The sequence below is a fragment of the Archocentrus centrarchus genome, chromosome 18 (genome assembly GCF_007364275.1).
Source record: "Archocentrus centrarchus isolate MPI-CPG fArcCen1 chromosome 18, fArcCen1, whole genome shotgun sequence".
In the NCBI taxonomy this organism is placed as follows: domain Eukaryota; kingdom Metazoa; phylum Chordata; class Actinopteri; order Cichliformes; family Cichlidae; genus Archocentrus; species Archocentrus centrarchus.
Window position 1 is genome coordinate 14679014 of NC_044363.1, and position 64112 is coordinate 14743125.

At 39.4% G+C, this 64112-nt stretch overlaps 1 protein-coding gene across 1 annotated transcript; it reads left to right on the forward strand.

Moving 5' to 3' along the window:
* Positions 1 to 32274: 32274 nt before the first annotated feature.
* On the forward strand, positions 32275 to 42555 carry LOC115797398 (uncharacterized). The gene is made up of 9 exons (XM_030753967.1): positions 32275 to 32312; positions 34118 to 34189; positions 34936 to 35041; positions 35232 to 35302; positions 35396 to 37430; positions 37578 to 37667; positions 38305 to 38376; positions 40720 to 40818; positions 41715 to 42555. Exons 3-9 carry the CDS (start codon positions 34966 to 34968, stop codon positions 41948 to 41950), a joined length of 2679 nt encoding a protein of 892 aa, XP_030609827.1. The 5' UTR covers positions 32275 to 32312; positions 34118 to 34189; positions 34936 to 34965; the 3' UTR covers positions 41951 to 42555.
* The last annotated feature ends 21557 nt before the right edge of the window (positions 42556 to 64112 follow it).

The following is a 64112-nucleotide window of genomic DNA, read 5'->3' on the forward strand; positions in this document are numbered from 1 at the left end:
GGTCACAAAGGGATGGACATGATCAGTGAAAATACTCAGGTAAGCTGTGGTGTTTAGACGATGTTCAGTTGGTACTAAGGGGCCAAAAGTGTGCCAAAAAATATCCTCCACACTGTTACATCACCATCAACAGCATGAACCACTGATACAAGGCAGGATGGATCCACGCTTCCATGTAGTTTACACCAAATTCTGAATGTTACAGCAGAAATTGAGGCTCATCAGACCAGGAAAAGTGTTTCCATTCTACTATTGTCCAATTTTGATGAGCCTGTGTGAATTGTAGCTTCAGTTTCCTGTTCTTAGTTGACAGGGGTTGCACCCTTAAAGAGGATATGGGTAATATGTGGTGACCAGTAATTACTCTACTTTTGAGATTTTTTTGTTGATTATGGAAACAAAAGAAACCTTCTCTGTCATATCAATCAGAAATAAGGTGCTGTGCTTTGGGGCAAAGTGATCTTTAAGGACACATTCACAGCTAATGTTGGGCAGTCTGAGGAAGCTGAATAAGGTGGGTATCTTCCTGCTGACTGTCACTTGCTTCCCACCCACTGGTGTGCCCTGCCAACAAAGCAACATGCAACACTCAAAGCACATCTCTACACCATGGATCAACAAATATACAGAAACACAAGGTGAATTTCATATTAAAAGACAGACCTGAAAAATCATAGTCAGTACTTTAATTTCTGTGAAGGTTCTTCAACTTCACCTTCATTCCTCACATTAGGAAAATTGTCTTGCAGCCAGGAAGGCAAAGATTTTAAATAAAGCATCAAGTACTCCTTCTGATATATACTGTTTCCAACCAACCCACGTGATTAAGAGTGTTGTGTTGATGCTGAGACAGACACAGTCACATCTACAGCTAATTTTCAATCACCCATCAACCTAACATGCATGTTTTGGGACTGTGGAAGGAAGCCAGAGTACCCAGAGAGAACCGCTGCAGAACGCTGGGAGAACATGCAAACTCCACACAGAAGGATCCCAAGCTGGCTGATGGATCTGAACCCAGAAACTTCTTGCTGTGAGAGAAGTGAGAGAATATACTTTTTTCCCCTTTTCATTATAAAAGAGAGAAAAAATGAAATACATCTAGCCATTTCCATGGCACCTAATCATCCCTGCCTAATGGATTATTTCTTTGGAATCGTTCACTTTCAGACTTTATTATGCAGATCAGGCAATTGGAGGACTGTAATTTTATAGAACACTTTAAATATGTGGTGTAGCTGGTTCCTGTCGACAGATTGCCAAAGGAATAAGGGAAGAAGAGGTAATAACAGACTCTGCAGTTAATCTACAGAGTAAAGTCGTGAGTTTTTTCCACACACTCCAAAATGATTTGGTTTACTGAGGTAGGGAAGTTTTATGTAATCCTGTATTATACAGTGTTTCTTCTCAAATAAACTCACACCGGACCATGAACAAAAACACAAACTGTACGCATGCCGAGAATGAGGAAGTCTGTGACTGTTTACATTCCAACTGTGAAATCTTTCTCTGTACCTCACAGATGTGTGTAGTAATTCCAGGTTTGATATTTTTCTTCTATAAAGTTGGGAAAGTTGTTCCACATCTAGGTGGTGGCAGTTCATCACTTTACTCCTGGCAGTACATTTTCCTCTTGCATTGTTTCAAATGGGCAGCATTAAGTTATTATGAACATTAAAATGTTTTTGCTTTTACTTTTTATGCACAAAGAAAAACTTCATCCCCCAGTTTTCCCTCCAGACAAAATGTATAGATGTTTTGTAGGTATAATTTCACTAGAAAAGAAACTGGAAATTAAAATAGCAGGGTTAAAGCAGGAACAAGGTCGACCCAAACTAACTAAATTTCAAATAGTTACTTTTCAGTTTTGAAGTAACAAAACTTGTGAAAGAATGAACAGATTTAGGGTAATTGTACAGTTTCATTTTGAAGCACTAATAATAATAAAGACTGAGGTTTCTCTCTCACGGCTCATTAAAATAGAACAGCAACCTCCTTGTAAGTAGGTAAAATTGGTGGTTGCCTGGTCATTGCATTGAATTTTTTTGCTGTTACAGACTGATTGGTTGCAAGGCGATTGCACAGGTCACCTATTGGGAGGCAAACTGTCTCCAAACAATCAGGACTGACTGCAATCACCCTCAGACAGATTCCAAATGCCAACACATTGCAGTCAGTCTGAGTCAGTCTGTGCCGATGAGCGCAACTTATCTGCAATATATCTCTTTGCAATTGGGACTTGACTCAACTTGTTGCCAACTGTTTGTATTCTGGTTATTTTCTTATATAAAAAACAGGGCTGTTGGGCACATTTGCAGTTAAATTGCCATCCTGCAGCAACTACATCACTATTTGTGCAGGATTTTCTGAAGTTCTGTTTCAGATCTATGAGGTTCTGGCAGAATTAATGTAAGTAGTCAATGCAAACTTCTGTTTAATGAAGTGATTCTCAAAGTGTGTGGCATGCCCCACCAGTGATAGGTGGGGCACAAGCGACCTGGGTGGAAGCAGTGTTTAACATCTGAATAATTTTCATGGTGAAACAAAGAAGTTCATCTTTGTTCCTTGTAAGTACAGCAACTAGTGACAAGTTTTCCTGTGACTTCTGTGACATTTGGAGCCAAAATCCTCTGCTGTCACCATGTTCTGCGCATATAGAGCACCCACACCACATCACCAAAGGGACACTTTAATGTGAATGCCCATGCATGCAGATGGCAACAGATTTGCATCTTTTACCAATTTTTCCCAGTTAATCACTGTATTAGTACAAACAGATTACAAGTAATTGACCACAATCAATCACAAACTAATAGCAGACTGATTTCACCATTTTATCTCCATCTTGACACATCAAAGCCGCTTTGAAGATGGCAAGTGACTGTGAGTGGCATCGTTAAAGCAACTGTTTCAAAGGTTGTAACTTCATTGCCTGCAGTCACAGTAATTCTGGTCGTTCTGTAATGGCCAGCCACTGTTTTACCACATGTGACTCTAACATGAAGAAACTCAATTAAACTTTTACTTCTTCTGTGTGCTTTTCCGCAACACTTTTCTGCACCTTAGGAAGACTACGAGGCCTCAAAGTTATGTTGCCTTTACTTTCTGCTCCACTTCTGTCTTCACTTGTCCCTTCCTCATTATCCTCCCATTCTCCCTCCTTGTTAACGTGACCAGTGACAGGATTCAGCACAACAAAACTTCCGACGTCAGTGGATTCATCAATTGCCACCTACACGACGTATGCTGTGTACCAGTGTTAAGGAGCTGGACTGAAGGTGAAGGCTCCGGTATTGTCGTGCCCATCATTACATGCAGACTTTTCTCTCTTTTTCTTGCCTGCTGCCCTTTAGGAGAGCGAGTGGGAAAGACAGAGTTTGGGGTTTAAGCAAAGATGCTACCAGCCTGGTTCATCAAACTGTGACATGCAGATAACATTAATTCAAGCAAATGCTGGGACAAATGCTTTTACAGCTTATTTTGGATTACTATAACAGGTACATTATTGCATTACCTCACATGTTTTATACTGAAAACAGCATGCTGTTCATATTTTGTAAGCTTCAGACTGACAGCCAGCAGTGGGATTCGGGCTGTTTATAACAATCAACATGACATCATCATGGGAATTACATCAAATGGCAGGGGAAAATGCTTTGGTGGGCTAAGGTCAGGGTTAGGACATCCTTCATGATGTGAAACAATATGTGAAAAGCAAAACATGTAGTTTCAGTACTTCCAAATACCACGGTGTAAAGCTGGTACAATCTAGATTTGCACGTAACTGCTCATAATGGCGGAAATGTCACTCCTGGAAAGGCGACAAGAAGACAAAACCCATCCAAAACACGTAAGTCTAGTTTCACTACTTAAACCCAAAATCCTGCACTGAAATGTGTGAAGCACATTTGAGTGGCAAGTTTGAAATGATGATGATGAACAAAGTGGTCTAAGTTATGCAAGAAGAATATTATACAACAAATTACACAAAAGAAACAGCAGTGTGACTGTCTCTCAGTGACCCTCGTAGGTGTTTGCCAGTTTATATTTGGTCGAGGCATGTTCCAGCCTTAAGTCACAGCTGAGATGTTTATGTGTCCAGTGGACATTCTGCTACAATCTGGCAGCACAGTGAGGAGACAAAATGTGACGCACTGTGGACATTTGTGCTGGGAATAATGCAGCCAGCTACATTCTTCATTTGGCAGAAGCCATCAGTACCACCATGTCTCAACAGTTAATTTTTAACAACTAAGCAAACTTATCTCAACATGACCACTATAGACACAAGGGATTATTTCCAAGAGATTAGCAGTAATATATATCTGTTTCTCTTCTGGGATCCCATCATAGAACAAAGCAGGCGTTATTGACAACACTGATTGTAATACAGAGCAAGAAAAAGAAACGCTGGGGCTTGGGTGGGTTGCAAAGGAGGTTGCAGATGTGAAGCCACTGTAACACAACTTAAATATCACCCCCCTACATAATATCAGCCAAAAGCAGAGCTGGCAGATGGATGTCTGTGTGCACTGAAATGAGCTTGAATTAAGGCTATGCATTTGGCTCTGTGCAATGTATGAAGAAAAATATATGAATCATTTGGCATGTTTGTCACACTTATTACAGTATAATAGGCCGTTGTTATCTCAATGGCAGATTGCATTGTGAACACTGAAACAATCAGAGGATTATTCATTTTAACAAATCCTTGAGGCACTGTTCATTTCTTCTGAGAAAAACACAAGAATATGGATAACCTCCAGTGACTACTTCAAACTTATTAAATATTTTACTTAGTTTTCATAAAATAGCACCTAATCCAAGAAAAATGTAGGTATTATGAACCATGATGTCATTTTTTGAAAATATTCAATAACAAAGTAATTATTTAAATAGAATTTAAGAAAAAGAAACCATCAAAAAGTTAATCCAAAGATTTCTCCAGCTCAAGCATCAAGGGTACACTTTTTATAAGACATGTGCGCTATGCTTTTTCCGTTACCTGAAAACGTAGATTTATTTTTTAAATGTTTTTTAATAAATTCTTGACCATTAAGTTCAAGATGGTCGCACTCATACATAACTTACATTCATTAAAGCAACTTTCAAAATGTACCTTTCCCAACTTTTCAACAGTCACACATTTTTCTGATTAATTTCAGTATTTATTTTCAAATGCTCAACAGAACTAGGCATAACTGTTGCAGGCAATAAATTAAAAGGCAATGGAAAAATAGAAAATATACAAAAAGCAACTGAACTTTGATTTACCCATGGTGTTAACACACAACTCATTTCTGTTTCTTCATCTTCATCACTGTTTTGCCTCTTCCTTGTCCTTTTCCAGGATAAATAGGTTTTGGTTACAGGGTTGTACATGTGTTGTAGGGCACAACTTTCTGTGCATACTCACTGTGCTCATAGAAAGAGAGAGCATATTTCTCCTATATTGGCTTCTGTTCATGGACTCCCTGTTAAATCTAAAACTGAGATTAAAATTCTTCTTCTGGCATACAGTACAAGGTCTTGAATAATCAGGCCCCATCTTATCTTAAAGACCTCATAGTACCGTATCATCCCAATAGAGCACTTTGCTCTCAGACTGCTGGCCTACTTGTGGTTCCTAGGATACTTAAGAGTAGAATGGGAGGCAGAGCCTTCAGCTTTCAGGCCCCTCTTCTGTGGAACCAGCTCCCAGCTTGGATTCAGGAGACAGACACCCTCTCTATTTTTAAGATTAGGTTTAAAACTTTCCTTTTTGATCAAGCTTATAGTTAGGGCTGGATCAGGTGACCCTGATAACTAAATTAAAACTACCTAAAATGATAAAAACGATGATGAAATTAATTGATACTTTCGTCAACGAATGAAAACGAGACGAAAATGCTTGGCGGGGACGAAATCCAATCAGAACTTATTTAATTTTGTGAAAGGGCGGGACAAGTTAGGAAAACATCCAATCAAAAGCACAGTTGCGCAAATTTGCTCTAAACCTGGGAAGGACAAACTAGCCTGTGATTTGTCTTTAGTTCTGATAGAACTAAGTTATGTAAACAATGTCAGCAGGGAGAAAGAGAAGAGCCGACGTGAGGACACATTTGTCCTTTGATGCAGTGACAAACAAAACGATGTGTAAACCATGTGGGGCGACTCTCTCGGGTAAAAACACGACAAATCTTAAACATCTGCAAACCAGTCACCCAGATCTCCATGCAAAGGTAAGCATTTTAATGTCATGCAGGGTAAAGTGTTTTTCCCAGTTTAGCGTTTGTGTTTAGAGAAAATCTCCACACCGCGGTGGATCAGCCTTTCCTGATCTTAGTCCTGAACACTGCCCTGTACCTTTCAGAGCGTGTCCTGCTGTAAAACACTCGTATTATCTCACTAAGGTGGTGTTAATGATCAGGTGTGTGGGAAGCAGGTGAAACGCTAATGTTAATATTATTCATAATATTCCATAACTTTGAATAAATTTTTAATTTTGTGTGTGAATAATGACTAATTCAAGGGAACTGAAGAAAAAGCATTTACATTTTACACTCTTTATATTTTAGTCACTAAATCGACTGTAGATTTAGTCGACTATATTCTTACGATAATTTTATCGACTAAAACTAAAACTGTTCAGATGACTAAATTATGACTAAAGCTGAATTACATTTTCGTCAAAAGACTATGACTAAAACTAAATCAAAATTTGCTGTTAAAATTAACACTGCAGCCCAGAGCTATTTTAGATTTTGGAACCACTTTTTTGACAATCAGGGTTATATTTTGTCTCCCGACAGGTGTAATTTACACAGCAAATGTATGTTTTAGTATTTCGTACACGGACTACTTTCAAATTCATGGGTGGGACAGAAAATGTCCTGCAATTATTGAATGCCACCCCACCCTCCTTAATTAAGAGACTGTTCAGGTGTCTCTTTTGGGGCCATATTTTATTCAGTCTGTTAAGAAAACATCTCACATAAATTGAACGATTTTGGCTTCAGTTTTGCGATGATGATTTAGTGCTTTCGTTCATCTCTCCCCTTTCACCCCCATGTGGAAATTCAGGTGTATTTCTTATTTGCTCATTCTGTCTGAAAAAAAGGCTAAATCACTCTGGGTATAAGCCTAAGAAGTGAAAACATTGATGGACAGAAAGAAAGATGAGGGCCGATAAAGGGGAGAGAATGCATCAGTTGTTTGACAGAGAGGAAGACCCTTATCAGCGCTAATGGATGCGGCAGAAAACTACTCTGTAATGAACATTTTTATTACTTAGTTGTCCCTGAGTGAGCGTTCTGTGTGATGCGACCAGTATGCTGGTCATCACCCGATCCATTTCCTCTCTGTTTCATATTCGCTCTCATCTAGTACGAAGTGGGTCACCTCCAGCATTCACGTGTGTGAACGTTTGGCGTAACTCATCCGACTCCGCGGCACATTCTTGGCTGCAGCAGATACATGTGTGGAAAGTGAAGTTGAGGCTACTGTGTGTGTGTGTGTGTGTGTGTGTGTGTGTGTATGTGTGTGTGTGTGTGTGTGTGTGTGTGTGTGTGTGTGTCCATATGGCGGTTTGAGACAGCAGTTTGTCTTGTTTATATTTGCCGGCCACAAATCGTTTGCATTCTATAATAGTGTTTGCTGAAATTTATCTGTGCAAGCTCTCTTGCAAATGGTGTGTGTGTGTGTGTGTGTGTGTGTGTGTGTGTGTGTGTGTGTGTGTGTGTGTGTGTGTGTGTGTGTGTGTGTGTGTGTGTGTGTGTGAGTGATAGAGACAGGGAGAGTCACTGATACATATTCTGTTTGATGTGATCAGCTCGCTTATGGTTACAAAGCATGTCCTGTGGTCAAATATATTTCCTTTGTTTTCAGCCTTTAACAAAACAGCACAACTGATTGTTTGAGGTGGAATGAAAGAACCTGAAATACACGAAGCAGTGCGTCCCCACAGGGATGGCTCGATATAGAGCACTGAATTGCAAGTAGTGTTTTTACTGCTCTGCTGAAGAGTTTACATTTCTCAATTGAATACCAAAATAAATCCAACCTACCCTGCAGTGGCTGATGTCATTATGATAAAACTGTACAATTATTCATTCTAAACACACTGCACATGTAAATCAGGGGTATTTTCAGACTAATTTATTAGACGGACGCAGGTGGGGTATTAGAGTATAGAGTTATGTATTCTCATACAGTACGGTGCAGAAATCTTGAACCACTCATCATTTATTTATATTTTGCGTTCAAGGAGTCAGACTTTCCTGTAATTTTTTAGTTCACTCATTTTTACTCTTTTCACTTATTTTCAGTCCAGTCCTTGTACCTGACCATTTTCAGAGGATTTTTTGTTGCTGTTGGATTTTTTTGTTTGTTTGTTTAACACTAACCTATTTCTATGATTCATTTGATTAGCATTTTCACCGGTGCCATCTTGGCTTTAAAAGAAATGGGCAGTTCTGACTGAGAAAGAGCTTTCTCATTAGCTAACAACTTGGCAATTACAAGTCATAATCCAATGAGCATACTTGGATACTCCTAAAATTCAGTTGAAAACAAACCAGCAGATGCACAGGTTGTTATTCTCTAATCTTATCAAGATAGATTGCTGAGCAAGGACAAAAACAAAAGCCAAAAAGCCCCAGCCACCTCATCCAGGGGGACACCAAGGTGTTTCCAGGCCAGCCGAGAGATATTCTCTCCAGCGTGTCCTGGTCTGCCCCGGGGCCTCCTCCCAGTAGGACATGCCTGGAATACTTCACCCAAGAGGCGCCCAGGAGGCATCCTAATCAGATACCAGAACCACCTCATTGGGCTCCTTTCGATGTGGAGGAGCAGCGGCTCTACTCTGATCCCCTCCCGAATGGCTGCACTCCTCGCCCTGTCTCTAAAGGAGAGGCCAGCCACCCTTCGGAGGAAGCTCATTTCTGCCGCTTGTGCCCGCGATCTTGTTCTTTTGGTCACTACCCAAAGCTCATGTCCTTAAGTGAGGGTAGGGATGTAGACTGACCAGTAAATTGACGGCTTCACTTTCCCGCTCAACTCCTTTTTTACCTGCGGGTGGTGGGCCTACAGGAGGGCGGTCCCATGTCTCCTCTTTGGGCTGCACCTGGCCAGGCACCAGGCACCCTCAAGCTCTCCTTCCCAGGCCTGGCTCCAGGGTGGGGCCGCAGTAACGCTATCCCAGGCAAGGTAAACAGTTCACTTGATGTATTTTCCATAGGGGTTGTTGGAATCGCTCTTTGTCTAACCTGCATGGAAAGTGGTATCTCCACTGCCCATGTAAAACCATCTAAGACACTTGAAAGGTAAATATATATTATCATGAAAAGGCTACTCTTTAAAAAGGCACAAAAGTCAAATAAATGATATTTAAACCTCAGCAACATGGGCACAATAACTGTGAAAATTGTATAGTAAATGATTACTCAGGCTAGAATGGCTAAAATTGTCTTGATTTCAGCATCTGGTCAAATAATTACTATTATTCTTTCAATTTACTGCAAAACCTTAACTCTGATTACAGTAAAATATTCTGTTGTGTTTTTGTGTCATACTGAGGGTGATTAATGTGGTGAACAATCACAGTGATCCATCACAGCCATACTGCTGTTTGTGAACTTCCAGGCATACACAAAACTGCCATAATTGATTTACCTAGACCCTTTAATCACTATTGTCCTCCTTCTCTTTCTTTCTCTGTTGCTCCCTTTTTTTTTTCCTGTCCCCATTTGGCATCTTTTATGAAGATGACAGCATTGATCACATATATGAGGAGCTGTCTCCCTCTTTCAATACCAATCTAACTCTCATTTTCACCATTTAAACAGTCAGGTTACCTTAAAAAGTATATGTCAAGACTAATCTCTTCAGAGGTCTATGACTAGAATTAAAATTGCAAGGATGGAAAACTTTGCTTTAGCCTTATTTTCCTATTATTTTCCTCTTTTCATCTTGTCCTGCATAATAGTATAAAACAGTCACAGCTGACTTTCCCTCTCACTTAATCCCACACATCTGCTGTATAGGGAATGATACAGGATCCCTGAAGACTTCTGAATTAAAGAAACTTGGACAAAAGGAGGGGCTTCTTTAAAAATTGAAATTCATAATTTCTCAACTGACCATGAGCTGTGGTCTTAGGAAAGATTAATTGCAACTCACAACAAAGAGGAGAGAAGTGTAAGCAGTGAAACACGCCAAGTACTGTACACCTAGACTGCTGACATATTAAATCCACAAAGAAGACATGTTATCACACGTTGATGTTCCAGCAGTAAATACACACATATACACATTTCCTCAGGTGATTAAAAGGTCTTCACCAAAACCCTGCTGGGTATTTCATTTCATGGTGCATTACCCCCCCCCTTCCCGATCTGTGTGTTTGTGTATTGTCATGTTCCCTTGTGTATGTGACTTCAAATCTAAGCCTTCATCCTTATGTCTTTCTGTTTGCACAGTCTGTATCTTCTGTCCATGATGGAGGCAAATTAAGAGGCACACACAGGCATCGGCAGATCAGTCTCAGATTTGGATTTGCTATTAGTATTTGCGTTGCCCACGCCACGCTTTGTTGCTTGCATCTTCTTGTGTCTTGCATGCCGATGAAGGACAATTAAATTGAATCGGACAAGACGCAGACAGACGGTGACAAGACAGCACAAGCCTGAGGAACAAAGCAATCATATAAGGGAGATGGAAGGCATGAAAATGTGAAAATGCAGCAAAGGAAACACAAAAAAGAAAGAAAACGTCAAAGAGAAGTGATCAGTTTAAGTCATATGTTTGTATTATTGGGTCATTTTGAAAATGTCTAACCTTTTTCTTTCAAAGCAAAAGTGTTGGAGCGGTAATGTTTCAGTAAGGTATAAAAGAACATCTGAACACATACAAAGATGTGACATTTGCTTTAAAGGAATGTCAGATACCATATAAATTCAATAATTGTACATTTACTATAGGCAGCTCCCGAATGCCTTTCAGCTGCTGCCTTTAGAGGTCCACAGCAGATCTGCCCCCATCTCACCCTATCTCTACCCTATCTCCTCTGTCACACCAACCATTTCCATGTCCTCCTTCGCGACATCCATGAATCTTCTCTATAGTCTTCTTCTTCTTTTCCTCATGCCTGGCAGCTCCATATTTTACATCCTTTATCCAGTATGTCCACCATCCCTCCTCTGTCCACATGTCCAAACCATCTCAGTCTTGACTCTCTAACTTTGTCGCCAAAATTCTCAACCTGAGCTGTCCCTCTGATGTACTCCTTTCTAAACCTGTCCATCTCGGTCACTCCCAGCTAAAATCTTATATAGACCTGTCTTCTCTCCACCATATCAGCCAGCTCTCCCCCTTTAGAAGTCATAGTCCCTTGCATTTAAAATCCCTAAACTCACACTATTGGGTGTCCTTGTCTCTCCCTGCCTCCTAACATGCATTCCCACTTTCCTCTTCGTTTATCACCCCCCAGCTGATCACAGCAGATGGCTGACTCCCCCATGCCTGGTACTCCTGGAGGTTTCTTCCTGTTAAAAGAGTGTTTTTTTTCTTCCCACTGTTGCCAAGTGCTTGCTCATAGGGAGTCATCTGATTGTTGGGGTTTTCGGTCTGTTATTGTAGGGTCATTACATTACAATATTGTTGTGATTTGGCACTATGTAAATAAAATTTTATTGAATTTAACAGCACATTTTCCACCAGCACCATGTTGGCTAAAAGGGACCAGGGGTGGCTGCTGTTAACTATGGTATGGAAATATTATTCTCGTGATCTGCATGTTTGATTTGGCAGCGATTTTATGCCAGATGCTCTTCCTGAGGCAACCCTCCCCATTTCTCCAGCCTTGGGACCAGCACTAGAGTACACTGTTTTGTGCTTGGCAGTGGTTGTTGTTTTGAAAGCTCACTGTTACCCTTGAAACAGCACAGAACAAATTCTCATTACAGCGTCAGGTTTCTCCTGGATGTTCAAACAAAGGGTAACCTGCAGAGCTTGAAAATGAAGCCTATGCATAAGTGGCAAAAAGTGCAGCTTCTCTAGGTGCCACTTGAGTTTTGCTCAAAAAAGGAGTGTACTAATAAGTGGGAAAACAAGAGGGACAAACAAAGGCTGGCCACAACAAAGAGCGAGGACCAGGAGGGAAAAAGTCCCAGTATTTTATTTGTTTCTGTTGGCTGCACTGCGGGAAAAAACTCTTGAGACACGACAACACAGTAAATAACACACACAATCCATCTTGCACAAGTATAAATGCCACAGGTTACGTACATAGGCCCCACTAAGACCCAGCGCAGAGGTGTAAATCAGGCCTAATGCTACAGTAACACTAGGAAAGTGATCAGAGACCAGCCATGACTAAAATCATTGCAACTGTGTCCAATGAACTTGCCATCTTGTTGTCTTTGTAATGGTTGCTCTGAAGATAGGAACCAGGTCTACAGCAAGACAGCAATAAAGTGGAGTCTGTCTGCTATCAGATTGTGATTGAATGGGGTCAAGCTGGTAATTACAAACATTTGTGATAATACAGTGATTAACTGCAAAAAAAATTGTGAAAATTGCATATTGCCATTTACATACACAAAAATTCCTCTTAAACAGAAATTCATATTTCATTCAAACCTCACAGATTTGAAACAGAAATTCAGAAATTTCTCCACAAATAGTGACATATTTTCTGCAAGATGGCAGTTTATCTGCAAAATGACAATCACTCAGCAACCTTGCTTTTATAAATATAACCAGAATACAATCAGTTAGCAACCAGTTGATCCAGGACACATTGTGTCACACATGAATTGTGTTCATTGGTGTAGACTGATTCAGACTGATCGCAGCGTTAGAAAGCGGTTATTTGCAAACCTTTGCTTTGAAGGTGGGACGAGTGATTACAGTCAGTCTGAGCCAGACAACGATGGTTTGGAGACAGGTTGCTTCCCACCAGGTGACCTGTGCAGTCGCCTTGTGATCAAAAGTTGTGGAACACCCTCAACCTCACTATTTGGAGTTGGTCACCAAATCCGAAGAAAATCAATACAAGCACAAGGCAACCACTGATTTTTCCTAATTGCAAGGAAGATGCTGTCTCATTTTTACTCTAGTGTGACTGAGCCATAACACTCACACTAGAGCAGGGATCCTCAAATCCAGGCCTCGAGGTCTGGTGTCCTGCAGGTTTTAGATGTGTCCCTGATCCAACACACCTGAATCAAATGGCTGAATTACCTCCTCAGTATGCAGTCAAGTTCTCCAGAGTCCTGCTAATGACTTCTATATTTGACTCAGGTGTGCTAGATCAGGGACACATCTAAAACCTGCAGGACACCGATGTCATGGTTTGGCTGTGTAGTGGAAGGGTAGGACCCAAATGCAGGACATGTGACACTGGAGCTAAACTTTAACAGCTTTATTGTGCTGAGGCTCACAGGAGAAAATAAACAAAACAACAAAATCTCAACCAAGGCCAAAACACAAAAAACAAGCCTGGGAGTAAACTAGGAAACACACAGCAGGAAGGAGAAACACTGACAATGATGCAATGATGATCAGACGAAAACTGAGGGCTTAAATACACAGCAGGTAATCAGGGCAAGAGGAAACAGCAGGGCACAACAGGTGAAGCAAATGAAACTAATAACAAGGGAAGCAAAACTAAACACACGGGAAACACAAGACTGTCAAAATAATACAGGAAGTGACTAAACAAGGAACACGCAGACATGGGGAACTAGCACACAGACACTGGACAGAGACGCAGGCCTGACACAGGGAAACACAAGGGACTAGAATAAACTGAGGAATACAAAAGAGAACTAATAAACATAATCAGAGAAATAACTGAAACAGAACCAAGAAAACACAAAACACCGGGCCACCAGCCCAGGACCATGACAACCGGACCTCTAGGCCTGGATTTGAGGATCCCTGCACTATAGTGTGACAAGCTAGTTCATGTTAGCTCATAAATTAGCATTCCACCATTTCATCCATACAAGTTAACAAGTTCTGGCTAACTAACATGGCAATGGTCAAAAGTGTATTCTTTAAATATTAAAATGTGAAGTCCAAACCAATGGTTCACACCACTCTAAGGCGCTCCAGCTTTTATATTGTGTAGAGTTTAAGCACATCTCATAGCCTTGGTCCCCTTAGTTTGAAATTTTAGTTGTGTGGCAAGTCTGCAGAAAAAAAATGGTTCATGCAGTGCAGCTGAAAGGAAGAACAGCCTAAAGGCAACATTTTGATGCTGGAATATCCCCTCGGGGTGTCAAATAAAATCTAAAGGTTAAAAAAAATAATCTTAACCAAGAAATCAATAGAAATACTGTAGCAAATGTTACTGATTGATTTAGGTTCAAGTTGTACCTATCAGCTATATCTATCAATAGCTAAGTGGAATTTTTAAAAAAAAGCACTTTTCTGAATGTTACATGTGTGTGGCACATTATTTCAATCTACAAGCATCAACTTTATCACCCTTCTCTCTTTAAAAAAACACTTTAACAATGTTTATTTTCTCCTATTCAGCCACCATCACAATACAGCATTCACATTTTGGTGAAAATGAAAAATGAAAAATAAAAACAACTTAGCAGTTTAGTACAACACACTGATAGTTTCAGAGTGGTCAGTACGTCACTGATGATGATGTATATTGCCTAAAATAAATAATTTTTCAAAAATTCACTTAACTTGAAATAAGCCGCCTGAGTTTACATCAAAATTGTCAGCATACATTTTCTTCTACACAATATGTACCCTGTGTGTTAAAGGTAGCTGATGTTGTTATTGCAGAAACTGACATACAGAATGATCAAATATATTTGAAAAGGAAACATTATCTTGTTGCTCCTTTACCTCTTTCAAGCTGGTCTAAATAACGTTTGCTGCTCTCCTCCCTTTTTTTTTCCATCTGAGTCATCTCCGTATTTCACTTCTGCCTCTTTGTACTATCTTCTTTCCCCGACTTTCCATCACTGCTGATTGCAGTCTGCGACCTGATTTCCACCCACCTGTGTGTGTGTCTGTGAGTGTGTGTGTTCATTGCTTTAATTATGTTTGCCTGTATCTCTCTATCTTCTTCATTTTGTGTGTAAATCCATTGTTTGTTTTACATTGTCTGAAATGCACAGCATCAGTCAGGCTGTGTTTATAAGCCTATTGGATAGATTTAAAGCCCTACATGAAATACAAGTCATTAAGTGCACGAGCAGCCTCCTAAGTGATGGTCTAAAAAAACATCAGACTATAAGTAATAAGTTCTATAGAACTAATCCCTTCAACTTGCAAGTTGGAGTTAATTTGCCAAAGCTAGTGGACAAAGTTTATCTAACACTACATATGTCAAATTATAGCTCATATTTATTTATTCCAGATTTAATCTTTTAACATCATATTCTTTCCCTGTAGAAAGCAATGACTATAATACACAACGACTCACACATCAACCCAAGGTAACCCTTGATAATTTTTTTTCCCCTTTAAAACTGGTTTCTGATTCAATTGTGTATGGCTGAATCACTTCAATATTAAAATTTTCCATTGTGTAATGTGGAGTATTTTATGGTGTTTGAACACAATCAGCTTCAGGCAAACAGCGGAGGGGTCGGTGGAGGTAGATTTGAATACTCATAGTTCCAGCATAATAAAGGATGCAAAGGTTTAGAGTTACATCTAGGTCCTTTAAACGCATGAAGGTATTATTTTCTTTCAAAAACTGATTAAATGTCATTTTGATGGGTAGAAATAATTGATTATTAGCAATTTAATCAACTTTAATAACATTTGATATAAGGGCTCTTCTAGAGTGTTAGTCATCTTTCCTTATTAGAGTGGGTCGAAGCTGCAGAAGGATTTTAGGTCTATTGTCAAGGGCAACGAGAGAGGACTGGAGGGTCTTAATGCTTAAAGACCTCCAGGAGACCAATTAGAGAATGGGATGTAGGGAAGAATGATAGATAGACAGAAGAAGAAGAAGAGTGCTGGGAGGGATGGGCTGATGAACTGAGGGGCACAATGAAGAAGTGGTATGGACAGATGGAGGGAAAGAGTGAAAGAGCCCAGTATAGCACCAGACAGATAGAATAGGAAAGACACGTGATTGCAGCAGAAAGAAACTGCGGGAAAAGGATGAGATGACAGAAAGCGGGAGCACAAGAAATGATGTGGCCATCTGTGAAGCTGCAATTAGGCAAAGTGGTGCTTTGAGGTAAATGCTAATGTCCAGATGCTAACATGCCTAATACAAATTCTAAAAGGTTGATGTTTAGCAGGAACTATTTACCATGTCCACTATTTGAATTTAGTACTTCTAACATTTCCTAATTAGAACTGAACACAAAGTACTGCTGAATATTAGTTTTGTATTTTCTCATAAAGTGAAGTAATGAATGAATCATTTATGATCATTTTGATTTTTGATGCATTGCACTAAGCTAAAAAAATGGAGCACCAATTTAACATCAAAAAATAAATTGTTAAACTCAACATGCTTTCTCAATGGGTGCATCCGGGGCCCAATTTCTGGTCCAGTATCTTGTCCAAGAACATTTGAGTCTTTGAACTGAAGCAGCCAGGGATTGAACCACCAACCTTTCAATCAGTGGATCACCCACTTCTAAATCACAGCTATCTCTGTGGTTGTGTTAGGCAAGTGTCAGCTAAAATAACTCCTAGCCAAAAGGATAGATGAGAATTAGCTGCTGTTTTCTGGTAACTTTTTTTTAAAGACTTGTAGTCTTCATCCCTAACCGACACTGGATTAGACTTCATGGAGCTCTGAAGCCCCAAAAGGATTTGTACAACTTTGTTCACATTTTGCAGTAGCACTCCCCGAGACTTTGATATGCAAATTGAGTGGTGTTCCCTTTTAAGGGACCACCAGTATCATTACAAGTCATCCTGGGGAAAACATGGCTTTCTTTGCCCTTCAGTGGTTGCTGAGGTAATAGTTGTTGATTACAAACCAAAAGAGGGCAATTTGTGAGATTGCCCAAGTCACTGGGAGTCATTGTGATCCATCTCTCAGCTGGATATATTTCAGCCTGAACCAAACTGGAGATTCAACCGACAGGCAGATCACCCTTACCATTCTGCACTGTGTCACAATTCTGGTGTGATAATTCATGCCTGTGGTAGCCTAAATATTCTTTATTTTTTTCTAAGAATATGGCTGTATATGTAACTATATAATCAAGAATTCTATATTTCAAATTAAAAAAAAAAACATTATTTACATTGTGCCTGGAATGAGTTTTTTTTGTTCTGTTTTCATTGACAGCCATTTAATATCAGTCAGCTCAATGTACTGTATATGCTGTTGAGAGACCAATAGAAGAACCAGCACTGAAAACCCGTGCGATAGTTACACTAGAAAAAACAGTGGTTGGAGACCACGACATGACCTAAATTATTGCTACTGTGGGCAATGAACTTGCAATCTTGTTGCTTCTGAAATGGTTGCTTCAAAGACAGGGACCAGGTCTGTCAACTGCCATCGGCAAAGCCACTTTGGTGCATCAAGATGACAATAAAACAGTGATAAGATGGAGTCAGTCTGCTATAATTTTGGATTGAATTGCAAATCTGTTGCCGTCTATATGCACAGAAATTCAGATTAACTACTTACACCCAGAGTCCAGCCAAAACTTCAAAGATTTGAAACTGAAATGAAGAAATTCCTCCAGAAATAGTGACATAGTTGCTGCGGAATGGCAATTTAATTGCAAAATTGCATAGGCACCCAGCAACCTTGCTTTTATAGTCCATAGGAATATAACCAGAAAACAAACAGTTGGCAACAAGCTGTGTTCGGTCCCTTGTTGCATTGTTGACAAGCTGCACTCACTGGTGTAAAGTGGCTCACACTAATTGCAATGTGTTTATAAAACCAGATGGCAGTTACTTGCAAATCTTCATCAATCTGTCTGAGAGTGATTGTAGTCAGTTCAAGTTGGATCACATTTGTTTGGCAACAGGTTGCCTCCCGCCAGGCAATCTGTGCAATCTCCTTGCAATCAAAAGTGTTCGCCCACATGTTGAGGGTGTTGCACATTCAACCAATGTGGTAACCATTTGGTTGCCGCAACTACTTCTAGTCAGCCACTGAAAGCAAAAAAAAAAAAAAAATCAATGCAATTCCGGGGGAACCACTGATTTTTCCTATTCCCAAGGAGGTTTCCATCCTGTTTTCATCCAGTGTGACTGAGCCATTAGATAGATGTAAGGTTGGATATTAACTTATAGCTTTAAAAATGGAATGGGTTTGGATACAATCAGGCTATGGTTTTCGAATGCGGAAATGGTGAATGATGCATTTTTCTGGCTCAAACATTATTCCCATTTAGAATCCTCAGATTTCCCCCACCTCTGACATCATGCACAGCAGGAAGATTGATAAAAAATAAGGAGCCAGACAAAGGAGAAGGAGGAGCAGATCAAGAGTAGGACATTTTATCTCATAGTCTCAAAAGTAAATAATTAATGAGCTACTAAGCTGATACTTTTCAAGTGTTGCTTCTGGTTTGCTACATTTGTTACTTCATTATACTCATACAGTTCCACCATTAATGATGCAGAAACTGGTTTATAACATTTCACCAGAATGCAGAAGGTTAAGCTGATCGACACTCCTTAAAAAACAACAGAAAGAAAGAAATGTTAAGAGGCAGTATTTTAAGCCTTGAATGGCGAGCTAAAAGGGGTCAAAAGAAAGGTGGCAAATCAAATGAAGGCTGGAAAAGAAAGAGTGGAAAGGAGACGATGTTGGGGGATATGAATAAGTGAAAAGACAAATCCAATACAAATCCGATACAGGTATGGAGGAGAATAATTGTAACAATTGTGGCACATAATTAATGGTTGCAGTAGAATATTGCATTGGCTGAGAAACACACTACAAGCAATTGGGAGGAAGCTAAATGGGTAGAATTTAGTGGTGAAAAGGAGGCAAAAAAAAAGTATCTCGTGGAGTTATGGCTGAATGGAGGTTAAATGTGAGCATTTTCAGCTATTGCCATTCCCCTCACCTATTAATGTCAGCATCCATCAGTAGAGACCTGACCTCCACACCAATGTGTATACTGTACCTGTGTGTCTATGTGTGTAGGAGGGTGTGTTTGAGCCATCATAAATCTATCAAACCCTCCACCAGAACAGAAAGTCCTTGTACAAAATAGTGTGTCCTTCTGCACTTGAAGATAACAGCCTCAGTAATGTATTGTACGTGATTCAGTGCAAGACAGTCTGAAACTGATCGTCCTCAATAACAATACAAACATTGCTGATTTGTTGGACTGGAGTACTGATTACATGGGATATATACACAGTTAGAGAAGCTGTACTTGTAGTCCTCGAAAGTGTAGGAAGACAAAAGTCATTGTATTCTCTGAATATGGAAGCGTCTCCTATGTTGGTAATAAAGATACACTTTTCTTAATTCAAAAATTCGAATTTTTTAGAATTCTAACATGCAGATTTCTATTATAACCATTGTTAAATATTCTCTCAGAACTACAGCTGACACTGGCTGATCATCCTGGCTGCTGTGTTGACATTATAAGAAAACCGCATATAGTTATATCCCTTTAAATTTTTTTGGCGAAGTAAAGCGTTATATCATTTTTAAAATTGATTTGCAGGTTTGCTTCTAAGTGAAACAATCACAACTGTTGCGTTAGATTTTTGGAGAGTTTAAAGGCAGGTGCCCAGCAAAAAATCTAATATTTAAGAAGCTCATCAGCTGGTCACCTGTGTTCACTAGTCATCTAAAAATCTGTTATGATTCTGTCAAAATTAAATCTTATTATCACCCTTTGCAGCAGCAGTAACGTAGCACAAATCTTAAGAATTACTGTATAGCACTGATGATCTCTGTTTGGTTAAATTCATGGGTTAAACCTGTGAATCTTCTTCCATTGCTTTTTTCATGGGTTTCATAGATGATGACAAAGTTTAGATTCACAGCTTATTCAGTGATGGTGCAATTTTACAATTTAAGGGAATTTTACAAAGTCCAGCATAGGGTATCCAGCATAAAAAAATCTGTCAGCTGAAAGATGCAGAGCATATCCCTCACATCATTGCACCACCACCACCAGCAGCCAGAAATGTTAATACAAGGCAAAATGGCAGGAGTAGGTGCCACATGTTGTGTGTTCTTTTTCCTTATACCTTGATTGTAATGAGTGGTCATTTAAGTTACTGTTGCCTTCCTCTAAGCTCAAAGCAGTCGGAACATTTTCCTCTGGTATCAGTGAGGTATTTTCACCCAGAAAACTGATGCTCACTGAATATCTATCCATCCATCCATCCATCCAATTTCTTTCACGTATCCCGGGCCTGGTCGTGGGGGCAGCAGCCCAAGCTGAGAAACCCAGACTTCCCTCTCCCCAGCCACCTCCTCCAGCTTTTCTGGGGGGGAACCTGAGGCATTCCCAGGCCAGATGAGAGATATAATCTCTCCAGGGACTGAGTCTGCCACAGGGCCTCAATGGGGATGTAGCTCAACTGGTAAATCAACTGCTTCACTTTTATGCTCATCTCTCTTTTCACCACAACAAAAGTGTCCACATCACTTCAGCTGCAGCCCCAATCTCCCACTCTTCTCTCCCTCACTCGTGAACAAGACCCCAAGCCCTAGTTAACCCTATAACGCTGAGTGATCACCACTCAAGCACCCGTTACCTGTCCCCACTAGTTGTGAACAGCTGGTTAAGACCGAGCATATCGCCATTGAGCCATCTGATAAAAGGAAATTCGAATTACCGTAATTACGCGACCGTTAGTCATATCAGAAAAATTCAAACAGTTTCTGAAAGCTGAGAAATTGTGCTTCACACCCAACATGGGCTTATTACAGTGATTCTTATCCAAAGTCCGCGAATGGCAGCACTTTAGAAGTATGCTGTGTCGCTGATGACACGTTCTGCATTATAGGGTTAAACTCCTCCACTTGGAGCACTACACTGAACCACTCCAGTGTGAGCTGGAGGCCACCATCCAATGAAACCAACAGAATCACGTCATCCACAAAAAAGCAGAGATGAGAGCCTGAGGCCACCAAAGCAGAAGTCTTCAGCCACTTGGCTACACCTAGAAATTCTGGTGATAGAGGGCAGTCCTGGCAGAGTCAAATCCCCACTGGAAATAAGTCCAACTTATTGCTGGCAATGTAGACCACGTTCCTGCTGCACCTGTACAGGGACGGGCTTGTAACCACAGGCCAAGACCCCAGGACCGGGGGGGGGGGGGCGACAGTCGTTTCACAATGAGTAGGGGCACTCCCCTGACTCTGCTCATTGTGCTGCATGATGTCCCGCTCCTCCTTTTTTAAATGTAATTTTATTTATTTATATAATTTTTGTAAAAATTACATCATAGCCATCTACACATGGGAAATTAAGAAATTCCTCCAGAAATAGTGACATAGTTGGGGTGGGGGGGTGGGGGGGTGCTTATTGCTATCATCAATATGTGTGGCCACAGGTCTTCTGCGCTCCTGTGGGCTGTGGATGGCCCGGGTTCCCTGGGTCGTTCCCTTTTCACCTCTAGATCCCGGGGGCGTCGTTGCAGCTTATCGCCCTCATTATTGAGTGTGTTTTATGACAGAGACACGCACACACATACATTACAACATAACAAACAGCAAGATTGAGTGTGTGTGTGTGTGTGTGTGTGTGTGTGTGTGTGTGTGTGTGTGTGTGTGTATCTAGCTTTGGCCCCTTATTAATTCTGTTTTCTCCCCTCTTTTCTCTCTCTTCTTCTCTTAATCTTTCCTTCCTGCCTGTCAGACCTGGCTGTCATATTCTGTTAACAATAATCAAAATCAGTGAATAAATAAAAGAAAAAGACAAACATTAACAAGAGTAACCTATAGAGAACTTATAGAGCTCTTCTTGTAAAAGCAAATATGTTTGGTACAACAATGCATTTGGATCATGATTCTGATTGCAAAAACATGACAGGCTAAAAAAAAGAAAAAAAACAGAGGCCAGTCACCCCGTGCTCCTGCAGCACCTCCACAGAACACCCCAAGGAACGCAGTCAAATGCCTTTTCCAAGTCCACAAAACACATGCAGACTGGATGGGCAAATTCCAGCACACACTTGAATATCCTTGAGAGGAAAAAGAGCTGGTCCAGCTTTCCGCAACCAGGATGAAAACCGCATTGTTCTTCTTGAATCTGAGGTTCAGCTAACGGATGAACTCTCCTTTCCAGCACCCTGGCATAGACCTTCCTGGGGAAGCTGAGGAGTTTGTATTCACACTCATGAGCACCGGTGTAACTAATAAAGTCCTTCTGTAGGCTTCATGTTAAATACACTTTCTTAAAGTGTATTTAACATCAAAAACTAAATGTGGCTTGAAAAATCATCAAAACATGCCCTTTTAAGAAAAAAGAATGGAAACAGGAAGTAAACAAATGTGCTTCAAAATGTGATCTGGGTTTAAGCTTTAAATACTTCAACATATACTACTTGCTGAAATCTACAACACCCAGCTTTTGTTCTCTTCCAGCATGCTCTATATAAGGTAAAAGGCAAGTGGAGTGGCAAAGGATCAAAGGATAATGAAAAAGAGGAGTGGGGTGTGGAGATATAAATATCTAGAGCAATAGAGAGAGGAAGATGCCCCCCCCCAAGTGTCTGCATTTCAGTTTTTTCTCCTCCACTTAAAATTTACTGGGAGGCACGAGGAGAGATGGATAGATTGAGAGGACGAGGCAGCAAGAGAGATGGAGGAGTGTGTCACTGCCTACTCAAGGGCAAAGAGCACCTTGACAGCCTTTCTTGAGGAAAGACTAGTCATGTCAGCCTCTTCTTCTTTCTCTCTCTTCTGCTGCTCTCTCTGTGTTATTCCGTCTCATATACAGTTTCTTTTCCTGTCAATTTATTTCTTATTTCTCCCCTGCTGGTTTTCCTTCCTTTTCACATAGGAAACCTGACCAATATGTGCAACAGTTTTTTCAGAAATCTCGATTTAAAAAAGAAGCTAAAAGCAGCTGAGTTTAACAGTTTTATTGAGGAGGCAGCTGCATCAAGCATTTATGCCTTTGTATTAGCTTTAAACATGTGTCTGGTTATTTAATTATTCAGTCATCTTGATGAATCTTTTTTGTTTGGTTGTTTTTTTGTGGTTATGTGTGTAAATAAAAGTCCCAAGCTGGAAAGTAAGGCAGTCATAATTTCCCTTGTAGTGGAAATCAGCACTTGGCAGAAAGAAAATGATTTCTCTTATGCCAAGATATTATCTTACACTCCCAAAATGCTAAAACATGGATACTTTTTTTGTAAAACCCAAGTCCTGATAATCCTTCAACAAGAATTGAAGAATGGCCATCTGTGCAGATGGATGTAAATTTTTGTCTATGCAGTAACACCTGTACATAAAAAGTTAGTTTTGCATCACATAAGCAAGTATAATGTAACTTAGGTTTGTATCCTGCATCAACAAACCATCCTTCATGATACATCAGGAACTTTTTGCAAGTTTCACAGATGCCAATCTATAACCATTTGTAAAATATCCCACAATAGAAGAGTTTATAAGCAAAGTTTCCTTATTGGAGGTCTAGATTTGTCTTTATTTTTACATTTTTCCACAGTGTCCATTAATGAAACGCCATGTCCATCCATCCCACCTCAGGTTTGTGGAGGGAGTCCATCTTAGCCTATCCCAGCGGTCATGAGGTGAGAGGCAGGGTACAACCTGGGCAGGTCACTGGTCTGTCACAGGGCTAACATGCATGTCTTTGGACTGTGGGAGGAAGCCAGAGAACCAATGCAGGCAAAGGAAGAACATGCAAATTCCACACAGAATGACCCCAGCAAGCAGATTTGAACCCAGGACCTTGCTGCTATGAGGCAACACTGTTCACCACTACACCAGTGAGCACTGGTACAGTCCCACCTTCTGCACAGCTTAATGGTCAATGGCTTTGTATGTGGCAGTACTGTGGCAATCTTCACTAACTACTCGTGGTCCAGTGTGTACCCCTCCTTGACTGGTGCCACTGTAACGAGATAATCTGTCATTCAACTGGTGGGTTCAAAGATGCTACTGATCGGTGTATGCTACCACCTTTCTTCCACTCTCTTACACATACTCATGTGCAAATCCACAAACAGTTGTAATCCATCTTAATACCTCAGGGAGCGATTAGTGGGATAGAGGAGGATAACTGATCGTCTTATAGCTCAACATATAATCACAGGAACTGTGGCTGATGTTCTTACTGAGCCTCCTAAAGGCTCTGTGTGTGTGTGTGTGTGTGTGTGTGTGTGTGTGCGTTGGTAAATGTGTATTAGCAGGACAATTCGTCAGAATACACACCACACTAGAAGGACATTTTGTATTAACAGGACAGGGGCCGTGTCCTGCTAATTTTGACGAAATTCTAAGAATGTAGAATGGTTTCTATTGGTCCATTAACCCGAAAAATGCAAAAAAAAAAAGATGTCCGTTTAATACACATAAACCTGACTTTGTGTATAATCTGTGTATCGCCACAGTGCCCCCTATGGCAGGTTGTGTAATAGCAGGACCTCATGAATATTCACACAGTGTCTAATTCTGATTGGTTGTCTGCCGGAAGGTCCTGTTAATTATTACACTGTCCTTCTAATTCACGTTTCGCTAGTTACACTGGGGATGAGTTGGCAATATGATTGCTCGCTATGCTATAAAACTGAAGATTTTATAAAGTTTAGTTGGGTGCCTAAACCCAATCTTTTGTCCAACCTTGAAATGTTTATGACACCTAAAAATATGCACAAATGAAAATACTTTTTGATCAAATCTTATAATTTTGAATCATTATGAATAATAAATGTGTGTGATAAGTGCATAGATGACAAAAAATTTAAAACTTAAAAGAGACATTTTTTTCACCACAATATTTTTGCACTCCACTGCTGCCATTTTGTTGATTATGTCATTGAGAAAATGAAAAAAAGCGTATTCAAGGCCAGATAGAATAGAAGAGGTCACGATTTTTTCAAATTCTTAATACATTAATCTATTTGTTCTGTATGCAAGACAAGTCTATCTTATTAAAATGTAATAAATGCTGAACATGGATTTCTACATGTACATGATGAATATTTTGATGAAGGACTAATAAACTGTCACAAAAAAAAAAATTATAAATTACATTCTTATGGCCACAATAGAGCAGATCATTTGTACATGTATCACCTTCTTGGCAATCGAGACAATCACAGTATGATGGAAAGACTGATTAAAAACCAACAGGATTTTAGTATGAAGTAAAAAAACATAACACTTCCATTATTTCCAGCTAAGCATGTTTTTGCATAGCTGTCAAATTTCTCTGAGTTTTTATTTGCTCACTCTGTTGACTCCTTGGATGAGGATGTCTTTTGTGGATTTGAACCTCAGCGTGATTCTTGGGTTTTCACCACTGTATGATCTGAATGTTATAGAGGAGCTTGAAAAATTAAAAATGCTCATAAAGACAACAGTCGAGGTCTACTTGAGCAGATTAGTACATATTTATCTGCAATGTTGACCATGAGTGCAGGGCTTGTGGACAAATGGGGTCAAATAATGGGTTTCATCCAGCAGGTCAACAGCAGTGTGAAGGAGCCAGTCCACTTCACAGTAAGTCAGCCAGTACAGTACACCTCTCCATTAAGTTTTGTGTGTGTGTGTATATATACGCTGCTCAAAAAAATGAAGGGAACACTTAAACAACACAATATAACTCCAAGTAAATCAAACTTCTGTGAAATCTAACTGTCCACTTAGGAAGCAACACTGATTGACAATCAGTTTCACATGCTGTTGTGCAAATGGAATAGACAACAGGTGGAAATTATTGGCAATTAGCAAGACACACTCAATAAAGGAGTGGTTCTGCATGTGGGGACCACAGACCACTTCTCAGTACCTATGCTTTCTGGCTGATGTTTTGGTCACTTTTGAATGTTGGTGGTGCTTTCACACTCGTGGTAGCATGAGACAGACTCTACAACCCACACAAGTGGCTCAGGTAGTGCAGCTCATCCAGGATGGCACATCAATGCAAGCTGTGGCAAGAAGGTTTGCTGTGTCTGTCAGCGTAGTGTCCAGAGGCTGGAGGCGCTACCAAGAGACAGGCCAGTACACCAGGAGACGTGGAGGAGGCCGCAGGAGGGAAACAACCCAGCAGCAGGACTGCTACCTCCGCCTTTGTGCAAGGAGGAACAGGAGGAGCACTGCCAGAGCCCTGCAAAATTACCTCCAGCAGGCCACAAATGTGCATGTGTCTGCACAAATGGTTAGAAACCGACTCCATGAGGATGGTATGAGGGCCCGACGTCCACGTGCTCACAGCCCAACACCGTGCAGGACGCTTGGCATTTGCCAGAGAACACCAGGATTGGCAAATTCGCCACTGGCGCCCTGTGCTCTTCACAGATGAAAGCAGGTTCACACTGAGCACATGTGACAGACGTGACAGAGTCTGGAGACACCGTGGAGAGCGATCTGCTGCCTGCAACATCCTTCAGCATGACCGGTTTGGCAGTGGGTCAGTAAAGGTGTGGGGTGGCATTTCTTTGGAGGGCCGCACAGCCCTCCATGTGCTCGCCAGAGGCAGCATGACTGCCATTAGGTACCAAGATGAGATCCTCAGACCCCTTGTGAGACCATATGCTGGTGCGGTTGGCCCTGGGTTTCTCCTAATGCAGGACAATGCTAGACCTTATGTGGCTGGAGTGTGTCAGCAGTTCCTGCAAGATGAAGGCATTGAAGCTATGGACTGTCCCGCCCATTCCCCAGACCTGAATCTGATTGAGCATATCTGGCACATCATGTCTCACTCCATCTACCAACGTCACGTTGCACCACAGACTGTCCAGGAGTTGGTGGATGCTTTAGTCCAGGTCTGGGAGGAGATCCCTCAGGAGACCATCTGGCACCATATCAGGAGCATGCCCAGGCATTGTAGGGAGGTCATACAGGCACGTGGAGGCCACACACAATACTGAGCCTCATTTTGACTTGTTTTAAGGACATTACATCAAAGCTGTGGAGAACAAATTTTGAGGCCAACTCCAAGCCAGTTGCACAATTGCACAAGTCTCCATCAAATATAGCATTTACCAAGGAGATGCGGAGATGCTCTGTTCCCACTGCTGTTCTGCTTGGGCCTTAATGTTCTCAGCCAAATAATCAACAAGACTGGCTATGTATACCGACTCAGGAATGGGGCCACCATCAGCCACCTCCTCTGCATGGATGACATCAAGCAGTATTCTCTTTGTATATATCTATGTATCAGTGTAATTTGGACTGGAGAAATATGGCGCAATGTTGACAAAGGAAGTGAAGGTAATACACACAGAGTGTGACACTGTCAGAAGGCAGAAAAACAGATATAAAGGAGAGCTACAAGTACCTGGGTTTACCACAAGCAAATGGCAACCATCGGGAAAGCAGCAACAGCCAAATATCTGCAAATAGTAAAGCCTGAAATGTTAGCTCAATGGGTGTAACAAGGTCCAGCCAATCAACACCAGTAATCAGATACCCTGCTGGAATAATAAGATAGAAAAGGGAGGAAATTCAGTCCACTGATTTAAGAATGCAAAAGCTGCTGACGATACATGGAGGGCTCCATCCCAAATCCAGCATCCAGAAGCTATAGACAGAGGATAGTGAGTGTCAGGGCCACTGTCTTAAATGAAACACACAAAATATATGAATACATTGGAAAGATAGCTCCAAAGGATGAAGTGCTCAGTGAATGTGAAGAAAGATTACTGCATGGCATGTACCAGGGACAGATAGCTGAAGTGGCTGATATGAACAAATCCTACCAATGAACAGAAAGGCTCGACCGAAACACAGCACAGAAGCACTAATCATGGTGGCTCAGAAGCAGGTCCTGAGCACCCTAGCAATAGTAGCCCAGATCTATCACACCAGGCAAGACCCCAGTTGTAGGCTGTGCAAAGAGTCCCCTGAGACAATTCAGCACCTAACACCAGGATGTAAGATGCTAGCAGAAAAAGAATACATGGAACGCCACAACCAAGTAGCCGGAATAGTGTAAAGAAACATCTGTGCAGAATATGACCTGGAGAAAACCAGGTTAAAATGGGAGATGCCACACAAGGTGGTAGAAAACAAATGAGCTAAGATCCTGTGGGACTTCCAGCTACAGAACAACAAAATGGGAATGGCGAACCAACTGCACATCGGGATCATTAACCTGCAGAGGAAAGCTTTTGTGGTGATGTAGCCATCCCAAATGATGGAAACATTAGGATAAAGGAACACAAAAAAAAAAAAACTAGAAAAATACCAAGCACTCAAAAAAGCATTAAAAAGAGCCTGGAAGGTGAAGGCAACAGTAGTGCCTGTGGTCACTGGAGCACTCGAGGCAATGACCCCCAAACTGGAAGAGTGGCTCAAACAGATATCCGGAGATTCATCAGACTTCTTGATACAGAAGAGCACACCTCTGGGAACTGCTAAGATATTGTGCAGAACCCTCATGCTCCAAGGCCTGTGGTAGAGAACCCAAGCTTGAAAGAATGGATAACCACCCATGGGGTAATACAGAATTACAAATATAAAAATAAAAAGCATTAATTTAAAAAATACTTAACGTGCAAAAATATCATGATTACTTATGTTACTGTTAGCATAAAACTATAAAGATTGATATTTTGTCCTTATCTCCAGGTAATAATGCTACTCTGTATACACATGGATTGTCTAGGTAGTCTAGATTGTCTATAGGCAGGTTCATCAGAAAACGTTTTTCTGCTGGGTCTGCCATTAGACAGCAGTTTCCAGATAAAGGAAAAGTTTATAAAAGGTTTAAGCTACCTTATTTGGGTGAAAATGAATACAAAAAATACCAAAGTGTCTCTGAATAAAAATGTGTTTTAAAGTATAGCTGCTGTGACATCATTTAGGAGGTCAGCAGAAGTGATCAAAAGAAGTCACTTGCCTGATAAAGGGTTAAACATTGCTGGTGGGAGATACCATGTGACTGCTGCCTCCTAATAAAAGCAAAATGTAAGATAAAATACACACTTTGAAATATTGAATCAAAGTAACAAAATATTATTTAAACAAATTTGTTTTCTTGTTCCTGAATAAATCAAACCTTGTGCTCTTTAGAAACAAAAAAAGAATTCTCTATTTGTCATACCCCTCCTCTTCTATCAATGTGGTACAGTCCGTCCAGTTCAGGTGCAAGCCCTTACGTGTTAATTGAACAAGCGTCATTCTTTGCAGGGGATTCTTTGGAGGAAGAGGTAAGATCCATATAAAACCCCTTACACATTTAGGTACATATTTTTATGTAATTATGCAGAATGTGTAGGTTACTTGATGTTGGGATACTTTAAAGCATCTGATTTGCAACAGTTTAGCTAGTTATTAGCAAGCATGCTAGTCAGTGTACCAGAGTTTAAAGGGATGGTGGCTCACTCCAGAATTAGAACCGAGGCATGAAATTGCCGGAAAAGTCAAGTCTGTATTTGGTCATTGTCTGTGATGTGTATCAGTGTGTGATATTCTTTCTCAGGCACAAATTATACTATATAGGAATTCTTAGGATTAAGATTAATTTTTCTATTTGAAAGTTTTGAGAACCTGTCAATAGAAAGTAGGAGATGTGATACTGTTCATTCATACGACATTTTCACATACAATACCATTAAATTATATTGTACACAGTAATACGTTGTTGCTCAAGTTATCAACATGTGATTTTTGCAGGAGATGGCAGCAACAAGGCCACAGAGAGCAAAAAGAAATCCCAAACATGATGCCAGTTATTACTGCTCCTTAGGTGAAGATAAGGAAGGATTTAATGTAAAATATATTAATTCATTTAAAGGTGAGTTCTGAGTTTATTGTGCAAAGGTTTGATAACAAAGATTGTGTTTAATTTACAATTTTTAAACTGCACTTTAGGAGCATAGATCATGTTCTATGACTATCATGATCAGAACATCTGTCTTATTCCAAAGGAGACAACTGTTCAAAATAGAAGCTATTATGTTGGATAATTTTTTTTTTCTTGGGTAGATAATTCTATACACCTAGAGAGATACTTTATTTATGAACTGATTTTGAATAAGTTAATAATCTCAAAAGTTAGTCTTAATTGCTACTATTGGACAGCTCTGCATTGTTTAAAGTGTATTATTCTACTTTGTTTATTATGTGTACCTTCAGGTCGGGGTGTGTTCAGCTGTCGGTGCTTTCAAAAAGGAGATTTCCTTATTGAGTATAGAGGGGAAGTCATAAGCAGAAAGGAACAAGAAAACCGATTGAAAGTTTACCATGATGCACTCAAGGTTTTTATGTTTGGTTTCCAGTTCAATGGACAACAGTTATGGTATGTGATTGTTTTAAGGTGTCCCCCCCCCCCCTAAATTTGTATCTAAACACAGAGATGCAAACATTTTCTGCCTCATCATCAGTAAAAGTAGTTTCAGTTATGAAACACAGTGCCAGATGGTTTTAAGATGGTGGAAGAATATTCTTCAGACATGCTAACACTGAATATGCAAAATCCTTTCTCTTACATGACGTAATTATTCTTATTGCATACTTGATATTTCAGTGTTGATGCTGCCAGAGAGGATGGATCATTAGGCAGACTGGTAAATGATGAGGAGGTGAACCCAAACAGCAAAATGAAAGTTACAAGAGTGGCTGGAAGACCCCATCTCTGTTTATTTGCGCTCAAAGATATTGGTCCAGGGGAAGAAATCACTTATAATTATGGTGATTCTGACTGGCCATGGAGAAGCAAGGGATATAGAAGTGTAACAATACTGTCACTCTACCACCTCTACCACCAGTCATTCTACCACCTTTGAACACAATTTTGAAGGATATATCAAGCTGTAGCACACACTTTCAATATAGTCAAAAACATAAGTGAGGAGCACAGAGCCTGAAAAAGCAGATCTTGCAGAAAGACTTAATCAGACTACACTATTCCAACTTGTTCGGTACTATTCAAAATGTCATAGACTGTCACATATAAAAAAATTATGCTGACCTAATATTTATATATATATTAACTAGGATGGGATATAGTATCTGTGTCTAGACATAGATCCTGTGTAATACTCAACATGTCAGGTGCAGGAATAAGGAGGACTGAGTTTTGAAAATACAAGTACAAAAGAATGAAAGTTACATTTAGAAGCACAGGGACACACAGGTCCTGTGTAATACTCAACATGTCAGGTGCAGGAATAAGGAGGACTCGGTTTTGAACATTATGAACAAACTCACGTTCGGTGATTGTTCTTTATATTTCAGGTCTCCAAAGAGATTTCGTTTCAGGCTGCTGATGTGGACACATGCAGATCTTTTCCAGACAACTCACCAGAGGTAATTTTCATCTTCAATGACCTATTTACTTTATAAAACAAACTCATGAGAGTGATATTCAGTACTATACAGATACTGAAGTCCTATGTAATGCTCAAAATGTAAGATGCAGGAATTTGGAGGACTGATTTTTGAAAATACAAGTACAAAAGAATGAAAGTTACATTTAGAAGCGCGCAGATACACAGGTCCTGTGTAATACTCAACATGTCAGGTGCAGGAATAAGGAGGACTGAGTTTTGAAAATACAAGTACAAAAGAATGAAAGTTACATTTAGAAGCACAGGGACACACAGGTCCTGTGTAATACTCAACATGTCAGGTGCAGGAATAAGGAGGACTCGGTTTTGAACATTATGAACAAACTCACATTCAGTGATTGTTCTTTACATTTCAGGTCTCCAAAGAGATTTCGTTTCAGGCTGCTGATGTGGATGCATGCAGATCTTTTCCAGACAACTCACCAGAGGTAATTTTCATCTTCAATGACCTATTTACTTTATTAAAAACAAACTCATGAGAGTGATATTCAGTACTATACAGATACTGAAGTCCTATGTAATGCTCAAAATGTAAGATGCAGGAATTTGGAGGACTGATTTTTGAAAATACAAGTACAAAAGACTGAAGGTTATATTTAGAATCGCGCAGATACACAGGTCCTGTGTAATACTCAACATGTCAGGTGAAGGAATAAGGAGGACTGAGTTTTGAAAATACAAGTACAAAAGAATGAAAGTTACACTTAGAAGCACGCAGATACACAGGTCCTGTGTAATACTCAACATGTAAGGTGCAGGAATAAGGAGGACTCGGTTTTGAACATTATGAACAAACTCACATTCAGTGATTGTTCTTTACATTTCAGGTCTCCAAAGAGATGCCGTGTCAGGCTGCTGATGTGGACGCATGCAGATCTTTTCCAGACAACTCACCAGAGGTAATTTTCATCTTCAATGACCTATTTACTTTGTAAAACAAACTCATGAGAGTGATATTCAGCACTATTCAGATACAGAGGTCCTATGTAATGCTCAACATGTAAGATGCAGGAATTTGGAGGACTGATTTTTGAAAATACAAGTACAAAAGAATGAAGGTTATATTTAGAAGCGCGCAGATACACAGGTCCTGTGTAATACTCAACATGTCAGGTGCAGGAATAAGGAGGACTGAGTTTTGAAAATACAAGTACAAAAGAATGAAAGTTACACTTAGAAGCACGCAGATACACAGGTCCTGTGTAATACTCAACATGTAAGGTGCAGGAATAAGGAGGACTCGGTTTTGAACATTATGAACAAACTCACATTCAGTGATTGTTCTTTACATTTCAGGTCTCCAAAGAGATGCCGTGTCAGGCTGCTGATGTGGACGCATGCAGATCTTTTCCAGACAACTCACCAGAGGTAATTTTCATCTTCAATGTCCTATTTACTTTATAAAACAAACTCATGAGAGTGATATTCAGCACTATTCAGATACAGAGTCCTATGTAATGCTCAACATGTAAGATGCAGGAATTTGGAGGACTGATTTTTGAAAATACAAGTACAAAAGAATGAAGGTTATATTTAGAAGCGCGCAGATACACAGGTCCTGTGTAATACTCAACATGTCAGGTGCAGGAATAAGGAGGACTGAGTTTTGAAAATACAAGTACAAAAGAAAGTTACACTGAGAAGCACGCAGATACACAGGTCCTGTGTAATACTCAACATGTCAGGTGCAGGAATAAGGAGGACTCGGTTTTGAACATTATGAACAAACTCACATTCAGTGATTGTTCTTTACATTTCAGGTCTCCAAAGAGATGTCGTTTCAGGCTGCTGATGTGGACGCACGCAGATCTTTTCCAGACAACTCACCAGAGGTAATTTTCATCTTCAATGACCTATTTACTTTATAAAACAAACTCATGAGAGTGATATTCAGCACTATTCAGATACAGAGGTCCTATGTAATGCTCAAAATGTAAGATGCAGGAATTTGGAGGACTGATTTTTGAAAATACAAGTACAAAAGAATGAAGGTTATATTTAGAAGCGCGCAGATACACAGGTCCTGTGTAATACTCAGCATGTCAGGTGCAGGAATAAGGAGGACTGAGTTTTGAAAATACAAGTACAAAAGAATGAAAGTTACACTTAGAAGCACGCAGATACACAGGTCCTGTGTAATACTCAACATGTAAGGTGCAGGAATAAGGAGGACTCGGTTTTGAACATTATGAACAAACTCACATTCAGTGATTGTTCTTTACATTTCAGGTCTCCAAAGAGATGCCGTGTCAGGCTGCTGATGTGGACGCATGCAGATCTTTTCCAGACAACTCACCAGAGGTAATTTTCATCTTCAATGACCTATTTACTTTATAAAACAAACTCATGAGAGTGATATTCAGCACTATTCAGATACACAGGTCCTATGTAATGCTCAACATGTAAGATGCTGGAATTTGGAGGACTGATTTTTGAAAATACAAGTACAAAAGAATGAAGGTTATATTTAGAAGCGCGCAGATACACAGGTCCTGTGTAATACTCAACATGTCAGGTGCAGGAATAAGGAGGACTGAGTTTTGAAAACACAAGTACAAAAGAACGAAAGTTACATTTAGAAGTGCGCAGACACACAGGTCCTGTGTAATACTCAGCTTGATATGTTCATACATTAGGTGGACATTATTTCTTTTTTTTAAATTTAGAAGCCTAGACTCATTCAGTGTTCATCCCTTCATTTTAGCTCTCCAAAGAGTTGCTGTGTCAGGCTTCTGATGTGGATGCCTGCAGATCATTTTCGGGCAACTCACCAGAGGTAATTTTCATCTCTAACGACTTCTTAACTTTTACTTTTTTAAATTTTCACTCATATAAATTATATTCAGTTGTGTATAGATTCAGTTGGTTTTTGTAATCTTTAATTTCACAAGTTAATACATTATGAAGATTATAAATCCAGTTCAGTCTTCTGAAGCATGTATATTCAAATTATTTTTTGGGGTGGGGTGGGGTTGTTTTTTTGTTTTTTTTCAGGTGAGATATCTGCTCACCATCAAGAATATGGAGCATGACCATATTCTTAAGGGTCATGCTCCATGCATGCTTTTATACAATATATTTATGTACAATACCAGTCAAAAGTTTTGACACACCTTCTCATTTTAATGAGAATGAGAAGTTGGCTCCAAACTTTTAACTGGTAGAGTAAATCCACAGTGAATGTATGTTTTTGTTCTATTTTAGTTGATTAGTTAGGTTTGTTCTGCTGAAGAACAAGCTAGGTTGAGAGGGGATCTTTTTTCTGTTATTCCAGGTGTGTAATTTTTCCTCTGAATTTTACATGGCAACAAGTTATTAATGTAGATTTAAGGTTTGAAGTTTCTAATTTCTAAACAATTTCATTCACAACAGGGATAACACATACAAATCATGTCACTTTCATCCTTAATTCATGTTTTTATAGAAACAGAGTACAAACGATTCATTGGTTTTGATATTCTACACTTCACAAGTGTCCGTTAAGATTCTTATCTTATGATTACACTTTTTTTTGGTCAACAGGACTGTGATCATGATCTTGTCCCTGACAAAATGTCAAGTTTAGAAAAATGTGTTTCATGTGGAGGACCTTTTGCACCTCTGAAATGGAGTGGTGTGAGATGTAAAGGTAATTTTTTGAAAATGGAAGGGGGGCTTCATCTGTATCTTTTGAATGTGATGCCACAGGAACACTTTTAAAAACCTGTTCCATGTGTAGCTGTGCTATATGTTTAAAATGAGCCATTTGCTGCTGCACTGACTTTTTAAGTACTTTCCATGCTACCTTCTTTTATTAATTCTTAATTTTCTCTTTCTAGTTTGCAACCAGTCCTGGCACAAAAAGTGTTATGTTAAACACAAGGTGGACATCACTGAACTTCTGCAAGTGGTAAGCTTTTTAGTAGAATTATTCTCGGTGCAATGCTTTCCAAGTATGCAAAATATAATATATGTATATACGATGGTTTTTAATCATTATCAGGTCTGTACAGAACCAAGTTCAAGTGAGGTGGTATCATCAGAAGAGGAGTATGTTCCTGATTCCATAGATGATTCAAACAGCTCGTGCGATGACAGATCAGAGCCTTTAAAAATCAGTTACAAACAAGTACAGAATTGTGAGGTCTCCACCAGCAAGTCTTCTTCCAAAAACAAAAGACACCACCAAGAAAGTTTTGTAGAGGAAAACAGAGAGCCCGTTTCTGAAGCTGCAGAATCATCAACTGAAGATATGATCAGCACAAGTCAGCTTGAAGTATCAAGAGTTACTGGCAATATAGGAAACGCTGATGCCGAAGACATATTTGTTGATGATGGTGCTGATGCTATGGCTGAAAAAGTCTCAAACACGTCATCCTTGCTCAGAAATAAAACTTACTGCTACATTTGTGGGAAACTACAGACAAAGTTTACACGTCACTTAAAAACTCACGAGAAAACACATGCAGATGTTGCTCAAGTTTTAAGTCTTCCCAAGAGGTCCAAACAACGTATGAAAATGCTTATAAAGCTTCGCAACAAGGGAAACCACAAGCATAACTCAGAGGTCTTGGCGAGTGGAGTTGGATCACTAAAACTAAGACGCACATCAAAGAAAAAGTACAATGCAAAAGATTACATTCACTGCATGTACTGCCAGGCATTATATCTGCGACGAGATCTTTGGCGACATGTTCGAAAATGTTCTTCAAAAGCAGTAGAAGCCACTTCAGAGATTGGAAGAAAAAAAGTTTTGTCTTTGGCCTCTATGAATGAGTCAGCTTTGTGTCAGCAGATATCACCAGGTGTTTGGAGCGTGTTAGCTGTTATGAAAGATGATGAAATAACTTCTACTGTGCGAAGTGACTTCTCTATTCTTCAGCTGGCCCAATCATTCTTTAACAAATATGGACAAGATCCCACCAAATATGACTACATTCGCCAGAGACTCAGAGAATCTGGAAGACTCCTGCTCACGCTTCGCAAGGAATTCTCAATACATAGTCTTGAGGATGCTGTGAGACCTGAAAATTTTGATGTGGTTATCAAAGCGGTCAAGAAAGTATCCGGGTATGATGAAGAAAAGCACTGCTACCGTACTCCAAGCCTTGCTCTAAAGTTAGGTCACTCACTACAGAAAGTCAGTGATATTTTACATTGCAGAGCACTCATGGCACAAGACAGTACGCTGATAAAGTCAACCCAGAGTTTCAAAACTCTCTATGCTACAAAGTGGTCTGAACTCATCTCTCACACCGCTTTAACTACGTTGAATGAGCGGCAGTTTAACAAGCCCTCCACTCTTCCTTTCACCGAAGATGTTCAGCGTCTTCACAGACATCTGGAGAAGACTACAGAACAAGCATTGAAGGACTTGGAAGACAATAGTTCACCAAAATCATATAGTGAACTGTGTAAAGCCACCATGGCAAATATAATACTTTTTAACAGAAGAAGAGGGGAAGAAATTTCAAAGATGACAATGAATGGCTTTCTGGAAAGAGACACAAGTCCCCTGCATAAGGACGTCGCATTTGGACTGACAGAATTTGAACTTCGCCTTTGTCAACACTTCAGTCGTGTTGAATTAAGGGGTAAAAGAGGCCGGAAGGTTGCAGTGTTACTCTCGCCAGACATGGTGAATGCCATAACACGCCTAATAGAAAAAAGAAAAGACTGTGGTGTTCTGGCAGAAAACCTGTTCCTGTTTGCCAGACCTCATTGTCTGACTCCCTACAGAGGACAGGACTGTTTGAGGTTTTATGCCAGTGAATGTGGGGCTGAAAACCCTGAGCTCCTCAGGTCAACGCAATTACGCAAACATGTTGCAACTTTGTCTCAGATCTTGAACCTCAAGAATCACGAGTTGGACCAAGTTGCTAACTTCCTTGGCCACGATATTCGCGTTCATCGTGAATATTACAGACTTCCTGAGGCTACTACCCAGCTGGCCAAGATATCCAAACTGCTGCTTGCCATGGAGAAAGGATCTCTCAGAAGCCTTCAAGGCAAAACACTTGACGAGATTGAAATCGAAGGTAATGCCATTTAAAGTTGTTTACATTAAAAATTAGACATGTTTCTAGCAAATATATGGTAGCAAAATGGAACACACATTGTGCATAGGCAACTTATAACACTTTAACCTCATGGTTCATTAAGGCAATATAATTTATTTTAACTAGACAACCTACAGTTGACCGATTCAGATGCTGAGAGTGAGGTCGATGCTGAGAGTGAGGTAGATGAAGCAAATCTCACACATCCACAGACCGGTAAGTACTGTGTGATATATATATATATATATATATATATAAGGAATCTGTTGAGGAACCTAGCGTGTATTTATTGTCACCAGATGGTTAGACTTTTAACAGTTTAGCTACATGCTATGTTGTATTCGTAACCAATTTTAATTTCACTGTCAAGTCAATAACTAAAATTTCTTGCTGTTTTCTAGTATTTCAGACATATATTGAGGGGACATTAATTTGTATCTGAAATACTAGAAAACAGCAAGGGCCTGAATGACTTAGGTCCCAGATAGCAATTGAGCACTCATGCAAAGAGACTTCCACAGTTGGTTTGTGTTCTACAGATGGGTCTCTCTGAAGTCGCATAAAAAGATGGCAAAGGGTGTAGTATGTCAATTAGATTTTTGAACATTTCCTGGTTTATTCTGTAAAAGTGTGCTTTTGTCCAAACTTGACTTCATGTGCCAAATGAAATTCAGTCCCAAGGACTTCAAATTTCAGTGGAAAAGGCAAATAACCATAAGATATTATTATTATTATTATTATTATTATGAGAGTAAACATTACCTTTCCACATAGCAAGTTAACCAAAATTTCACTGTAATACTTCTACTCATCTTTCTATGTATGCAATGAAATATATTATATTTTATTACAGGTTCTGCAGGACCATTGATGGCTAGGCAACCTGTCGAGGAACCTCCAGGCATGTCTGCGCCATTATCACAAGGTTAGCCCATATCCTCAGTATACTAACATGTCACCATTTTTGATTGCTTTTAGGCTATGAAATAATGCACAGTGGATTCAGACCTTCTTCACTCATTTCAATTTTGTTGTCACAGCAACAGTTCAAATAAATGGGTGATATGTAAGCTAAATTTCAAGTGATCTGAATGTAGAATACAGAAGTAGTAGCTATAACTGATGACCAGGACAGTCTTTTCAATCTAACAATTTACTCATTGAATACATTACAGTGCAACAATTAACATATAGGCATGGCTGCTGCTTTTCAGTGTGCACAACAGCAACTACAGCGTCTAGGCTTGCACTTCCTAATATAAAAATAAAAGCACTTCCTATCATACCATTCACAATGAAGAATCAACTTAAGCAAATAATGTTCTTAGCTTTCAACTGCAGACAGTTGAGTTCAGACTGGCCAATGCTTAAGTACAGGGAGTTACATTAATCTAAGCACAATGTAATAAAGGCATGAATGACTTTTTCTAAATTGCCCCTTCTAAGATAAGGTTTGACTCTGGCTAGAAGCCGAAGCTGAAAGAAGCTAGCCTTGACCACAGAGCTAATCTGCTTGTCTAATTTGAACACCCCATCAATAACACCAAGATTCCTTACCTGTGATGGTATATAAGGTGCTAGTAGGCCAAGAGAAATGGTAAGAACCTGGACCAAGTCAGGGTGACCAAACAGGTTAATCTGTTTTGTTTTAATTTAATCTTAAGAACTTTAAGTCCATCTTTGTCTTAATATCCCTCATGCAATTAAACACAGCATAAATAGATTTCTTGGAAGGTGCCTTTAATGGCATGTAAACCTGCACATCGTCAGCAAAGCAGTGAAAAGGAATATTATACTTCCTAAATGTCGACCCCAGGGTAGCATGTAAATGGAGAACTGTAGAGCACCAAGAACTGACCCCGGGGGAACCCCAGAGGTCAGAGGGGCCACCGAGGAAGAAAACTGCCCCAACAGCAGACAGAAGGCTCTATCTGTGAGGCATCCCCTCATTAACAAGGAGTAGCGATGCAACCTCCCAACAAGCATGTAGTTTTGAGATCTGACAGTTTCAAGTTGAAGGTGGGACTGCATCAAGGATCAACTCTGAGCCCCTTATTTGTCCTGCTGATGGACAGACTAACAGTTGAGGTCAGACAGGAATCTCCATGTAATATGATGTTTGCATACAGTATCATGATTTGCAGTGAGAGCAGGGAACAGGTAAAAGAGAACTTCGAGAGATAAAAGCTTGCACTGGAAAGAAGAGGAATGAAAGTCAGTTGTGAGACAGAATACGAGTGTGAATGAGGACGGTGGTAGAACAGTCTGGTTACAAGGAGCAGAGGTTGCAAAAGTGGAGGAATTTAAGTAGATCAACTATCCAGAGAAATGAAGAGTCATGAAAAAGAGGTGAGGAAGAGAGTACAGGCAGGATGGAATGAATGGAGAAAATTTTCAGGAGTGGTGTGTGACCAAAGAGTTGCAGCAATAGTAAAAGGAAAGGTTTAAAAGAGAAGAGTGAGTCCAGCTATATTGTATGATTTAGAGACAGTGGCACTGAGCAGAAGGCTGAGCTGGATGTGACAGAGGCTTAGATGTTAAGATTCTTTGTGGGACTAATGAGGATGGATAGGATTTGGAATGAAAATGTCAGAGGGACTACGCAGGTTGGACAGTTAGGAGAAAAAGTTAGAGAGGCCAGACTAAGATTGTTTTGGGCATGTGCGGAGGGACAGTGGACATATTGATCAAAGAATGTTAGAGATGGAGCTGCTAGGCAGGAGACAGAGAGGGGGACCAAAGAGACTGATGGATGTGGATGAGGAAACTTAACAGATAGTTGGTGTGAGGATAGAAAATGTAGAGAACAAGGGGAGGTGGAAGAGGTTGACTTGCTGTGGTGACCATCTGACCTGAAAGAAGGGGCTGATCTACTAAAGTATGTATTTGGTGGAATGTCTCCTTGTTAGTTGCCTGGTTTGCTTAGCTCTCTCTGTGCTCGCATCCTTGTTTTGCAAAAGCTGGTCGACTTTCCAGTCACTGCTTGAGTCTTATTTTAGTGCATAAGTCAGCTCAATATCTTTTGTTATAAGCTGTAGTAGCACTGGGCATATCACACATCCATGTGTCGCTGTGAACTACAAGTCTAAACCGTACATCTGGATTTCATCATTAAGAGAATAAATTCATTATTTATCCATTAGTTGCTTAACACCATAAAGGAGAATCTTGGACTTCACAGTATTTAAGAAACCTACCTACAACAAATAAATGCTCATCCAGACCATTGTTATTTTTTGTTTTATAATCTTTTCTTTCTTCATTTCAGCACAAAGTAAACACACAGATGCTAAGGAGAAAGAACCCAACACAAAACTAAAGAAGGACAAAGAGCCCAGCAGAAAAAAGAACACAAATAAACATTCTGGTAAATGCTACCACACATACACAAGTCACTAAACACCAAATTACTTAAGCACAAAAGCACAACTGAAGCATGGTCAAAAGAAATTATCCACACCACCCAAAGGCAATATGGTGACCATTCTCTTTCTGCAGGATACTGTGAGCTGATATTTTAGCTAATATATCTGGCCTAAATGCACATACCATATAAAACTGTACCTTGTATTAAATTGATACATTTTCAAACTGTCAATATTCAGATGCTAGAAAATAGATGCAATTTAGTGATCAGTAATAGGACTAATGTTTATAGTACTTTCTTTATACATATTTTAATCTGTAATGTTTTTCAAAACAGCAAAACACCAAAAAACTGTAATAAGCAAAGCAATGGGAATATATTTTCTAATTTGGTTATTAAGTTAGATTTAGTACACCAGGGTTCTCAACTTTGGGCTTTTGCTGATACAGCACCTATAGAGAAACGTGGTGCTGAGTGGGATCTAGGGACCAGCAAGCCTCTTTTGGCTTTGGATGGTTCTATGAAAGCTGCTGAGGCCTGTTTGTCAAACAAATACTATTTTGAAATTACGAAAATGCCTTTTCTTTAGAATTCAATCATATAATCAACCACACTTACCAAGCAAGTGTCAATGGCAGAATAAGCTGTTTAGCATTGGCAGAAATTTATTTTCATCTGTGCAACGCACATGCTCATTTCTGTAGCTTGTCCCGCTAATGTATGTTCTTTATTAATGCACATTTTAAAAGGGGAATAAATAGGCATTACATCAGTACATAATTTATAGCCAAGAACCATTGTTTTAACAAATAATATACTAAACACAAATTTCCTTATTTAAAAACTGTTTAAAATGGAGTTGGTTTTCATTAATAATTTATTTGTCTTTTTTCTAGTATCTCTGGAAAGTGCTAGAAGAGCAAAAAAGAATCCATGGTCTCCCATGGAGGTTGTCGCAGTCATGAGACATTTTGGCGAACACATCAAAAAAGGAAAACTGGCCACTATGATTGAATGCCAGCAATGCAAGAAGGCTGAAGATCCTGCTCTGGCTGCCCGCTCTATCCAAAACATAAGAGATTTTGTAAGGAATCGGGGCATAACTATGAAAAGAAAAGAAAATCCTGGATAGAATATGTGAATGTGATGAATTGTCCTTTAGTGATATCATCAGGACACATGGGATATTAAGGGTAAGACCAGAAGCAATCTCTGTGTCCTGATGATATCACTGGTGGACAATTTAAATATTTCATCTTGTGGAGGCAGGAGAAGGGCTGACAGTATTCCAGTTATATTGGCAAACTGGCTGTTGAACAGAATATGTAAACATACTGATATTTTACAGTATATATTGTTTGGTGTGGATTGGTTACTGTACGTTTCAGTTTTATTTCTTCTGTGAGACGATGGGTAAGTTCATCTTGTTCACTCAATTTTTGTTTAATCTGTTTGATGATTTAACAGACTTGCATAATTTCATTTTGCCATTCATAATTTTTCCTTTCTGTTCACAAATAGGATTCTGTTGCTTAGTGAAAGTTACTGCTACTGCCGCTTACTTAGTGAAGGTGCTGTAAAATGCAGTCCATGTCTTTCTGTTTAGTCATTTTTCATTTATCCATGTTGGCCTTTTTATGCATGAAAATTACATGTTTGTGTATGTGTATGGCCATTGTCCTGACAAATAAAGTTGGCCCTGGCAATTACTGTTTGTGTCATGGGCGGAGCTAAGTACCTCATTATTGTTTGTCCTCTTAATACAGCATTGTGTCAGGTTCTTATATTTTGAGTTCTGATGTGTGTATCTAAATTTTGAAGTGAGATTTGTGTTGTATAGTTCAAACAGAATTTTTAAGATTTACTACATCTTTCTAGCATGAGTGGAAAGGGGTGTCCGTTTAGTGTTGCAAAAAACTGGTTTGAAAAAATTGTCCTTCTAATACACCAAAACCAGTATGTGTGTGTGTGTGTGTGTGTGTGTGTGTGTGTGTGTGTGTGTGTGTGTGTGTGTGTGTGTGTGTGTGTGTGTGTGTGTTGACCAGTTTCTGTGTAAATGTCATAAAGGTAACGGATATTTGCATTCTAAAGATAAATATAAATCAAGTATTTGAACACAGCAACTCCTTAACTTTACACACACACACACACACGCACTTCACATCAGATCCATTTTGTGCTTGCAAATTTGTGGCAGGTGTTTACAGTAGAATTACCATGAAAGCGCTGTTAACCTTGCAGCTTTGCTGTGAGCAGATAAGCTTTCTCTGCACCTTTGTAGCAAAATGCACATGACACACGCACACAATCACATAATCACGATGCAATCATGTGATGCAATCAGTCTTTAAAGCAAAGTGCTTTTATCCTTGTTTATTTGACAGAAGGAAAAGCTCAAACACTGAAAGACACACCAAAAATTGTCGAAATATTTGCTTTCTTTCACTCACTCAGTTTACAACATTATCCCTGAATGAAATCCAAGGACTTCTCCTCCAACCTTGCGCCAAAGTTAATGTTGTGTAAGCCAATGTGTGCGTCATCTGTAGCAAATTTTAAGCTGAACAATCCAGTAGTTTTTTTTTTTTTTTTAATTATTATTTCGTTTTTCTTTTGGCCATCAACACAACACACAGCACAAGAATCATGAGCACTCAGCTGAGTCCACTGTTGAGACTTGCGTGACTTTAAAATAGCATGCTAAACAATGCATGTTTTATGTGTTTTGCTGCACAAAACACATATCTATATTTTAATGTGTACACCATGCATGTATGCACATGTGACTGTAATCTGTGTTCCTAGAACATGCGCTTCAACTAGTAGCAGGAAAGTCTGGTACCTCTGAAATTTACTCAGACTTTATTTTTGTTGTATTATTATCTTTTTTTTTTCTTTTGGTTGGTTTTTTGTTTTGTTCTTTTGTCTGCCAAGTACTGATGCATACTTCTGTGGGGAGGATAGTTTACTCAAGAGAAGAGTTTTTGTTTGTTTTTTCATTGAAATGGAGCAAATCTGGAAGATGCCAGCCTATTCCAGCTGAGATAAAGAGGTGTTTTTGTGGTTGCTGTGCTTGTGCAAAGGGGAAGGCTTGGAAGTGGAGATATAAGCCCTTTCTGCCAGCAGTCATCACGGGGAAATGTCAACTCTGTCAACAAAAGTGATGAGTTGGAGATATTGGTGAAGATGGCTGTAAAACAGAGAGATACAGAAAATCATTGATACCCAACATCATCATGGATGTGATCATTGGTATCACACCCACCACATCGCAAACGCGCTCTACTGGCTTGAGATTTGGTAACTGTGAAGCCCATGCAGTGAACTGAGCTTTGTGAGATGGTGTGTTATCCTGCTGGAAGCAGCCATCAGAAAATGGTTGCCATGTGGTTATAAATGGATGGACATGCTCAGCATGATTGGGGATGGACATGAACAATCCATGCTTTTCATGTCATGTCAAATTCTGACCCTAGCATTTAAATGTTGGTGCAGAAATTGGGATACATCAGACCAGCCAACATTTTTGCAAACTTCAGTTGTCCAGTTTTGCTGAGCCTATGAGAACTGTAGCCTCAGTTTCCTGTTCTTAGCTGACAGGAGAGGCACCCAGTGTGGTCTTCTGCTGCAGTAGCCCATTGCAGTTTCAGTGTGTTGTGCATTCAGAGATGCTCTTCTGCATAGCTTGGTTGTAACAAATGATTATTTGACTTACTGTTGCCATCGTATCAGCTCAAAGCAGTCTGGTCATTCTCCTCTGACCTCTGGCATCAACAAGGTATTTTAACCCAGAGAACTGACGCTCACTGGATATTTTCTCTGTTTCAGAACACTCTCTGTAAACCCTAGAGATGGTTGTATCAGAAGATCCCAGCATACCAGCAGTTTCTGAAATATTCAGACCAGCCCATCTGGCAACAACAACCATGCCACAATCAAGGTCACTTAAATCACCTTTCATCCCAATTCTGATGCTCAGTTTGAGCTTCTGCAGGTCATCTTGACCATGTCTATCTGCTTAAATGCACTGAGCTGCTGCCATGTGATTGTCTAATTAGATATTTGTGTGATTGAGCAGTTGAATACATATGCCTACTAAAGTTACTGATGAGTGTGTATGAATTATACTGTATATTAAGTATTATATCAGAATTGATAGTAACAGTAATAATTGCATTACCACCTTCTTTTGTGCTTCTTAGGAACAAGTATCCTAAGCATCAGTTTGAACATTATATTGACCATCCAAAATGCGCTCATTCATGCACTAAGTAGTATCTGTCAAGCATTTACAATGTTTTCTAAACATCAGCTGCAGTTTTGCAGCAGCAATCTGATAATGTTAATATGTGGTTCAGCAACTAATGATTAACCGATTAGTAAAGATTATTGTAAATGTAATTTTAATTAAATAATAATTCAAAGTTTGTTAACCATGGAATTATATAGAGCTACAAACAAACTGATAAATAGATAATTGGTAAAAAAAAAATATGTGGATTAAAAATGAAAGCCTTCTTTATGTGTTTTGGTTTCACATAATTACTTTCCCCCCCTCATATTATACTCTGTTGTTAAAACTCAGCCACTGTGTAATTTAATTCATTTTGGATTACTTTCAGACAAAAATGTTCAATATTTAATTTGACTTCCAGCACCTCATTCTGTGACAACTTCAGACGCCTGCAAGTTTTAATCACAGCTGAATTGTTCATATGATTGGATCAGTATTGGTTCTGAGGAGCTGTGGCTTTGACAATCATCTGGCACAATTAAATATGTGCAATATGGCTGTAAGAACATCTGATCCTAACAAAAATCCTAACTTTATTTTCAAAGTGTTTAAAATTCGTCTTTCTTAGCTACCATTCAATAGATATTAAGTCATTATCAGTACATCCACCATTTACAAACAATTGCGCTCATAACCTACTGTAGGAACCAAGAAAAGAAGACAGAAAAAGGCAGCCTTGCTCCTGTTCTGACACTTGGTGTCAACTAATGATAGTTCTGGAACAACAAACAGCCAATATTTCACTGAGTCCAAAATAGGAAAGTACAGTGATTTCATCAAAATAACCACCAAAACAGCACTTGCTGTTGTTTGAAAAGAAAAAGAGGGAAGGGAGGTAAAGGCCAAGAGGATTTCTGCAGCAAATGGAAAGCTCATTGTGACAAAACCACCTCTGACACCGTTAGCTGGAAAGTGTAAGCTGATGATTTAGAGGTTGGAGAGGGTCGCACGCATAGAGAGACACATACACACTTTGATCAGCAATAACAACTACAGTCAATGGGAATGGGAATATTGCAAAAGTGTATTTTAACAAACTGAATGGCTTCTTCACTGAGGACAAAAAAAAAAAAGATGGTTGTAAAATAAGAATGCCAAAAAGGTCAGTAACTAGTTCCCTTATTCGAAGAGCTGACAGAGAAGCAACTGGCTATGCAATTACATTAGCAGCCCATCTGGGACATCTGTTTGACCAATCCATTTGCTCTGATGAAAACTCCCCATTGTATAAATACTCTAAGTTGAATGCACTCACACAGTTACACTGTGTACACACAACTGGTCACCATCTGGTGTGCTATACATAGTCCTGTCAGGAAAGTGATGCATTTTCAGTGCATTCCAGGATGGAAAGCCATGCTCCACAGGAATTACAAGCACCACTGGAACAAATGTTTGACCAATCACATTGCTCACACATATTATGTTTGGTTTGGTTTTAAACAGCAATTTGTAGATTGCATTTGCAATCTAATGCATTTATGCAATATCAAAACAGTATCATATATATACAGGGATTATGTGACAACACAAATGTATGATGTTGACAATTGGTGGCATCACATTCAACTGAGGTCTTTGAAACACTAGATACTTATTATGAATGGCATTATTTTGGCCTCCAGTAACACTGTGAGAAATCTTGGAGTCATTTTTGACCAGCATATGTCCTTCAGTGCATATATTAAACAAATATGTAGGACTGCTTTTTTGCATTTGTGCAATATTTCTAAAATTTGAAAAATCCTGTCTCAGCATGATGAGGAAAAGCTAATTCGTGCATTTATTACTTCTAGGCTGGATTATTATTAATTCATTACTATCAGGCTTAAAAGCTCCCTGAAAAGCCTTCAGCTGATTCAAAATGCTGCAGCTAGAGTACTGACAGGGACTAGAAAGAGAGAGCAGATTTCTCCCATATTGGCTTCTCTTCATTGGCTCCCTGTTAAATCTAGAATTGAATTTAAAATCCTTCTTGTTACATAGAAGGCCTTGAGTAATCAGGCCCCATCTTATCTCAAAGACCTTATAGTACCATATCACCCCAATAGAGCACTTTGCTCTCAGACTGCTGGCTTACTTGTGGTTCTTAGGCTACTTAAGTGTAGAATGGGAGGGGGGGGTTCCCATGATGTACTGAGTATTTCTTTTCATTCACCTATTTTCACTGTTTATACACCACACTGCATTTAATCATTAGTTATTATTAATCTCTGGCTCTCTTCCACAGCATGTCTTTTGTCCTGTCTCCCTCCCCTCACCCTTAGCCGGTTGGTAGTTGGCTGCCCCTTCTTGAGCCTGGTTTCTTCCTGCTCATAGGGGGTCATTTTGATTGGGTTTTATCTGTAATTAGCAACATGTCCTCCAATCAAAACGTACTGTAAGCATCCGTCGTTTCTGCAGGGCCCCGAAATACGACCTATATTTACGTTTCCAAATGACTGCGCCTACCTCCGGCTTCGCTTGTCGTATGGACATGTCCTTGGGTAATGTTGCCGTGGTTCGGAGGATAGTAATTTATCAATCAGAAGGTTAATGGTTCGCTCCCAGGCTGTCATGTCAAACTATCCTACGGCAAAATAATGACTTCTGTACATGAATAACGAATGTGACGAAATCAATACTTACGTCTTCTTTTGGGGTCTGCCGGACAAAACCGAAAACATTTTTTAAACGCACTTTCGTTTACGACCACTAGATGTCGCTTTTTCCCCTTCCAAAACGTAAATGTTGGTCGTAATTTGTGCCTGCAGAAACGACCAATACCTACATTTTCACTCTGAGGACAGGCTGGTAATTACTGTAGGGTCTTTACTTCACAATATAAAGCACCTTGAGGTGCTTTATATTTAAATTTTTGCTCTGATTTGGCACTATATAAATAAAATTTAAATTGAATATATGTACATAAGGTAGGATTTATTCCAGCCTTACAGTTGGTTAATTTTATCCTAATATGTTAAAGCATCAACCAATATTACCTTACCCCTAGTAAACTAGGATTAATTCCAGGAATATAAAATTATATAATACTTTGCAAGGGGCACTAAGTGGTATAATAGGGGTATACCACTTTAAAGTCAGCATATAAAAAGCTCAAATACACTTAATACAATATGCTTTATTATTATTAAATGGTTTTGCCTCATGGGCATATTTGTTTCCCTATTATTACGCCATTTCTGGCCCATTATTACCCAGTGCAAAGATTTCTGTGTAATATTACTCAGTTAAACTCATTATTGATACAAGACATTATTTTGTGATTACTTGATATTATTTTTTAATTAAGTGGTAACAAGTTACTATTTCCACATTATTACCTTCTCATCTGCACCTTATTACCCTTCTATTACTACATTAATACCAAGTTGTAATAGACTGTGCTACCCTGGGACTCTTTCTCCCTTTCACGTGCCCACATGGACAGTAACAAAATCCAGCGCAGAACAGATCAAATATTAATGATAACAGACATGCCTATTAAATCAGAAATAGGATGAAAAATAGAATCTAGAGTAGAGTTGGGTTCCAAAGTGGTTTGCAGATGTGAAGCAATTGCCAGGTGTAAAAAGTTACCAAAAGTTATACCTTACTACTGAAATTAACATGTTTCAAAAGGTACAGTCTTTACTTTGAAGGTGAATGGTCGCCATCTCCAGTTTCTTCAGTTCCAATACCACATAGTTTGATGACAAGGAGGTACCATTCATGCAAACTACTGCAGCAATTTGCCACTGACAAAGCAATCACAGGGAAGTTTTCAGTGCAGCGTCCTCTTTGCAATTGATTTCACCCTTTGGCAGTCTCCAGCAGCCACTTACCAACCAGTCAGTGAATACACATTTTTCCTTAGTGACCAAAGGTTGCCATGGTGTCATTGACTGGTCTCTAAGCCTTAATGACTGGGGATTAACAATCACAGTACCAGCCAGCAACCACTCACAACCGGTCAGAGAATAGTCATTTTTACTAACCTGTGGTTGCCAGGAAGTCTCTAACCAGTCTCCATGAATGTGTGACTGAGGCCTAAAATGAAGTGAAGTGAATGTCTTATCAGCTATATGGCATAAATAAAAATTATTTTTTGAATTTTTTTCCCAAAAGTGATTAGTTGTTTGTCAACTACCACAAAGAGTCAACATGTTAATAAAAGAAATGCTACTAATTCACGATGTACAAATATGATAAACTTATTGACTGCAGATATTAAGCAGGCACACACACAAGCCACAAAAAACATTTTACCTTCAGTCTCACACCTTCATAGTTTCTTTCCTTCTTTCGCTCCCTCGTTTCTCATGATCTTTCTGGTGTGAAATCAACTTGTCCAACAGCATCTTTCATTTTCCACTGTGTTTCTCACTATATAGTTCCCTCAGGGAACGCCTTCTTTATTACTTTCCCAGTACAGAACAGGAAATGTAGTGATAGATCTGTCAGTGTGTTTCATTTTGAACACAGGATTTGATAAATTGCCGCAGACAAAACAAACGACAACAAAAAGTCAGTGCATGAATAATGAATGAATAAAAATTTGAACAAACCACTTTTAAAGCTAATTTAAGTTGAAATAGGAAGCTTTAAGGTGGCACACAGATGTTTCAAAGATATTATAATTTGATTCCCACTGGGTCCAGCTGCATGACCCAATTACAGCCAAGCTTTATCTGTCAGACAGATGGCCTCACATTTGATTCAAGAATACTTTGGTATACAGAGGAGTTCACACTCGACTCAATGACTGCAAGGTGCCCAGGTCCTGTGGCTGAAAAACAAGCCCAAATCTTCACCCCTCCACATCTGTGCTCTTAGTTGGTATGAGGTGTTTGTGCTTTTATGCTGTTATTGCCTTTCTCTAAATGTGCTGCTGTGTATTCTGACCAACAATCTCCACTTTGGTCTCGTCCATTGTTCCAGAAGTCTTGAGGTTTGTTCAGATGCAGCTTTGCAAAGCTAAGCTGTGCTACCACGTTCTTGTTAGAGGGAAGAAGCTTGTTCAGTCTTTTTCTAATTGTACTGTCATAAACTTTAACATTTAACATGCTAACTGAGGCCTGTACAATCTGAGATGGAGTTCTTGGGTTTTCTGAAGATTCTCTGAGCACTGTACGGTCTTGACCGCAGGATGAATTTGCTGGGACGTCCACTCCTGCTTTTAACACATCTGAATGCTTCGGACAAACAGACTATCAGAACTTCTCCTTTTATAGAGGTGCCCACACTTGCTGATGATCAATTAATGCATTTGCAAGTGCATTTGATTATCAGCACCTGGCAGCTACTTACCCCCTTAATTCCTATAGAAGCAGTCAGTGTATATATGGTTTTTCACATGAGTGTATGTCAGAGTTTATGAGATGTAACATCGGAATCAATCATGTCAATCAAGCTCTGCATGTAAAGAAGCTTTGTAAAAATGCTGTTACTGATGAGTTATATCAATGCAGAAATATGAAAAGACAAGCTGTATTCTAAACAAGCAGTAAAAACTGTACTGACTATTTTAACCTTAGGAAGCTTATTTTGTCTGAAATTGAAGCATGGAGTTAGACTCATTATGCCCGTTGACTGCACATTGTGGCCATAAAGGTGATTAAGGTGGTACAGCTGAATCAAAACATTCAAGTTTTGGCCATAAATTAAAAGATGCTGTAACACTGAACTCTAACTGCAGAGTCGAATAAATTCTTTGTCATCTTTTCATACAATAAATTTAAACTATTCACTAGCATTTGTTTAAATTATCGGATACAAGAAATATTAGCTACTAAACAACAAGGCCATGTTCCAACAGGCAGGAATGCATATTAGTTAAGACTTCATCAGTACCTGTGAATATTTAATTATAATCTGTTGCCAGATTCTACATTTTATTTACACAAATGAATAAATAAATCTGAGAAAACTGCAGTATGTAATATTAATACACTGAAAGTCAGCCACAGATTTTAAGTTAAAGATCGAATGCCTCAAGCAGCCAGTTACCAGAAATATATAGAAGCCAGCCAAAGTTTGGGTCAGCAGAAAGACCAATGTGCTCTTAAGGACAACCTCTAGGTCTTTTTCTTACTTGAAGACTCTGTAGTTAAGAGGAACATTGGCTGAGCAGGGCATCAATCAAGGAGGAAGCCCATTTCTAAAACCTATAAGAGTGGTTAAAATTTATTTTTTGATTGCCTCCAATTCTAGGCTCACCCAGAGCACCAATTGTTGTCATGCTTTATGGCGTTGCTGTTGACACATCAACTGTGCTTTAATGGAATTTTTGACAGCGTCACACACAGGCATGCACAGACAGACACACACACAAACAGGCACACACACACACACACACACACACACACACACACACACACACACACACACACACACACTTAGAGCTGAAACAGATTTGTGCACATATTGCAGGTCCCAGGTGTGCGACCACACAACAGTTATCTGATATAACGGAATAAATGAGCAGACAAGACAAGGTTTGGCTGTTGCTGCATCGCTCTCTCGTAGCAGAATCTTTTACTTACATATTTCAGACAGTCACACAATTATTCTTTTAACCATATCAACAATATTAAACCATCTGTTGGAATCATTTTCTTTAACTACAGTAGCCAGAACAACAAATACAGTTAACCATTTAAATACTATCCTATGAACATCAGCAGACAGGGTGCAAAATAAATATATCTGTGCGTATGGATATTCAACTTAATATGCAATGGGAGTTTGGGTATCAGAACATTTGACTTTACAGGTACACACATCAACATGCTAAGCTACCATGCTAGGTAAGCTTGGTGGGTTTAACGTTTACCATCCAAAGACATAAAAGTGATCAAAAGGCAGCTGAACTTGCTCACAGACTCTTACAACTACATTCATCTGTTCTCACGATCATTCCTCTGTGTTTTACATGCTTAAACATTGTACAAACCTGATATAACGGAATAAATGAGCAGACAAGACAAGGTTTGGCTGTTGCTGCATCACTCTCTCGTAGCAGAATAGCGCGAGAGCAAAACAGCGTATCAGACAGCCGCCTGATGTCCAACTGCCACCTACTGACGGTTTTTTGGTATTGCCCCACAGAAAAGTCCATAAAGACTAAATCAAAGTCTCTTAAGGCTTTTTTTATTATATACATATCTCAGCGAGAGCTGGAATAATTATCCTGAAACTATTGACCCTTATAGTATGTAATGACATAATAAAAATAATGTGACCACATCTTTTGTGGGTCACACACACGCTCATACTATTTTATTGTGAAAAGAAACATTCTTCTAAAAGAGAAGGCACACAGGCTGAGAAAGTCACAGGAAGCTACAGTGACGATAAGACGGTTTATAGACCCCACACGCTATATAAAAGGCACCGTGGTGAACTCCACATTGTTAGAACTTTGGCTGCCACCATGTTTGTTTGTTTTTTTGGATCCATGGATCCATATTTGTATAATAACTTGAAGTGGTAAATTATTAGCTAATGCTAACAAGCTAAATTGGCTCCACACAGACACAGGCATCTGCTAATTATTATGAGCAAGAGACTAATGAAATACTAAACTTTATCTTGCCAAATCTGAGGCACACACTTCTTAACACACAGTAGGCCCTATTATTTGTCAGATAAAGACATGTCAGATATCATTCACCAGTTCAGTAAGTGAACTGTTGGAGCACCAACACTGGGTGCTCCAACAGTTCACTTGGTGCTGAGGTCGAGTTCAGTGGCTCCAATTAACAGAGGTAAGGCTGAGCAGACGCCTCTCAGCTCCCTGTGTCGGGACACCTGTCAGTCAAACTGTCCGCGGTCCTAAGTTCAGTATTCAGATGGATGAGCTATAAAAAAACTAATCTGTACAGCTGATGAGGAATCTCTCCGTGGAGATCAAAACCATTTTTGTACCAGGCTGTGAACATGTTGTCTGATGTAATTTCCGATGCAACGTTCAGATGGTAGGGTCCAAATTTGGCGTAAATAACATGAAAACATGGATCTGTCCTGCCTTGTATCAATGCTTCAAGGCTGCTGGTGCTGGTGGTGGAACAAAATGGGTGATACTTTTTTTGCTACACTGTGGACCCCTTAGTACCAGCTGAGCATCATTTAAATGCTACAGCTTACCTGACCATGTCAATCGCTTTATGACCTCAGTGTGTCTATCTTCTGATGGCTGCTTCCAGCAGGATAACGTGTCATGTCACAAAGTTCAGATCATCTCAAACTGCTCTCTTGAACATGACAATGAGCTTGTTGTACTCAACTGGCCTCCACAGTCACCAGAGCTCAATCCCTGTAAGGTGCCTGTATGGAAATCCTCACGGGGGCAAACAGCACAGTGTTAATATGTGGAATTCTTTGCCTTCTGATTTTAAGCTGCAGCCTGATTGGAACCATTTTAAAATGAAACTGAAACAGTTTTTAAAAAGCAACCAGCCATACAGTCATGAATTATTTTTATTTTGTTATGGTATTTTTATTGTCATTTGTGTTAACGTATGTATTATGTATTATTATCAAGATTGTGCAAATGCCAGAGATAGACATTGCAAATTTGCTTAGGCTATAATTGTTGTGGTGTGTTGCCTGTTTCATGTAATATACAGTACTAGTCAAACGTTTGGCCACATTGAGTGTGTCCTTGACTGGTACTGTACTTGTCCCTATGTAAAAATAAAATTAAACCTAAACTGTTGCAAATCAGAAAAGCTCTGTCATGAACTACTGCTAGAAATAGTTTGAAATGATTTGTGTACATAAAAGAACAAATATATTCCCATCAACATCCGCTCCCTGGCTTACAGAATGGTCCATTTACAAAAAACTAGAAAAAAAAGAAACTGAATCATCGGATAATGATCAGTGGTGTACGAATGCATACGTCATCTAAATGCAGAAGCTGCCAAAGATTGGATAACTTTAGAATTATTTCTATACTACTGGGAAGCTATGAAGATGTACTGAATGTGAATCAAAAAAACTGACCACAAAGAGCAAGGACCAAGGAGGGGAAAAAGTCCCAGCGTTGTCAGCTGGCACCACAGATAAAACACCAGCACACAACCACAAAGTAATTAACACACACAATGCAGCTACACAAGAATAAACGCCAGCAGGTTGCGTACATAGGCCCCACAAAGATCCAGCACAGAAGTCTAATTAGTGAGTAACTAACCAAGTTAGCATCTCTGAGCAGCTCCGACAGAGAACCTGCATCACAGCCACGCAGCGAGGTGACAACCATAATGGACCATTTTCACTGAAAAAATAACTGCTGGCTAGTTACTACACAGGAAGCAGGAGGATGCACTCATATATTTCTTGCACCTTAAATCTTGCACCTGACAAATTATGAAAAAATGAAAACTAATACTAAAACTAATGAAATGAAGCATTAAACAAAAAATAAAAACAAGCAAAACCACTTTAAAACTAATTAAAACTCACCTGAATTAGAGGGAAAAAGTTAAAATGAAATAAAACTAAACTATAATGTAAAATCCAAAACAAAACAAGGGGTTATTTGAGTTACTGTTGCCTTCCTATCCTGACATCAACAAGGCCTTCTCACCCAGAGAACTGCCGCTCACTGGATTATTTCTCATTTTTGGATCATACTCTGTAAACCATAGTGATGGCTGTGTGGGAAAATCCCAGCAGATCAGCAGTTCCTGAAATACTCACCTACTATTGACCGACAACCGCACCACATTCAACGAAACTTAAATCACCTTTCTTCCCCTTCTGATGCTCAGTTTGAACTTCAGCAGGTCGTCTTGACCACGTTTACATGTCTAAATGCACTGAGTTGCTGTCATGAGATGTTTGTGTTAACGAGCAGTTGAATGTGTACCTAACAGTACATCATTCTTCATGAGAGAGATGAGAACAGATACTGAAAACAGAAGTGGATTGTAGGTAGTAAAGAAGTTAGTTACATCCTTTACTGCCAAAATCGTGTCATTTTGATCATTAACCCATATTAGCAGGTTTTTTCCTGGGGAGGCAAATCATCAGTCGCACAACTACACGAGGTAGGCGGTGAGGAAAAATATGACTGCCTTTCTCTTTTTACTATCATAAAGCATGTGGCTTGTGTTCACATGACATACAGTATTTCTATTATTTAATCAGATGCTTTGGGAATATAAATCTACCACCAACACAGATTTGAAACTGTCTCTGGGCTTTAATCTGTATTCCCACATAACATCTCACGTTAGAAAAACGGAGGCAAAATGAGGTCCAATTTGTGTGTTTGTGTGTGTTTAATCTAGCTCGAGAGTTGACCACATTTCTTGGGGTAGCTGAGTTCAGTTCCACTGGCCACACCCAGGCCTGATTACTGCTAGACCTGCTCAATCAATTAAAAAGAACCTGTCTGTGAAGCAGGATAAAAGATCTCAAAAAAGCAACACATCATGCCACGATCTAAAGAAACAGCTGAAAAACTGTCACTGACATCTATCAGAGGGAAGTCAGTTTCAGGTCAGTTACTTATTTTCACTCAGGACCAGGTAGGTTAAATTATCAAATCATTAAAAACCTGCATTTTGTATCTACTCTTGTTTTTTTTGTTTGTTTTGTTTTGGGTTTTTTTTTTTTTTTTTGGGGGGGGGGGGTGTATTTGTTGTTTTTTGTTTGTTTGTTTTTTTATCCAATATTAAAATTTGTTTGCTCTGAAACATTTGAGTGTGAAAAACATGGAAAAAATGTATACATTGAGAAGGGGGCAAATATGTATATATGTTCTATCGTTTAGATCCAAGATGATCATATTTCAAAGATAATCGGTCTGACAGGGTATACATCAGATTATCTTAAATCCTTATAAGAAATTATTGAAAGTGTCTAGAATTTAGAAAGTCTTTTTATTGATTTATTGACCTTTTTGTGGATATGAATTTGACATTTTCTTTCTTGACATTTCTAAAGTTCAGTTGTAATCAGTCTTCTGCCTCCTTCTATTTTGATCTGAATTAATCTCTCTCAGTGGGCAGGAGATTCATTCACTCTGTATTCTGTAGTTTCTCTCACTCTCTCCTCCTTCAGTTGAATTATGTGCTTATAAACCTACAGTGCATAAGTATGTGCTGCCAGTGCTATATAAGGGGGAGTACATGTAATGGTGATTTATTCTTTAGCCCACTTATCGACTCTTATGTTCCCACCCCAGCTTCATTTTTTCCCATTTTTTTCCCACCTTTTCTTCATTCACTACTTCACGTCCTTATTTTCTTTCATTCATGCCACATCTTTCTTTTTCTTTTCCTCCTGAAAGCACAATATAAATTGCACAAAGAGAGTATAACTTTTAGAGCTATTTCAGGGGCAGCTGTGGCCTAGGAGGTGGAGTAGGTTGTCCATTAATCAGTGGTTTTGGTTCCTGGTTCCTCTACTCTGGATGTCAAAGTGTCCTGGGGCCAGATATTGAACCTGCATAAATGTGTGTGTGAAAAGGTAAATGTGGTTTGTAGTGTAAAGAGCTTTGCATGGACATTCAGACTAGAAAAGCTGCCCATTAACCAGCAGTGTATTTCACACAAAAGTAAGCACCTTACCATTAAGACATCGTCTGACTATGCACCACCGTCTGCTGTGATGCTGCTCTGCTGCATACAGGTAAAAAAAGAAAGCACATCCTCTTTCAATCCTAAGGTTTTACATATATTTACATATCATGACAACAAAAAATTATTTGGTCCTCAACGGGTCTTAAAATTAGGTAAACCCAACCTCAGATGAACAACATGACATATTACACCGTGTCATTATTAACAAAAATTAAGACAAAATGTAGAATCAGAAGCAATAACTTGAAGTCTCACGTCATTGTGGAGGAATTTTGGCTCACTCTCCTTTACAACTTTGCCTCAGTTCATTGAGGTTTGCGGGCATTCATTCATGCACAGCTCACTTAGGGTCCTGCCACAGCATTTCAATCAGGCCGAGGTCTGGACTTTGTCTGGGTCATTGCAACACTTTGGTTCTTTTCTTTTTCAGACATTCTGTTGTAGATTTGCTGCTGTGCTCAGAATCATTGTTCTGTTGCATGACCCAGTTTCGGCCAAGCTTTAGCCGTTGGGCAGATGGCTTCACATTTGACTCATTGACATATTGCCCAGGTCCTGTGGCTGCAAAACAGCCCCAACCTCATCAACCCCACCACCACCGTGCTTGATAGTTAGTACGAGGTGCTTGTGCTGATACGCGGTGGTTGGTTTTCTCCAAATGTGACATCGTGCTTCATGACCAAACATCAATCAAAGGACATTTTTCCAGAAGTCTTGTGGTTTGTTCACGTGCAAGCCTAAGCTGTGCTGGAACGATTTCTTCAGAGAGAAGAGGTTTTCTTCTGGTAACCCTTCCCAACAAGCCATACTTATTCAGTCTTTTTCAATTTATACTGTCATGATATTTAACATGCTTTAACATAGTTTTTGTTAAATACATAATGACGTGCTGTCATATATCATATTTTGTAATTCATCTGAGGTTGTATTTTCCTCATTGTATTTTGATTATGTACTGATGTGTAATACCTTAGAATTTAAAAGTGGGTATACTGTCTGTTTACCATTGCTGCATGCTGCAGACAGTGCTGAGAGCATTATACAGTACAGTCTGTGCTGCTCTGCTGGATAAACTGTGAGAACAAAATTTCCCTTTTACCCCAAGTTTTCATGTCCATTCACATCATACAATACATACATCAACAGCGATATATCTGCGTTAAGACACCATTGACCATAAGTATTGACCCAGTATATTGGTTGTCTTTTAATTAAACAATACTGGGAGACGACAGTCAAATCCATGCTCGCTGTTTTCATCACTGCCACGGGACAGCAGAAGGAGATCTGCCCACAGTATATGGCAAAAAACTGTCTCATTTACTGATAATTTTCAGTTAGTTAATAAACACCTCAGTTGTCAAACAAACAAATGAAATGGGGAAAAACAAAAAAGCAAGGTAAACATCCTCATTGTTCTCAAGTTTGATCACATTACAGGCTCTTCTTCAGCAGATGGATGTTGCAAGTTGTCAGGGAATTGTGGATGCCCAGACTAAAAGCTAAAAGGTTCAAAGTTCATTCTTAACCTTGGAAACAGTACAAGAGAAAACACTCTCACCAAAATTTAGCTGCTGGGTCCAAAGGTTGGACCAAAAAGAAGTGCAGAGAAATGGAAGCATTTATGAGTTTTATGACAAGTGAAATGAAAACTATGAAAACTCCATCTGCTAATAAAGATTATGCCAAAAGACTGAAGGTGCGTTTCATGGGTGCATTAAAAGAATCAAAGTAGGGGGAAGCTCTTCTTTTCTGTTTTATTCATAGGATATATTTTCTTCTTTGCTCTTTTTTTCCCCTCACTTCTCTCCTCGCTCCACTCCTTTATCTCTTTTTCTCTTTTAAAATAACTTGGCAGTAAAACCTCCTCTAATAGTGAGCAGCTAATACCTTCCTCTCCTCTGCTTTCTTTTACTTCCACTGTTGTAATTCCCTCACATCCACTCATCTCATTTTGCTATTATCTATCATCTGTATCCTTTGAATCTCGACTTTTGTACTCTGCTGCTTTCTCTTTTCTCTGTGGTGCCCAAAGGCTCGTCTTTCTCTTCCTCTCTGGCTTTTTTTACACAGCTGAGTGTGTATAATCTGAGCCTCTCGACCGATTTAAGGGACACACTGTTCTGCTCTCCGTTGTTTCGCGGAGTGAGCACGCCGCAATGTGTTATCTGTCCGCACGTTTTTACACACTGCATCGCAATGCCGTCGATGCATCAGATGCCCATTCAGACAAACGCTTGCAAACAGAAAACAGCCAGATAAACACTGATCCTGAGCTGTGCTTTTGTGCAGACATACATTGTTTTTCCTTCCTTCCTTCTTTCCCTCACAGCAGCTGACGGATGCAATATCTTTGAGTTACCATATCACTCACTCACTCACTCACTCACTCACTCACTCAGCCACGCCTTATCCCCTCTCTCTCTAACGCACAAACATGCACACAGATGGAAGGATTATATGGTATTAAATTAGGAGTACAACTCTTTGTTAATGCCCTTTAGATCATCCACTAAAAAATACACTTTGTTGTTTTTATTTAAACAAATTCGGCCTTTTGCCTCTGTTATTAACTCATTGAATGGATGTTGTCAGTTGTAATCCTGTACCAAGTAACAGGCTTATGTAACAATGCATAATATTACGCTTAACTTTGTAGCAGATAATTCAATAGTGGGAATAACCAAAGGGTATAATTGGGCCCCATAATATGAATAATAATAATAATGCAGTTTGTTCAGATGCTGCCATCATCTCACCATTATACACAAGCTGTGTACAAAGCCCAGGCTCCTGCCTTTGGCATATGGCTTGCCATTTGGTTGGGCAGTTGTCACTTGTCAGTAAGGTGAGAAAACATGGTTAACAATGACACATTTGACAGACCGTGTGGGCTTCTAGAAACCAGCATCACCAAACCTTACAGGCCTTTTTAGAGGGTAAAGAGTCAACAGTATCAGAGCTCAAGAATGAAGGTTATAGAAAAAGAAAGAGATTTATGACAGAACTATTCCCTAGAGAGAATACAGATCCTATATCAGAAACAGTCAAAATCAACTCCAAATTCAAACCAACCAACTATGAACCAGATGCAATTCTCATCTGGGCCAGCATGCGTAGCTAGAAATAGTAACATATCACTGATACAACTTAACAAGAAGAGGAATGCTGCCAAGAGAATGCCAGTAAGAGGGGATGAGGGTTAGATCAAAAAAATATTTTTTGAAACACTAAAAGGAAGAGATACGGTACAGTTATGGAATCAGTTTATATAATGATGCTCATGCTGCCTCTTGCTTCATGTTGAAACAGCAACAAAAGACTGTGTGAGCAAGATTCCCAAAATAGCAACTAAACAAATTAGCTTCTAAGAAGTTTTGCATTGAAAACACATTACACTATCTGATCTACATGTTAGAAAGCTCACTTTTCTAGAGCTTATTCAGGGCGGCTGTAGCTCAGGAGGTAGAGCAGGTCACCCATTGATCAGAAGGTCAGCGGTACAATTCCTGACTACTCCAGACTGCATGCCAGTGTATCCTTGGGCAAGATACTTAACCCCAAGTTGCTCTCCGATGCGAGCATTAGAGTGTGAATGTTAGATAATAAAAAGCCCTTAGCTTAGTTAATCATGGAAGTGCTTGTATGAATGGGGTAAATGTAAACTGTAGTTTGAGTGCTCAAAACAGAGTAGAAAAGCGCTATATAAGAGCTAGTCTGTTTCTTATATTGAAACTCTTTTGTATGCACTTATGCTCACAAATACTGGAGGCCTTCCACATAATCTGGGTTACATTCTGTTTATCACTGATTATAAAGGGTAATTAATTGCCATCTAGTAGGTACAGCATGTCTCTCACTAGTGATACCTATTTGGAGTGATTACCACCTATAAGGTCCATTCAGTGGGAGGATGTGGGTTCTCTTCAGCACTGTGATTCCCTCATACTGCTTGTTCCCTTCTGACTTCCTCTACCAACTTCTCTGCAGTTTTTTTCATTATTATTAAACATAACTTAGTGTCTGAACATCTGAAATTTCTGTTACATGAAATATGAATGATTGCGCTTTCATCAAGCACCCTAATGTGAATACATTCAGGAAGGCATACCAGGTTTAATAACATCATTGACACATCATTGCACTTCATTGCTACCTCCACCTGAGAATTTCATGGCTTTTCAATTTTTTTTAATGGATCAATTTGTCACTTGAGCTACTCTGTGGTATTTTGCTGACACTGTGATAGGAGCTACTTTAAATTCCTACCAGGTAAAGCTACAAGCTGCTCATGACTAGTGGTGAAGAAACAACACTGCACTTTTAAAGTTAATTCATACAGAAAGCCAATTCAAACATAACACATAAACAGGCGCATGAAAGATGAAGAGCATAAAGAAATAATTAAAAGAATAAAAGAGAAAAGCAGAAAGACAATAAATCAGAGCAGCATTTGCATCAAAACAAGTTTCAGCTGGAAAAAGTCAGGTAACTGTGGGAAGCACAGACATTCAAGAACTCTAATGCTCAATAGTTGCTAATTGTTTCCTGTCCTCTCTTTGCATATTTTGCACAGTAATTATCATGAAAGCAAGACTGGTATTATAGCCTGCAGTACAGTCAATTACACATAGGGTTTACCTATAGGAGAGCCTCCTAAGAGTGCTATCCTTTGCCTCGCTTGTGCATTTTCTCTATCAGATGAGAGCTGAACCAGTAGGTTTTTCACAGAGTGGAGAATGACTTTCTGCTTGTCAGTAGTGATGCAGATGGTCTGCTGTGGTGAACAGGGAGCTGAGCATGAAAGCGAAGCTGTCGACACAAGAGGTGGAAATAAACTTCCTCCAACGGGTGGGTGGGCTTAGCCTTAGAAAGAGGATGACGAGCTCGGTTATTCAGGAGGGGCTCAGAGTAGAGCAGCTACTCTCCTCCCATCAAAAGGAGTCAGATGAAGTGGCTCAGGCTTCCCACCAGGATGCCTCCTAGGTGAGTTGTTCAAGGCGTGTCCCACCAGGTGGAGACTTCTGGGCAGATGCAGACCCTGGAAAGATTACATTTCATATCTGGCTTGGGAAGGCCTTGGTGTTCACCCAGAAGACAGAGATTGAAGTCTAGGCATCTCTGATTAGACTGCTGCCCCCATGACAGAAGATGGATGGATGGATGGATGTTTAATTTCACTGGTCATCAGAACACAAAATATATGTTAGGAATCACAAGTCAAACTAGATAGACAGATATAAACAACTTAAAAAAAGTAGTTGAAGAGTTTTTCTATAGCTTTTACTTCAGGATTGCCATATATCTGTCTTGCAGTTTCTCTGGCATACCTGCACTTGAAGAAAAAAAAGCCCACTACAGCTGGTTTTGATATCATTGCATGTGTTCCTGATATCTCAAGGCTTACTTTTTTTGTTGTTGCTCATGTTGTTTTGTTTTCTGTGACTTCTGGAGGTGACTATGTGTCCCTTTTCCCAGACATCAGAGCAGCTCCATCATCAGCCTGAGTTTGGATCTTTCACATTTCCAATCTAACTTTGTTTAGCTCTGCCAAAATGGCATCTGTGTGTCTCTTTTACCAGCTCTTACCGTGGTTAGCAGGCACACTGTGAATCCATCCCAAATGTCACTCGTGCCGCAAATGTGTTGTTTTCCTGCTCCTGCAGACATTTAATTGTATTTGCTGTACATGTGTTATAAATACACGTACAGTACAATGAAGTCAAAGGAAACAGGCCAATAAAAAAAATACTTTTCTTTGGGATTTAGGTGTTTGGAGATTATAGTATTAATTTACTTACTTTTTTGCTTTATTTTGGGTTTTTTATATTCTTGGCCCTCCCTTCTGTGACGCTTTGAGCTGTGAAGGATAGGCTTTTAAATAAGCTGGGCTCACCATGAGATAACTGCCTTTTGCATCTTCTTTAATGTTCAATTATTGCTGAGTGTCAGGATTTCTGTTTAGAGTGTTGAATGTCCCATTAATATGTCTGCCAAGTATGATATTTAGTTTATCCTCTTTACTCTTCTTTAGTGGCGGAAAATGTGCTAATCCAGGTGCTCCTGACTGGTTCCATCTGTCAGCAGAAATCGAGTAGTAAAAAAATTCATGCTCGCACATTCCTGTTTCTATATAATGCATTGGCTTCACATTCCTTAAACTGCAACAACTCATACTTTTACTTTCTGTCAGGATAACCTTTATTGTTAGCTTTTTAAAAGTGGTTTTCCTTTTCTTGTAACTCTTTCTATGTGTCTTTCTGCTATTTAAAGCACCTTCCAACAGGTCTATTTTCTTGTTATAATATTGCTCCATCTGTCCAGTCCAGTGTGTGGCCTCATGGTTTAGTGACTGCGCTGATGGAAATGACCCATGTGACATTTAAACGCAATCCATATCCGTCCAACACTTGCCACATGGGGTACAATGTTTGATTTTTATGCCAGAGCTGCATCAAAGAGTGTCACTGTAACACACATGGGAACTTCCTGTACACAGCTCTGGATCCTTATTGATGGCAGTGTGGTTTGAACATCTTGCAGCCACAGTGCTCTGACATCCATTATGTCAGTGTGTTTCAACAAGGTTTGTATGCAGTTTTAAGAACCAAAGAAACACAGTTAACTTTGCAGTGCCGATGCTGTGTCTAATTTTAATATTGGCCAGTCAAAATCATCAAGAATGATCAACCTAAATTTGATCAAGAACCTAAAAACAGATCTATATCCATTTTTTTTCTCTCAACAGATGTTTACCAAAAGTAAGTGAGTTATAATTTTTTAATATGTGTTGATTAAAAATTTTAACTTCATCTATCCATCTGTCCATCCATTTTCTCCTGCTTATCTTGGGGACACCATTCTCAAGCCAGCCGGGTGATATTCTCAGTCCAGTGTGTAGGTCTACCCCTGGGCCTGCTTCCAATGCAGCATGCCCAAAAGACCTCACTTAGGAGGCACCCTGGAGGTGTTCTAGTCATTGTGCAGAGGAGTAGTGGCCCCTCATGAATGACCAAGATCCTCACTTTATCTCTAAGGCTGAGCTCAGACACCCTAAGGAGGAAACTTCTTGCAACTTTAAAGACTTACAAATATTTATATTTATGCAATATTGGACAGCGACAGTAAGAAAAAAATCTACAATAAAACCTTCTTGAACAGATACTTTGCTATGTTACTTATGGGTACCTAGTGTTTCACATTAAGCAAAGTCAAGTGTTTTTTCAGGGAGGTTTTTAATAAATACATCGAATGACTAATTAAAGAATATCATAAAATACCACTGAACACATAAGAAATATAATGTCCAAAGTTTCAGAAATAAATATTTATTTGGTTTCAACTGTGCTGTTCTTCAATATATTGTTCCTTGAACATTATCAGATGACAGATGTCATTCTAGGAAACTAAGAGTCTGTAAAATA

Excerpts from the sequence above, each read along its gene's own strand:
- LOC115797398 (XM_030753967.1), top strand. The coding sequence starts at position 34,966 with ATGTCAAGTTTAGAAAAATGTGTTTCATGTGGAGGACCTTTTGCACCT. Across the intron at positions 35,303-35,395 it reads TCACTGAACTTCTGCAAGTG|GTCTGTACAGAACCAAGTTC; the intron begins GTAAGCTTTTTA and ends AATCATTATCAG. Across the intron at positions 40,819-41,714 it reads GAACACAAATAAACATTCTG|TATCTCTGGAAAGTGCTAGA; the intron begins GTAAATGCTACC and ends TCTTTTTTCTAG.